This window comes from Mchenga conophoros, linkage group LG6 (genome assembly GCF_057382185.1).
Source record: "Mchenga conophoros isolate Kocher_MC1m ecotype Shallow Benthic linkage group LG6, M_conophoros_male_GT1.1, whole genome shotgun sequence".
In the NCBI taxonomy this organism is placed as follows: domain Eukaryota; kingdom Metazoa; phylum Chordata; class Actinopteri; order Cichliformes; family Cichlidae; genus Mchenga; species Mchenga conophoros.
The window spans coordinates 30,362,118-30,434,206 of NC_140531.1; the positions used below are offsets into that span (position 1 = coordinate 30,362,118).

At 41.8% G+C, this 72,089-nt stretch overlaps 2 protein-coding genes and 1 pseudogene across 2 annotated transcripts; 1 reads left to right on the plus strand and 2 right to left on the minus strand.

Moving 5' to 3' along the window:
* Positions 1-243: 243 nt before the first annotated feature.
* LOC146572906 (uncharacterized) lies at positions 244-31,276 on the minus strand. Its single transcript, XM_085277363.1, has 18 exons — positions 31,142-31,276; positions 16,330-16,537; positions 15,991-16,198; positions 15,706-15,791; positions 15,505-15,598; positions 15,101-15,229; positions 14,498-14,681; positions 14,041-14,210; positions 12,207-12,319; positions 11,321-11,437; positions 10,087-10,293; positions 9,810-9,942; positions 9,210-9,362; positions 9,035-9,121; positions 8,713-8,822; positions 8,228-8,392; positions 7,752-8,051; positions 244-1,952 (listed from the first exon to the last, which is right to left on the minus strand). Exons 2-18 carry the CDS (start codon positions 16,519-16,521, stop codon positions 843-845), a joined length of 3,558 nt encoding a protein of 1,185 aa, XP_085133489.1. The 5' UTR covers positions 16,522-16,537; positions 31,142-31,276; the 3' UTR covers positions 244-842.
* Positions 24,622-27,722, plus strand: LOC146572907 (uncharacterized). Its single transcript, XM_085278514.1, has 2 exons — positions 24,622-25,361; positions 25,533-27,722. Exons 1-2 carry the CDS (start codon positions 24,622-24,624, stop codon positions 27,184-27,186), a joined length of 2,394 nt encoding a protein of 797 aa, XP_085134640.1. The 3' UTR covers positions 27,187-27,722.
* A 6,699-nt stretch (positions 31,277-37,975) lies between the features above and the next one.
* Positions 37,976-49,000, minus strand: LOC146572908 (von Willebrand factor A domain-containing protein 7-like; annotated as a pseudogene).
* Between the last annotated feature and the right edge of the window lie 23,089 nt (positions 49,001-72,089).

Here is a 72,089-nt window from a genome sequence, read left to right on the forward strand (position 1 = left end):
AAAGTGTCAAAGGGATAAACTCAACATAGTGCTGGAGGCAGGTTTAATCATCAGTCAATGTGGCAAACTGAAACTGCAAGAAAAATATTAAATTCAGTCACCTAATACTGTAATAGCCTATAAGTATAGCACATGATGGTAATCTCTTTAGGAATGAGACAATAAAATGAGACAGTTATAAACTAATGAAATCACATTTATTTATTGCTTAAACACATTAAAACTGTTTTGTGATTCTGACAAAATTCTTAAATATAAATTATATATTAATAGCCTGTTGTAAATCTTCCACAGTAGCATCAAAAGGCATCCAAGCTGTCTCATTCGGAAGTGATGTCTGGACTGGTGGCACTGGTGGCATTTCAGGATGTTCCAAATGGAGTTTTGTTTCTAAAAGTTGTCTAAATCATCATTCCCTTAGCAGATAGTAGTTGCTTATTACATTATACTGGGGAATGAAATGCAGCTTTGGACACTAAGAAATTGCTACTTTATGTGCACAGGTTAAAATGAATCAAATACTTTACAATTTCATCTATGAAAAGATTAACTATAACTTTGTAAGAGAGGGTATTAATGTTGATTTATGTAGTGAATTCAATATAAATGTTTACTTGGATCCTTTTTAGCAGGCAATGATAAAACAAATAAACAAAATGTACGTTATTATACCACGTTCCCATTTTCACCCAAAAAAATAAAAAAATTAAAATATGAGATGCTCAATTACACCTTTACAAAAATGCAATGGCTCATATTTTAAAAAGAGTTAAAAGTATTACTTTTCTAAAACAGATTTTGATTTGATGATTCAGTTCTAGTTAAATTTCTGTTTATATACCTTACTTAAAAAGCAGTGAAAAAGCAATGCTGATCCAGACATAATGTGTTACATTCATTGTATGACCTCTAGTGGATGCTCTGTTAGCTGCAGCAGTAGTCACCGAGGGAGTCACTGCAGTGGTTGTAGGGACAGGAGTAGTTGTAGGTACTGGTGTAGTTGTAGTCAGAGAGGTAGTTGTAGGTACTGGGATAGTTGTAGGTACTGGTGTAGTTGTAGTCAGAGAAGCAGTTGTAAGTACTGGGATAGTTGTAGGTACTGGTGTAGTTGTAGTCAGAGAAGCAGTTGTAGGTACTGGGATAGTTGTAGGTACTGGTGTAGTTGTAGTCAGAGAGGTAGTTGTAGGTACTGGGATAGTTGTAGGTACTGGTGTAGTTGTAGTCAGAGAAGCAGTTGTAAGTACTGGGATAGTTGTAGGTACTGGTGTAGTTGTAGTCAGAGAGGTAGTTGTAGGTACTGGGATAGTTGTAGGTACTGGTGTAGTTGTAGTCAGAGAAGCAGTTGTAAGTACTGGGATAGTTGTAGGTACTGGTGTAGTTGTAGTCAGAGAAGCAGTTGTAAGTACTGGGATAGTTGTAGGTACTGGTGTAGTTGTAGTCAGAGAAGCAGTTGTAGGTACTGGGATAGTTGTAGGTACTGGTGTAGTTGTAGTCAGAGAAGTAGTTGCAGGTACTGGAGTAGTTGTAGTCAGAGAAGTAGTTGTAGGTACTGGGATAGTTGTAGGTACTGGTGTAGTTGTAGTCAGAGAAGTAGTTGCAGGTACTGGAGTAGTTGTAGTTATAGGAGCAGGCGTGGCAAGTACTCTAGCTTGCCCCATACATGTCCCCACGTTTCCTGCCCTGTCCACAGCAGCTAGAACCACATTCTGTGAACAGCAGGAGGCAGTGTAGGTCACCAGTGTGATATTCTCGCCCCCTGCTCCAACCGCTGTGCTAGTATCAAGGGTACCATTCCCTTCGCGGAGGGTGATGCTTGCGATGCCAGTCCCATTGATGCCGTCAGTGAGATTAGCAATGAACTCCCACTGAGATGATGCACAGAGGATGGAAGAGACATTACAGATACCTGATATATTAACTACATGGCACACTGGACCGGACAAATCTGTGGCCTGAAAAAAAGAGAGAGAAAGGAGATCAAGTAGTCAGAAAGGCAAAAGAACAGGAACAAAAAGAATTTGGTATAGATGCTACCTTACATCTCTGTTCTTTCATACTTTCAGCGTTTTCTTTTGTTTTTGAATATCACTTAAAAAATGTGTATGAAACGACTAGTGATGGGAATTCCGGCTCTTTTTAGAGAACCGGCTTAATCGGGGGGGGGGGGGGGGGGGGGGGTGACCTTGGTTCAAGTGGTTGGGAAGCTCATCTGTAACCGGAAGGTTGCCGGCTCGATCCCCCAATTCTCTTGGTCCTAGTCATTGTGTCCTTGGGCAAGACACTTTACCCTACCGCCTATTGGTGTTGGCCAGAGGGGCCGATGGCCCGATATGGCAGCCTCGCTTCTGTCAGTCTGCCCCAGGGCAGCTCCAGTGTGTGAATGTAAGAGTAAATGAATAGTGGAATTGTAAAGTGCTTTGGGTGCCTAGAAAAGCGCTATATAAATGCAATCCATTATTATTATCCTCTTCAGGGTCACCGGAGCCTATCCAAGCTGTCATAGGGCAAGAGGCGGCAGGTCACCAGTCTGTCTCAGGGCTAACACATAGAGACAGACAACCATTCACACTCAGGCAATTAACCTATCCCCACTAACTGCATGTCTTTGGACTATACCCGGGGAGAACCCACACAAACACAGGGAAATTCAGAATACTTTATTGATCCCTAGGTGAAATTATTCTTCCCTGCAACATGCAAGCTCCACACAGAAAGACCCTGGCCTGATGGTAGAATTGAACTCAGCAGCAACAGTGCTAACCACCGTGACACCGTACTGCCTGAAATATGCAAAAAAAACAACAAAAAAAAAAAAATGAACGCCCAGATCTTTAATTAAGGGAAAGGTTGGCATTTAGAAATATTAATATCAAACTGACTGTGTTTTATCTTTCCATTGTACTGATGGGTGGACAGTTCTCAGGTGCCTGTGCATTTTATTTGTGGAGCCAGCTCTATATGATAGTCTCGTCTTGCAGATTCTCCACTCTGCCTTTGTATTGTCTATAAAATTGAAATGGTTCCAGATTTTGCTTCTTTTCTTGGTGTTACTCATTTTCTTTACCATACCTTTCTAATGTGACGATGTTGTCTCTTGTTGTTGCCCCTGGTGTTCTGAGAATCCATCCTACCTGACAAACCATCCTACCTGTTGTTTATGCGCACAACACAAAATTAAGTGGCGAACCGTCCTATCTTTGTGAATATGAGCTAGAAGCATACTTTAACAGCTAAAATTAAGTGGAAAATCATCCTACCTTTGTTAATAAGATCTAGAAGGATACTCTGTCAGGTAAAATGAAGTGCCAAACCATGCTACCTTTGTGAATGTTACCTACAAGCATACTCTGATGGGCAAAGTTAAGTGGCAAACCGTCATTCCTACTTAAATTTGTGCTGGAATTACTCTGTGACAGCAGAAATGTGCATAAATGTCTTACGGTAGGACATTTTGCCAAAGTAGGCCGGTTTGTCAGAATACCGGCTCTCTTTGTCTCTCTCGCCCTCCTGCTCTTTTTGTGTGCTACTGCTGTTATGAGTGTAACTACCGCCCCCGCCCCCTCTGCTCAGGGGCACAAACAGAGGCTTGCGTTTTCGCCCCTCCCGTCTCTGCTCAGCATAAACACAAGGCTGACGTGCAGCATGAAGCGAAAAAAAGTGAAAGAGAGGGCAAGACAAAGAAAAAAACCCCCCCATGGCTCCCAATAAGGAGCCAGCTTGCATCGGTCACTTCAAAGAGTCGGCTCTAGAGCAATCGAAGTCACATTGCCCAGCCTCGCCCCCCTTAGTTCCTCTTCATGCCCTGTCTCCGCAGTCTGATGCGTGATGTGTGAAGGGTCCGGGCTGTGAGGATTATGGCAGTGATGACTTTTCCCAGGAGAAGCTGGGACCCTGTTTACTAGAAGGTTTTAAAATTTCTGTACTTTTAGGTGACAGGAGACATGTGGCCTGGTCAAAACACAGAGAGCTGCACTCTAAAAGATCTTTAAACATAGTAAACATACCTTGTGTGCCACAGACTGCTCCCAAACACGAGGGGACAAGTAATACCTCTAAAACACTTAAGTTGGCTTTATTAAACATTAGATCTCTAGCTGGGAAAACATTTTTAATTAATGATTTAATCACTGAGCACAGCCTTGATTTTATGTTTTTAACTGAAACTTGGTTGGACCAAAGTAACAGTGGAGCTGTTCTCATCGAGACGACCCCTCCTAACTACAGTTTTATCAGTGAGGTCAGGGCGAGCAGGAGAGGAGGAGGGGTTGCTGTCTTATTTAATGAATCATTTCAATGTAAGCAGCTATCTCCTGGAAGTTTTCAGTCTTTTGAATATGTGGCTATACAGCTGAAGGCCCCATCCAAAGTTGTGTTTCTTAATGTTTACAGGCCTCCCAAATACTGCACAGACTTTTTTAATGACCTTAGTGAACTGCTGTCTGTGATCTGTGTTGATTTTGACTGTGTAATTATTGCTGGGGATTTTAACATTCATGTGGACAACCCTCAGGACAAAGGGACTAAAGACCTGAGTAACACTCTGGGCAACTTTGGGCTGACTCAGCATGTAACAGAGGCCACACATAATAGAGGACACACTCTTGACCTACTGATCTCCAAAGGCCTGAGCATTTCAAAGGTTACTGTGTCTGATGTGGGCCTGTCTGATCATTACTGTGTTTTCTTTGAAAGTAAAATCTCAGCCCACACAAATATATCAACAACAGTGATCACAAAACGGTGTATAACTGAACACAGTAGTGCAATTTTTAACCAGGTCTTCCCATTAACACCTGACCTGCCCAGAGGGTCAGTCAATGAGCTCGTCAATAGCTTCAATGCTAACATGTTAAATGTAATGGACACTATTGCTCCCATTAAGGTGAAGGTTATCTCTGGAAGGAAAAAGTCTCCATGGAGAAACTCCACACTGGTGAAAAATGAAAAAAGAGAGTGTAGGAAAGCTGAGCGCAGATGGAGAAAAACAAACCTCCAGGTTCATTATGACATTTATAAAGAGAAACGTCACAATTATAATTTACAACTGAGGAATGCAAGGAGGTCCTACTTCTCTGACATCATCACTAAAAACAGCCATAATGCTCAGGTCTTATTTTCTACAGTTGACAGGCTAACAAACCCTCCTGTGTCAGTGGCAGCTGTGTCAGTGGCAGCTGAACTTCATTCGACCATGGCCTGCAATGACTTTGCCAAATTCTTCACTGAAAAAATCCAAAAAATTAGACAAGCAATTGGTACATCAACAGTAGATCCAGGATATGTACTGTGTCCACCAAAGAACTGTTTAAACACCATGAAACAGTTTCAACCTATTAACAGCAAAGACCTGGAGGACATCTTAGGTAAACTGAACTCCTCCTCCTGCTGTTTAGATGTCCTGCCAACAAGTTTTTTCAAAAAGGTCTCAAAGACTTTAGAGTCAGACCTGTTACAGATCGTCAACTTTTCTTTATTATCAGGTGTGTTTCCAGAATCACTAAAAACTGCTGTAATCAAACCTATACTGAAAAAGGACAATCTTGACAAGACACAAATGAACAACTACAGGCCGATCTCAAATCTCCCGTTTTTAAGTAAGATCATTGAAAAAGCAGTTTCTCAACAGCTCAGTTACTTCTTAAAACAGAATAATTGCTACGATGCCTTCCAGTCAGGTTTTAGACAGAACCACAGCACTGAAACCGCTCTGACCAAAGTGTTTAATGACATATGTCTGAATACAGACAGTGGAAAAATGTCAGTCCTAGTTTTACTGGATCTCAGTGCAGCATTTGATACAGTTGACCACAACATATTACTCAAACGACTGGAGAACTGGACAGGTCTTTCAGGAACTGTACTAAACTGGTTCAAAACATATGTAGAAAACAGGAAATACTTTGTATCAATAGGTAACTTCACATCTGAGCAGACAAGTATCACATGTGGAGTTCCCCAAGGTTCCATCTTGGGACCCCTTCTGTTTAACATCTACATGCTCCCACTGGCACAGATTATAAACAACAACAAAATAAACTATCACAGCTATGCAGATGACACACAAATATATATCACAATGTCACCAGGAGACCGAGGCCCTGTACAGGCTCTTGGTAAATGCATTGAGGAAATCAATGACTGGTTGTGCCACAATTTTCTCCAGCTAAACAAAACTGAGGTAATAGTCTTTGGTGCCAAAGAAAAACGATTACAGGTCACCAGAGAACTTCAATCTATACATCTAAAAACCACAAACCAGGCGAGAAATTTGGGTGTAGTGATGGATGCAGACCTAAACTTAGAAAAACACATTAAGACAATAACAAAGTCAGCTTACTATCACCTCAAGAATATATCGAGGATAAAAGATCTGATGTCTCAACAGGACCTGGAAAAACTAGTCCATGCATTCATCTTTAGTAGGCTTGATTACTGTAACAGCATCTTTACAGGTCTACCTAAAAAAAAAATCAGTCAGACAACTACAGCTCATTCAGAACTCTGCTGCTCGAGTCCTCACTAAGACCAAAAAAGTGGACCACATCAGTCCAGCTCTGAGGTCCTTACACTGGCTGCCTGTCCGTCAGAGGATAGACTTTAAAGTTCTGATGCTGGTCTATAAAGCTCTGAATGGTTTAGTACCAAAATACATCAATGACCTCCTGACCCAGTATGAACCATCCAGATCCCTCAGGTCATCTGGATCCGGTCTTTTATCAGTTCCCAGAGTCAGAACCAGACACGGAGAAGCTGCATTCAGCTTTTATGCTCCTTATATCTGGAACAAACTCCCAGAAAGCCTCAGATCAGCTGAAACACTCAGTTTATTTAAATCCAGGTTGAAGACTCACCTGTTCTCAGCTGCATTTGAATAAAGCACCAAATCCACACTTTAAGCTTAAATTTCAAAACTTACATTTAACTACTGATTTTATCTACTGTTCTGATTTTATATACTGTTTTGTTTGTTTGTTTGTTAATTAGTTAGTTAGTTTATTTGCTTGTTTTAATCAATTTTAAATCATGCTTTTTATTTGTTCTTGTTTCTAATGTCTCTGTAAAGCACTTTGAATCACCTTGTTGTTGAATTGTGCTATACAAATAAACTTGCCTTGCCTTGCCTCTAAGAGCGACGTTAGTTTGCGACCGGCCCATCACTAGTAATGAGATATTATTGTTTACAAAAAAACCTATGTCCCGAATTAAAACTCACTTTAATTGATATTATGGGTTATAAATCCAGACGTTTCATTCAAAATGACTCACAAAATTTGTACAACCCCGATAGTAGTATTACTGTTTCAATAATTTAGCAAATCTGGGCGACAAAAAGAATTTAGCACAGTGGTCAAATGACCCTATGCCAAATAACAAATTGTTTGTAAAAACCATTGAACAGCTGTGGAAAAGAACATTTCGTTTTTGGATTTACTAATACAATCATGATCAGAAAGTTAACAGATTAATCAATGGATTTCTTGGATGAAATTTGTAGCATGACCCTTTACATTGTCCACGCAGTGAATCATGTTTTTTTTCTTATTTTGAACTAGAACATATGCAGTACTAATTCATCACTGAGCTGATTCTTTTAAAAGCTCTCCTCAGATCACAGTTGAAGTATTATATAAACTGAAACATTTGGCATTTGACAATACAGAACAGTGATACATTTAGTTTGGATTATTAGTTTTTTTAAATGTAAAACACTGTTTTTAGTCTCATTTCACCTAAAGTCTTTTTTCTTTTACCTTGGCAGCCACAGAAAATCGGAGGACAGCATAGTTGATGTCAGTGGCAGCAGCGTTTTGTGCCTGAATGGTGAGGGTCACGTCTGTTCCTGATTTAGTGCTGGCTGGAACACTTAAGGTTATTGTCCCATTGGCTTTGCCTCCATCGCTTGGACCAATATTGACATTTCCAGGTGAGGTGAAGTCAAAGCTGCGGTCATTACTGACTTGCACTGTGAATGTCCCAGTTACATCCGAAGACACTGTAAAAGGAATGATGATGTGAGTGCCTGGTTCTATGTTGATACTGTCAGCTTGTGCCTGGAAAAGTAGCGATAGAAGAGGGCAGGAAATTTGAAGTTAAACAATCACTTCTTTCTTTTATATAATGACATAGAAAATAACATGACAGTGGTTGTTGAGTTTATCCAGGCAGATAAGATGTTTAGAAACTGGCTCTAGAAATTCAAAAAACAACATATGACTCTACTACTCACAGCAACAGAGAGACTAGCTGTTGTGATGCGGGTGGAGGCTTGTCTCTGGAAGGTATCTGAGGTAGACCGGGATGTGGTGCTGGTGTCCTCACCTTGCAGTCGAACTACATAGTCTCCTACTGGGACTTCAGTGAATGTTACCAGAAAGTTGCTGTTTTCTAATGACTGTGGAAAACAGAAAGATAGCAACTGAGAGCACCTTATGCATGTTTAGATGCATAAGTTAGTTGTTAGATGGTGGCAACAATCAGTAATCAGAGTAAACAAGCAGCCACCAAAGACCAATGTTATTTATGTATCTTTTACTTCTTGGTGTTTTCTTAAGCTGTTGTAGAACTACAAAAGTTATGTTTATAACACTATGTTTGACAGTGCAGTTAGCACAGACTAAAAGCGACTAAGTCTAGGAATGCTTGCTGTGGTCTGTTGTAGTTTCAGTTGTAATTTTGACCTTTTACATTTATCAGGTGTAAAATATGACATGCCTGTATTGATCCAATCAACTCCTTTGGCCCTGAACTGTCGAAGAGCGTGAGCTTTGTGACTGTTACTGTATCACTTCCTGTCACAGTGACCAGGAGAGTGACATTACCACCTGAAAATGATAGCAAGCCACAAAAGAGTATTATTACAACAGATCCTTAGACTGTACGTGAATCTTCTTTAAACTTAAAAGTTTATGTTTATCTAAACAAAAAAGTTGGAAGTTTTCTACCCAGAAACATAAATCAATGTAATCATTTTTCATGACTATTTAGGTCATCTCAGTTTCCCACAAACCAAATGATACATTTTTGTTTAGTCAACCTGTAGCAGGACGGCCTTCCTTGGGTCTGATTCCACCTTCCTTTTGTAATTCAACAAGGTTATAGATGAAGTTCACTGAACTTTGACCTTATGCACACAGAAACCACATCTAAGTTAGAAATATTATACCACTGAAAACATTTTCTACAGACTATTTCCTAATTATATTACAGACCTGTGACTTTAATAGAGTAGGGACTGTTAGAGTTGATGTGGATTTGCCAAAAACCCGTTTGATTTCCAGCATTGAGCCTTATTCTGCGTAGGTTTCCCACTGTTGTTATGGATGCCAGAGAACCACTGGTCTGACTTGACTCCTGAGACACTCCTGAAAAGAGGAAAATGGCTGAATTATTTACCAGCATGACAATGGAATTTTCTTCCTCCTCCTAAATTTGTAATTGTGACTGTTGTTGTTTTTATTACTACTGTGCTATTACTGCAATTCATGGGTGTGAGACACTTGCAAATTACTCCACTTCTGTAATAGGCAAATGAATTCCGATCCACCTGCACAGTTACTACTAAATAAGAATGTAAAATTATGACTAGTACCACTACTGTACATTCTTAACCTTCACCTGACTGCCCAAACAACAGATTTGCACAGGAGAAATCAAAAGGCAAAAAGCAGAGACCAGAGATCAGGTCAGATGAGGAACTTCCAGAGAGCCAAAGAAATAAAGCAAAGCTGACACAAGGTGGGAAGTGCCTTGTCTTTGTGAAATATTATGTTTTAGAAAACTGATGTCCAAAAAATATCGTTGAACTGAACCTGCTGAGCTGAGTGTGAAAGTGAGAGATGAAACTCCGGTGATGTAAATGATGACGTTGCTTACTGATGAATCAACAGTAAAATTAAAATTATCAGGTCGCCCCGGATCCATTACTACCTGGAAAACTGTCACCTGAAAGACAAAGAAACAGAAGCTCCAGTGAGAAAGCAATTTTGAAAGAAAATCTGTTAAATATCTGGCCCCAACTTATCAAAATGTAGTCCTTCACAATTTGTAAACATGTTAAGTAATTCCTGTTAATGCTCAGTGTCTCACCACAGCACCAGCTGATGAATCTTTTATAACAGTAGTGGCCAAGGAAAGATCTGACTTCCTGACTTCAATAGCCTGACCTCCAGAAGCTTGGGCCAGGTCTCTGTATAGCTGGACATTTGATAGCCTCACTGCACGAGGTGAAAAATTTTGACCATGAATACTGCGGCGCCGCCGACTGGAAAAAATGTTTGTCAACAGGAAAGACACCTGAAAGTGTAGGGATAGAAAAATGCATCAGTTTATATATATCACGCTCAGTGGAAACTGGATAAGTTCTATCTAAAGTATCAAAGAGACCTAAAGTGACCATTCAGTACATGGATAAATGAAACTATTTACTGAGGTGTTGCTCTAGAATGGGACTAGCTTGAGTAAAACTGACTTTTTTGTAAAAAAAAAAAAAAAAAAGCTTAAAAAAAAGCTTAAAAAAAGCTTTTGTAAAATTTGATAATGGACTGGCATTTATCAATCAATCTTTATTTATAAAGCACTTTTCATACAGAAATGTAGCACAAAGTGCTGCACATGGTTAAAAGCAGCCCATCCCACTCCACCCCATCCCGCCCCCCAATTCACTCCCCACACTCTCATTTACATAAGCGGTCATGGATAGATACACACACACTAAACTAACATCTAAAGCAGGGGTGCTCACACTTTTTCCGCATGTGAGCTACTTATAAAATGACCAAGTCAAAATGATCTACCCACTACAAAAATCCAAAACATATACTTATTTATAAATATATTGAGGATTATTTATATCTACAATGTATATACATGCATAACCGCAATATCCAATATTTCACAACACAATTAACTATGTAAATTTTTTGTCATTACCTGAGTTTACTCTGATGACTTGCACTGAATTGAATCAGCCAGGGATGCATAGTCCGGACAGTAGCTGCGGATGGCCAGGTTTAAGAGAAAAAACCGAGAGCTAAAAATTGGAGTTAACTCGCTGACTAGCTTGTCAGTTTTACTACACTTCGCGCCGCTGTTTGCGCATGCGCAGCGACCTAAGCGTCAGAAAAAATCTGCTGTCATCTGACTGGCTTCCCTGTATCAATCAAGTGACGGGATGGATGATAGGCTGGCATCTATTTTTTTTAATGCCATGCGATCTACCAATACTACCTTTGCGATCGACTGGTCGATCGCGATCGACGTATTGAGCACCCCTGATCTAAAGTGCAACAGCAACAAAAATGCAACTTATCCTCACACATACCTCAGTCTTGGTTCTCTCTATAAGGGCAATGTTGGTGCTTTTTAGATGGGAATCTTTGGCTGAAGCATCAGTGAAGACATAGATTTTAGAGGAAGGTGGAGCTGATGTCAGCGCAAGCTGTCAGTTATACAAATGACAGAAGAATTAAACATTATTTGTTGTGATTTACCAGATGTGCAAAACTGTAATTCAGAAAGCGATTAAAAAAGTAACAAAAAAGCAAGTTCTGATAATGCATGCACACAGTCATTCTGTTATTACATAATAGGACACAATAGGTTCATATTAATTTCCTAACTATGTTGTTACGGCAATAGCAGGGCCTCCTCCTGAAGGTGCCTGTGTGGGCGTGTCCCACCACCTCTTCTGCCTGAGGTGCCACCTTTCCCTGTTACACAGCTGACTCACATCAGTAATTAAAAGTATTTAAGCCCAGGGAAAGGTGAGCTCTGGGCCAGAGTGCCATGAGTGTGGTTACAGCTAGTGAGCTGAGTGTGTTTGTGAGTGGTTACAGCTAATGAGCTGTGTTATTGTGGTTTGCAGCTAGTGAGCTGCTCTCTTTCTTTTTGGCTTACGTTTTACTTTATTGACCACGCCTGAGTTTTGTTTGTTTTCTTAAATGGTGATAGCGGCTTGTCCGTCTTTTTTAGTTGAGCTACTTTAATAAAACTCTTTGATTTAACCCTTTTGCCTCCTTGACTCCTTTTTCTAACCCGGTCACTTTTTGTTACTCTCCCCTCACCGCCTAGACCCCTCAGGGGAACATAACAATGTCCTTTGCACTACCTGCAAATACCCCATTTCTTCATCCTAAAAGTTCATAATTCACATCACACTAATTACTGTGTAAGCACACATCCCAATGATAGAATACAAGTACACTCACTCGCAGTCCAGACATGCTCATCTCTGGTTCATCCCCTCCTCCGGATGCAGTGAGCTTGTTGATTTCCTTTTTGAAGTAGTTTTTGTCAGTTGTCTTTATCACGGGTCCAAATTCTTTTTGGGGGACAGAGAAATACATGAACTTGCAGATTTTTGTACAGTGGGGCAAAAAAGTATTTAGTCAGCCACCAATTGTGCAAGTTCCCCCACCTAAAATGATGACAGAGGTCAGTAATTTGCACCAGAGGTACACTTCAACTGTGAGAGACAGAATGTGAAAAAAAAAAAAAAAATCCATGAATCCACATGGTAGGATTTGTAAAGAATTTATTCGTAAATCAGGGTGGAAAATAAGTATTTGGTCAATAACAAAAATACAACTCAATACTTTGTAACATAACCTTTGTTGGCAATAACAGAGGTCAAACGTTTACTATAGGTCTTTACCAGGTTTGCACACACAGTAGCTGGTATTTTGGCCCATTCCTCCATGCAGATCTTCTCGAGAGCAGTGATGTTTTGGGGCTGTCGCCGAGCAACACGGACTTTCAACTCCCGCCACAGATTTTCTATGGGGTTGAGGTCTGGAGACTGGCTAGGCCACTCCAGGACTTTCAAATGCTTCTTACGGAGCCACTCCTTTGTTGCCCGGGCGGTGTGTTTTGGATCATTGTCATGTTGGAAGACCCAGCCTCGTTTCATCTTCAAAGTTCTCACTGATGGAAGGAGGTTTTGGCTCAAAATCTCACGATACATGGCCCCATTCATTCTGTCCTTAACACGGATCAGTCGTCCTGTCCCCTTGGCAGAAAAAAAGCCCCATAGCATGATGTTTCCACCCCCATGCTTCACAGTAGGTATGGTGTTCTTGGGATGCAACTCAGTATTCTTCTTCCTCCAAACACGACGAGTTGAGTTTATACCAAAAAGTTCTACTTTGGTTTCATCTGACCACATGACATTCTCCCAATCCTCTGCTGTATCATCCATGTGCTCTCTGGCAAACTTCAGACGGGCCTGGACATGCACTGGCTTCAGCAGCGGAACACGTCTGGCACTGCGGGATTTGATTCCCTGCCGTTGTAGTGTGTTACTGATGGTGACCTTTGTTACTTTGGTCCCAGCTCTCTGCAGGTCATTCACCAGGTCCCCCCGTGTGGTTCTGGGATCTTTGCTCACTGTTCTCATGATCATTTTGACCCCACGGGATGAGATCTTGCGTGGAGCCCCAGATCGAGGGAGATTATCAGCGGTCTTGTATGTCTTCCATTTTCTGATGATTGCTCCCACAGTTGATTTTTTCACACCAAGCTGCTTGCCTATTGTAGATTCACTCTTCCCAGTCTGGTGCAGGTCTACAATACTTTTCCTGGTGTCCTTCGAAAGCTCTTTGGTCTTGGCCATGGCGGAGTTTGGAGTCTGACTGTTTGAGGCTGTGGACAGGTGTCTTTTATACAGATGATGAGTTCAAACAGGTGCCATTCATACAGGTAACGAGTGGGGGACAGAAAAGCTTCTTACAGAAGACATTACAGGTCTGTGAGAGCCAGAGATTTTCTTTGTTTGAGGTGACCAAATACTTATTTTCCACCCTAATTTACGAATAAATTCTTTACAAATCCTACCATGTGAATTCATGGATTTCTTTTTTTCACATTCTGTCTCTCACAGTTGAAGTGTACCTCTGGTGCAAATTACTGACCTCTGTCATCATTTTAAGTGGGGGAACTTGCACAATCGGTGGCTGACTAAATACTTTTTTGCCCCACTGTATATGTGCTTTGTTTGTTGGCTCTCTTTGGCAACATGGGGAATATCCATAAAAGTGGAAGTACCTGGGTCATTGAAAGGTACCAGTATGTACTGAGAGGGTTCCTGTAGCGTTCCTGCGTTACTGTCAATTATGTTAAAGGCAACTTGTTTTGCTGCATCGATGTCATCAGCCATACTGCCTGTAGTGTCAATGACAAAACACAGTGCATAGGACTGGGAGAGGCCCATCAACCTGGAGGAACATAAGTGAAAAAACAAAATCATCCCTTTGTTATTCTGTAAAGAACCCAATTTCTCTACATTCAGAATGATGCAGAGGTATCTTTGCAGAAACATGTGCATCATAAAAAGCATCACTTTTAAGATACATATTATCTTCTGTGAGGAAGGCTTTTTACCATTTTTTCCTTGAAAGCTGTGTCATGAAAATAAATATAAACTGTTTCAATTTCAAATTTATTAGAGTTCTAGTAACCATTTCATGAGTGCAAGAATGTCTCTGATCAATTTTTCCCGTACCGCAAGAAGTTCCTGTCTCCAGCAGCTAGTCTGATGTCCTCCAGCAGCTCCATAGTAGCATCCACTGCCAGATTAGCTGCTTTTTTGTGCAACGTGCCATGATCTGATGTAAAAGAATCCTTATTGATGCCCCCAACTGGGTCCCTTTTTCTTGTCTTGTCAAGTAGACCATGGCTACATTTACCTGGACAAAAAAATAACAAATTACATTTAATTATACCTAGATAAATAGCTGAATAAATGATCAATAAGACAAAAAACATCCAAAGAGTTTTATAGTTGGGGTATGGCAATGAATAGGTGAGTTTAGGTAATCTTTAAATTAAATTCAAGGTGGGACAACACATCTATTTGTTGTAATATTTAAATTTGTAGCTTGTGGGAATTCATTACTGTGAGATGCTGTTTACATTTTCTAATCAAAAAACAAATACCAAAAACAAACAAAACTACAGAAGCCAATTTAGTTTCAGTGTTGATTACAATTTACTCATTCTGCTGGTTTGATAAACAGTCCATTTGCTATGAAACAAGCAAACAAAAGAAAATAATAATACAAATCCTAATAGTTTGCTGTTATACACAAATGAATGTGATTGTTACCAGTAGGCTTTGAAGAAGAGAATGTGCTAAAGTAGCCTGAGGTCAGGAGCCCCTGTTTCAGCACTTCAGGCAAAATGTTATCAGTGCAGGCATCTCCTGTACAGCTATTACAAGTTGGAGTAGATGGACCTGGAGCAAAGCAAGAGAAAGGTTATCCATAAAACCATCTGGAAACAGGTTGTGACATACAGTATTTAAAGGTGGGCCATCTATGCTTTGGCGATAAGACTTGGTTTAACTGTGCTTTTGTAAAATGATTTTGGCTATTATATCTTTCCTATTTATCCCCTTTATCTCCCTTATTGCAAGTGTGTGTCCGTACACACCCCACCAGGTAAATTAATTAAAACAAGTGGAGACAAATGTGTTTCTTACTGTGATTAAAGTTGCTGGAAGGCTTTTACCTGCTAGGTTCTGCAGTGGTTGATCTGGTCTGATCAGAGCGGAGTAAGGAGTGGTTTTCCCCAACTCCACCCAGTTACTGTGGCTGTAAAAGTCCTTAATGTATGGAAAATCTAACATTATTTCCAATCCTATCACTGCTTCCTACTTCCAAAATCTTAACATCATCAAGTTTAAATAAAAACAATAATTATCACTCTCACCTGAATTATGTGACAAATTTGTCCAAGTACCTGTCTTGCAGCAACAAAATTCTCCAACTTCACACTAGCCTTCATGGCAGACATATCTCAAACAAAACATATAACCTTAAGAATCCAGTATAAGTGAAACCTAATGAAGCAAAATTCTGATTTTTGTTGCACCTATCATTTAAATGTTTTTTAATTGGTGTATAGGAATAGAAATTAATTAAAAATTCAAAATAATCTACTATCTGTGTTGTACTGAACGTAAACATGTTTAATTTTGAGGACTTTAAAGTGTACCTCTTGTGATGATGTCCCGTCCTCCCAGGAAGGTCTCACTGTGAAAATGGAACTCAGGGAAATCGACCAATGAGAAATACACTTTTTCGTTGCTACCGTAGATCTCATTAAGGGCAGTTTGGAAAATGTCAGTAGAGAGCGGAGCGGTGGAGGTAGATGAGGAGAAACAGGCCTTTTGCACCTCCTGAACTGAAAGGTTGTCATCAATCTGGAGACAAAGAAATGCCAAGTGCTTAACTGGACATTTGGAAAAATCTCAAAATGTTAAATTTCACAGTTATGTTAGACTAAACATGAATGCATAAGCAGTGACCCTGTTTTAAATGATAATGAGCCCACATTCAAGTTGAAGTCTCTTCCATCAGCGGCGGCAAGGTCTCGGCAAACCTCAGCTGTCTTTCTGAGAACTGCCTTTCTGGTGATGTCACGATGAGTTTCATCAACAGAGAAGGATGGTTGAAATCCATGGGTTAGACCTGGTAGGTAGAGACAAACTGCCACCAGGAGCATGACTGTGTGTTTGACAGCCATGATGGACAGTGTTGTACTAAAGGAACAAGAGAAAGGCAAAGTCAAAAAATGCAGCATCAGGAAAAAAATAATCTGTATTTTCCCTCCTCCTTAGCAAAATATACTGAACAGAGGTTCATGTTTGACACACCAAGTAAAATTATCTGTCACGGCGAGTGAGATGAGCCGTATAAAAATAATAAATGAGGATCCAATTGCAGGCAGTAGTGGAGGAGTGAAGGTGGTTTATTGGACACGAAATAAATATAGACAAACAGCAAATGGAGCACGAACTAAACTAGACTGGAGACAACTAAACTACTGAATACAAACCGGAACTCAAACATGAAGCAAGGTGGACGACGGTACAAGATGGTGACGGCAGGGAAACACACAGATGACGCAGGGTGGAAACACAGACGGACCAGCAACAACAATGACGGAAGACATGACTTAAATACACAGAGAACCACAGGGGAATTACACACAGGTGGTGGACACAGCTGGGAATAATCAACAAGACGAGACAAAGGTAAAAATGAACACACTCACATGAGACGCAGACCTTCACAATAAAACAGGAAACAAAACACACTTTACTAAGACAGACTAGACAGAGACAGACTTGAAATGACATATGAAACTAAACCCACATCTTAGACCCAGATAAACAGAAACATGGAACTCTAAATAGACAAACATTACCATAACACGACAAGAGAACAAGAACACAATCCCTGATGCAAACATAAATCAAAACACAATAAACTCAAAATACTGGGTCCAACGGACCCAGAACCGTGACAGTACCCCCCCCCCAAAGGGCTGGCTCCCGACAGCCCCAAACAGAAAACACAAGCACCAAGCCAGGGCGGGCGGAGGGGGCCCAGGAAGGAGGGCCCGAAACACAAAAAACCAGGAGCACGAGAGTCCAGAACCAAAACACGACTGTTCACTAGTCCATAACACAGTCAGGGAGCCGACCATGCACACAGCAACGGCGGAGACGGGAAAACAGTTCAGGAGGCCGACCGTGCACACGGCAACGGCGGCGACGGGCAAACAGTTCTGGAGGCCGACCCCTTGGAAGGTAGTGGCGGCCACTGAGCAGGTCCGGAGGACAGCCGCGATGCCAGCGGCAGCGACAAACCCTTTCCGGAGGCCGTCCCCGAAGGCCATGATGCCACCTAATAGGCCCGGAAAACGGCCAGCAGAGGCGAGGCGGAACGGGTCGAGCTGGCTCTGACGGCGGTGTGGCAACCGCAGGACCAGGCGAGGCAGGACCAGACGAAGCTGAAGCTGAAGCGGAGGCTGGACCAGACGAAGCTGAAGCTGAAGCGGAGGCCGGACCAGGCGTGGATGGAGGCCGGACCAGGCGTGGATGGAGGCCGGACCAGGCGTGGATGGAGGCCGGACCAGGCGTGGATGGAGGCCGGACCAGGCGTGGATGGAGGCACGGAGGCCGGACCAGGCGTGAATGACGGCAGCGGGACGGCTGCGGAACCTGACGGCAGCGGGACGGCTGCGGAACCTGACGGCAGCGGGACGGCTGCGGAACCTGACGGTAGCGACGCTGCAGGCGGTGATGCGAATGGTGATGATGTGAATGCTGTAGGCGGTGGCGTGAATGCTGCAGGCGGTGATGTGGATGCAGGCAACGGTGTAGGAGTCACAGGGGATGATTCAGCAGATGGTAGCTGAACAAACTTCCCCGGACCGCCAGCAGATGTGAGGATATGCTGGCTGGGTCCTCCAGGACCCTCAGCTAACGAGGCGTGGTGCTGGGTGGGCTCCTCGGGCCCTCCAGCAGACGTGGCTTGAGGCTGGACGGGCTCCTCGGGCCCTCCAGCAGACGAAACATGAGGCTGGCTGGGCTCTCCCGAACCCCCAGCTAACGAGGCGTAGTGCTGGGCGGGCTCCTCGGGCCCTCCAGCAGACGTGGCATGAGGCTGGTGCGGTTCTCCCGAACCCCCAGCTGACGTGGCATGAGGCTGGACGGGCTCCTCGGGCCCACCAGCAGACGTGGCATGAGGCTGGTGCGGTTCTCCTGAACCCCCAGCTGACGTGGCATGAGGCTGGACGAGCTCCTCGGGCCCTCCAGCTGACGTGGCATGAGGCTGGCTGGGTTCACCCGAACCCCCAGCTGACGACACTTGAGGCAGGATGGGCTCCTCGGGCCCTCCAGCCGACGAGGCAGGACGCTGGCTGGGTTCACCTGAACCCCCAGCAAACATGGCTTGAGACTGGACGGGCTCCTCTGGCCCTCCAGTGGAAACAGACACTGAAGCAGCAGGTACGGAGACCTCCGCCAGTGTGGACACTGGCTGGGACTGAGCAGCACAGTGGCTAGACTCAGGCAGCAACAGTGGGATGCAGTCCTCAGAGGGCTGAAAGTGTTCCCTAATACACTCAGCAGAGGACGGAGGCGGACGGGTGAACTCACTTGAACTCTCAAGGGGTGCTGAGAGCTGAGACTGTTCTGGTGAGTTCTCCGGTGAGGCTGCTGGCGCTGGCGTCTTGACCTCTAGGGGTCCAGAGTTGGCTGGTGACTGACACCCAGCCTCTGGGGAGGCCCTAGAGGGAGCAACTGTCTCTGACATGGCCAGCTTAAGAGAACCAGCAGATATTGCGGTGAAGTGTGTTCCCTGCTTTGAACGAGACCGTGAGGATTGTTGGCTGAGTAAATGAGCGGGCAGACAGCTGAACTGGTGGCGACTGAGCAATAGGCAACGAAGCGGCTACAGACTGACCTACAGGTAGCGGAGACGATTGTAGTGGAGTCGTAATGAGTGGTGGAGTGGCTGACTGAACTGAGGGCAGCGCGGCTGCTGACTGAACTGAGGGCAGCGCGGCTGCTGACTGAACTGAGGGCAGCGCGGCTGCTGACTGAACTGAGGGCAGCGCGGCTGCTGACTGAACTGAGGGCAGCGCGGCTGCTGACTGAACTGAGGGCAGCGCGGCTGCTGACTGAACTGAGGGCAGCGCGGCTGCTGACTGAACTGAGGGCAGCGCGGCTGCTGACTGAACTGAGGGCAGCGCGGCTGCTGACTGAACCGAGGGCAGCGCGGCTGCTGACTGAACCGAGGGCAGCGCGGCTGCTGACTGAACCGAGGGCAGCGCGGCTGCTGACTGAACCGAGGGCAGCGCGGCTGCTGACTGAACCGAGGGCAGCGCGGCTGCTGACTGAACCGAGGGCAGCGCGGCTGCTGACTGAACCGTTAACTGAATTGCAGACCCAACGTTAAACTGTGGTGAAAGTGTGGATGGGAGAACATGATCAGAAAAAACTGCTTCGGTGAGGTTTACAACTTCCCCTGAATGAATCAGTGCAGGTGAAAAAGGGTCCCAAACATTTTCATTGTCTAGATTCATAATACCAGGCTTGGAAACAGAATGGAAACAGTCATTAACACAGAGCGTGGGCTCAGGAGAAACAGTCTTTGAAGCAGTGGCCATGGATGAGACAGAAAAATTATTGTTATCTCCAGAAGACACACAAAAAATAGCTCCAGAAACAACAGTCACAGAGTCCGACGCAGCAGAAAAAGTGTCCCTCTCACTCACCACAGCCGATTGTTTCCGTGTCCCGACATCCGGCTGTGGGGTGCCACGCCGACGGCGCAAACGTCGCTTCTTTCTCGGAGACGGCTCCGACAGGCCGGGTAATCCCTCGTCCGGCGGTTCGGACAGCACGTCCTCCGTTGAAGCGAGCAGGCGAGCGGTAGCGGCAGGGGGGTGTAGGTGAAGCTCATGGAGAACGAAATTCTGCACGAGCGGATGCAGAGAGTCCAATAGCCAGGGATAACCGGACATAAGGTGTTGTAGGTTGGCTTCCACAGAGTAAAGAGAGGCTTCTCCCTCATGCTCCAACAACTGGTAAATTAATTTAGAAGCAGAGTCGATAACGGCCTCCTGAAGCTCCCTGGGTGGGGTGACTGCCGCTGGATCCATATCTGGCTGGTCCGTACTGTCACGGTGAGTGAGATGAGCCGTATAAAAATAATAAATGAGGATCCAATTGCAGGCAGTAGTGGAGGAGTGAAGGTGGTTTATTGGACACGAAATAAATATAGACAAACAGCAAATGGAGCACGAACTAAACTAGACTGGAGACAACTAAACTACTGAATACAAACCGGAACTCAAACATGAAGCAAGGTGGACGACGGTACAAGATGGTGACGGCAGGGAAACACACAGATGACGCAGGGTGGAAACACAGACGGACCAGCAACAACAATGACGGAAGACATGACTTAAATACACAGAGAACCACAGGGGAATTACACACAGGTGGTGGACACAGCTGGGAATAATCAACAAGACGAGACAAAGGTAAAAATGAACACACTCACATGAGACGCAGACCTTCACAATAAAACAGGAAACAAAACACACTTTACTAAGACAGACTAGACAGAGACAGACTTGAAATGACATATGAAACTAAACCCACATCTTAGACCCAGATAAACAGAAACATGGAACTCTAAATAGACATAAACATTACCATAACACGACAAGAGAACAAGAACACAATCCCTGATGCAAACATAAATCAAAACACAATAAACTCAAAATACTGGGTCCAACGGACCCAGAACCGTGATATTATCATAGGAAAAAATACAAATGATTTAAGATAAAAACTAAATGGCAAAAGTATAATAAATAAAGAATAGAATAAAAAAATAAAAATGGTAATAGAAAAATAATAATAAGTAGAAAAATAAAAAGTAAAATAATAATAATAGTGAGGGTAAGAGAGAACGAAAGAAAGAAAAACAAAAAAGGCAGCAAGGAGGAATCAGCAGTTTGAGGACATATTTCCATGAATAAAGTTCCAGCAATGCGATTGTTTGTACAACAATCGATCAGTGGTTAAAAATTTTTTTGATAAGCAAAAGAGGCTAGAGGAACTGACCGTCATTCAGTTAAACGGCAAAGCTAAAGGTCAGGCTTTTTAATGTATGTTTATTTTATTAATTCTACCCAAATCCATCCTACATGCCTGACTCATGTAACTAATTGTAATTACATAAATTCGACATAATTTTATCTGGAAAATGATCTTAAGCGAACAAGATCACTGAACAAATCCATTCAGTGATAGTAACATCATATAATCATATTGTTCATAATTGTCAACAGCTAGCTACATACTTCAGAATCATCAAAATCATCATTAGGGTTTCTATTTTTCTTCCCATTGTTTTTCCTAATTTTTTATCATCCATCCATCCATCCATCCATTCGCGTCTGCTTTTCCTTTTCAGGGTCGCGGGGGGCGCCGGAGCCTATCCCAGCTGTCATAGGGCGAGAGGTGGGGTACACCCTGGACAGGTCGCCAATCTGTCGCAGGGCCAACACACAGAGACAGACAACCATTCGCGCTCACATTCACTCGCACATTCACACCTATGGGCAATTTGAATTAACCAATTAACCTATCCCCACTAATTTTTTTATTATTGTGTTATTATACAATTGCTGTCACTTTACCCAATACATATGGAGGCATGCATGTAAATAGCATCATGTCTAACACTGATACCATTACATTTCAAAATTATTTTTCCTTTACTATTAAGATGCAGTTCTTTGTGTGTTATTGCTAATGTTACTGTATGGTAGTCCCAATGTACAGGGTATGGATCATAAATCATTAAGAGCAAATTATGCCATAATGTTGAGATAATAAAGCTATTTTTATGATAAGATTACTTTGCTTTATATGCAAAAAGTAAGAAACAGACATTTGCTCTCTTAAAATTAAAATAACTTGATATCCACACAGAGGATTTATTCAACTTACAGTTACTGATAAAGTTAACATTGTCCACAATATCAGTGAAGTCGGTCCTCTGTGGAAATGCAACCAAGCAATGCTATATGTAATTGAAACAAAAGACAAACTGCATGCTCAAAGTTATCAAACAGATATTTAAAATGTTCAATCTGAAACTGAGTGACTGCTTAAACCAACATCTCACCTTAAAAGTCACTGCAAGTTGCTGGTTTAAAACTTTATGAGTAAAAAGTAAAAGTTAACCAAATTTAGAAACACTCTGATTTATTAAAAAAAAAAAAAATCATCTTTATAGTCACTAGCCTTTATTCATCTCAGCTAAGGAACCATCGTTCGTTTTTCTTTCTTATCTTATTCCATCCACCTGTTCTCAGTTTTAATCTGCTCCCCCTCTGTTACAGTTACAGTTTATCAACAACTCAACATTTTCTGCATCTATTTGCATGTACTAATTTGTGAAGTAACTGACTAATAGGTTAATTAATGAATGAGTTTATTGCATTAATGCGTCACTGTCATACATGAATGTATCATTGCCCTTTTTTTTTTAAAATTAATTATCCATAAGTATGAAGAAAAAGAATATTATAAAGTATAGAAAAAAAAAAAATCCTGGAGGAACCAGGCAAAAAAAGGAAAAAAGAAAAAGGAAGACAAATAAAATAAAATAACCCAAGACCCTGAATAGAGACACGAAAGACATATGCAAACAAATAGACAACAATAAAAAGGGAAAGAAGATCTTAAACTTAACCTTCACCTAGTTTCCCAAATGTGCACCTAGGGCGCTTAAGGTTCACACAACAGTTAGCCAGCAGTAATTGTGCCAGGTCTTTACTCTAAGACTACTCTAAGATGCCCAATACAAGTCAGTAATAGTTTGGCCAAATTCACCATTTTCCCACATTTAATCTGTTATCTACCATGGATTATTAATTATAATTTTTTTTAATATTATTGTAACAATAAATTAATGTTTTTGATATACAAAAGAATACCATTAAACACATACCACAGAGTGTTGATTGCTTTTGTAACAGCCAGTCCAGTTTCTTGAATAAGACTGTAGCAGACGTTTTAGTGTGCAGTGTGCATTAGTGTGTGTTTGTCTTTGACGGCTTACTTTTATAAGGAACACTTCTATATCCTCATTCTTTCCCTAAAGTATTTCTTTACATGTTTGATCATTTGCTTACGTGATGTAGAGGTAATTCATAGTTGACTGTGCTGATGATGGCATGTTTGGCATGTGTTTTTGCTGTAAATCACTGTAATTCCTTTGCTTATTTATGGGATGTGTCTATGTCCCCATTCTTCCCTTATAGCTCTTTGACGTGTTTATTCAAACTCATGACATTGGCATAGTTAGAATGTTTTACTTCTGTGAATTAAAAAATAATAATAAAAAACTTCTTTAAGCAGGCACTCTTGTGGGGGTTTGAACAGCCGGTTCCGCTTTCTTAATTCTTCGATAAGCCAGGGCTCCGATCAACAACTGGTTCAGTCTGCAAAGAGTTTTCCACAATAAAATCACCATTATTGTCACGGACCCAGCTCTGGAGGACTCGGGGTCCGTGAGCAGTTTTGACTCACCTCCCGTTGATATTGTTGTTATTATTATTTTGGTGATGTGTGTGTTTTTCTGCACTGTGCTGTGTTAGTCTGTGTCCCACTCATATGTATAGGCAGGGTATGGGTGTGTATGTCTGCGGGTGTGGCTGGAGGATGGAGCTCAGCCACCTGCAGGCCTGAGGGGTGTGGCCCTGCGGAAGGACTGGCCACACCTGGAGTTCATGCCACACCTGTTGGTGATCAGGGCTCGTCGGGGGAGCTACTTAGGAGAGAGTTGGAGCTCCCACCGGCGCGGGATCATTAAGCTAAGACTCCAAGTCAGTGCGTAGCATTAGGAAGTGCGGATCGTGTGTGTGTGTGTGTGTGTGTGTGTGTGTGTGTGTGTGTGTGTGTGTGTGTGTGTGTGTGTGTGTGTGTGTGTGTGTGTGTGTGTGTGTGTGTGTGTGTGTGTGTGCGCGCGCGCGCGGGTTCAGTGTTTAACGGCTGCTTCTGTATTGTCCTGCAGGTGAAACGAGGGACCAGAAGGGCAGCACGCACAGGGTGTGCAGTAACACAACAGCGGGGAGCACGAGCACAGACGTCGGAGGGAAGCACGCACATGGGGTTCGAGGGAGCAACGGGGAGTTATTGTGTTTACAGCTTTCCACTGTAAATAAAGAGCACTGTTTGCATCGCAGAGTCTGCGTTTTGGGTCCTCCTTTCCCCACATCCCCACGGTCTGCCCTCCAGACCGTGACAGAATGATCCCGCCAACCACCATGGACCCAGCAAACTCAGGAGTTGCCACGGAGGAGAGATCGCTCACGCAGCTATGGGATTACTGCCGGAGCGTAATCCAGGCTGTAGACCCACCCAAGAGACATATACAGGTAGTGTTCTTTGACAATTATCTCTCATCCACTACCTTCACCATGAACATTCTGGACATTAACAAACTTAGGCACCTGGTCGCTAGTTTAAGGGAGAGCTCGAGTTTTGAACTATTTGGCTTGGGTGGTCCGAGCATGGACAGTTCGGCTGCTCTCCTAGAGACTCTAGCCGCTTGGTTTTTCACGCGTCGGCGGAGGGCTTTCCCGTCGATGCTCGCGGCACAATCGTTTGATCCGCCGTTACGGAAGGCATGCCGCACTCTCTACCATCATCCCGTTACGCCTCAACCCACTCCTGCGGTTTCAGCCCGGTCAGCTGGCAACGGACCTACAGCGCTCATCACCGCAGTGAGTAAACCCGACTCATTTGTTTCTATTAATCCTGTCATTGAAAAACAAAACACAGATGAACAGCAGAGGACTGTTTCCGTACACCCGGCCCCGCCTTCACGGAGGAGAAGGCGTCCTCGCAAGCAGCGTTCAGCCACCTCTACACTCACTCCTGTGCTGATCGAAGGCTCAGGACCAGCGGCTCTGGACGCCACAGTGAGTAAAATGGACTCTGCCGGTGTCGTAAATTCCCTTCCTGTGAACATGGACATAGAGACTATAGCCACTACGGCAATTAACAATGGAGAAACTGTAAGAGGTGTAACTGAACTCCCAGTGGGGATTTTTGGACCACCGACGGACGAATGTGGCCTGAGTGCTAATGCTGGGGCAGAATTTTGCATAGACAGCCCTGAGGTAGTTAGCTCAGAGTCGGTGGGGTCAGAAACTGCTTGCTTTACCTCCAAAAACTCAGAAGATGTTCACTCTGAGACTGTGAGCTGGGAGCTAGGGAGTTCACAGCATACAGACCCAGATGACTTTTTGGCTCAGTCTGGCCATATGGAGACAGAGGTTCTCCCCAGGGCTTCCCCAGAGGCCGAACTGGAGGCCTCAGTTGCCTCTGGACCCCTGGAATTTGTTGAGCCAGCTGTAACATTCTCATCCTCTCCACCCTTCATAATAGCCATATCACCCTCAACTCAGTCCGCTGCCCAGCTAGTAATGGAGTCTGCTGCCCAGCTGGTGACTGAGTCTTCAGTCCGGTCAGCCTCTCACCTTCATCCTCAGTTGGAGGTCGATATGCCTGCTGGACCACCTCTGCCATCATTTCACCTGTCTGTCCCTGCATCGTTGGCCAGTCCACCGGGAGCAGCGACCGCACCATCATCACCTCCTCCCTCTGCAGCTACTTCTCCACCAGAGTCCCATCAGACTGCAGCGACCGCAGCACTCTCGGCTTCGCCATCTGCATCACCTACTCTACCTTCACCTTCCCCACCTGCAGACACCGCATCACCATCTTCACCTCCAGATCGACCGTCAGTAGCTGTAGCGCAGCCGGAGGTGCTCAGGGTGCTCGGAGAGCGGGAGGAGCCCGCACCGCCAGCTGTGGAGCCCTGCGAGCCGGAGCAGGAGCCCGGCGAGCCGGAGGAGCGGCTCAGCGTGGCGGAGCAGGAGCCCAGCGAGCGGGAGGAGCTCGATCTTCCCGAGCCGGAGCTCAGCGAGCGGGAGCCGGAGCTCAGCGAGCGGGAGGAGCTCGATCTTCCCGAGCCAGAGCTCAGCGAGCGGGAGCCGGAGCTCAGCGAGCGGGAGGAGCTCGATCTTCCCGAGCCGGAGCTCAGCGAGCGGGAGCCGGAGCTCAGCGAGCGGGAGGAGCTCGCTCTGCCCGAGCCGGAGCAGCTCAGCGAGCAGGAGCAGCTCAGCGAACCACCAGCAGAGGAGCTCGGCGAGCGGAAGGAACAACCGGCGCTGCCAGCCGAGGAGGAGCTCGGCGAGCCGAGGGAGCTCTCGCTGCCAGCCGCCGAGGTGGAGCTCTCGCTGCCAGCAGCCGAGGAGGGACCCGCTCAGCCGGAGCCGGAGGTCAACGAACCGGAGGGACCTCCACGTCTGGCGCGGCCTCCACGCCATCCACGTCCTCTGCATCCACGTCAGCGACCAGCGCGTCATGAACCGTGTGCCACACCTCGCTGTTGCTCACCGGAGGAGCAGCGCCGCCACCGGACCCGTGGCAGGCCGCCTGGGGAGCAGCGCCGCCGCCGTCGGACCCGGGGCAGGCCACCGGAGGAGCCGCAGCGCTGCTACCATCACTGGATCCCGGGCAGGCCGCCTGGGGAGCAGCGCCGCCGCCTTCGGACCCGGGGCAGGCCGCCGGAGGAGCAGCAGCGCCGCTACCGCCTCTGGATCCTGGGCGGGCCGCCTGGGGAGCAGCGCCGCCGCTACTGGGCCCGGGGCTCACCACCGGAGGGGCAGCAGTGCCGCCGCCACTGGAGCAGTGGCAGGCCCCCAGAACCGTTTTTCTGCTGTTGCCGGACCCGTGGCCGTCCGCCGGAGCTGCAACGTTGCCGCCATTGGACTCGAGGTAGGCCCCCTGAACTCTTTTTGTAATGATGGGCCGCCTGAGACTGTTTTGTGGTGTTTTTTCTTTTTTTTGCTCCGTTGCAGGGGGTGCGGTCGGACTTTGGAACTGTGACCTTGGGGGGGTTGTTTCTTTTGTGGTTTTTGGTTCTGGCCCTCCGTCCTGGACCCCCGCCGCCCGCCCTGGGTTGGTTGTGCTGTGGTTTTTGGTTTGTGTTTTTGTTTTCGGGTCGTCGGGAGCCGACCCTTAGAGGGGGGGTACTGTCACGGACCCAGCTCTGGAGGACTCGGGGTCCGTGAGCAGTTTTGACTCACCTCCCGTTGATATTGTTGTTATTATTATTTTGGTGATGTGTGTGTTTTTCTGCACTGTGCTGTGTTAGTCTGTGTCCCACTCATATGTATAGGCAGGGTATGGGTGTGTATGTCTGCGGGTGTGGCTGGAGGATGGAGCTCAGCCACCTGCAGGCCTGAGGGGTGTGGCCCTGCGGAAGGACTGGCCACACCTGAAGTTCATGCCACACCTGTTGGTGATCAGGGCTCGTCGGGGGAGCTACTTAGGAGAGAGTTGGAGCTCCCACCAGCGCGGGATCATTAAGCTAAGACTCCAAGTCAGTGCGTAGCATTAGGAAGTGCGGATCGTGTGTGTGTGTGTGTGTGTGTGTGTGTGTGTGTGTGTGTGTGTGTGTGTGTGTGTGTGTGTGTGTGTGTGTGTGTGTGTGTGTGTGTGCGTGCGCGCGCGGGTTCAGTGTTTAACGGCTGCTTCTGTATTGTCCTGCAGGTGAAACGAGGGACCAGAAGGGCAGCACGCACAGGGTGTGCAGTAACACAACAGCGGGGAGCACGAGCACGAGCACAGACGTCGGAGGGAAGCACGCACATGGGGTTCGAGGGAGCAACGGGGAGTTATTGTGTTTACAGCTTTCCACTGTAAATAAAGAGCACTGTTTGCATCGCAGAGTCTGCGTTTTGGGTCCTCCTTTCCCCACATCCCCACGGTCTGCCCTCCAGACCGTGACAATTATCTTGTGAAACCATTAATATGTTCTCTTTTCCTTACCATTATATTGTAAAACAACCATTATATAATGGTTCCACAGTAAAAAGAAAAAAGAAAAACAAAAAAAGAATGGTAGTGATTAACAACAAAAGTTTTGTCTGGCTGATCTGGGCCAGAGGCGGAGGCAGACATTTGATACACCCCGGGCTTAGCCTTAAAGGGTAGTATGCATGTGGGATTGGGGGGGGGGGGTTAGAAATGACTGAAAGATTAATTGGCTCTGTTTTGAGTTTTGTTCAAAAAACAATGACGTCATATAGGGAAAAATATATATCACATATGCAGGACACCTTAAACTAGTTTTTTAATTAAGCAGCAAGGCAGAACAAAGTCGGGGCTGTATCAAGACACGAGGACTAAACCCCAATTCAACCAGCCCCAGAAATGATCCGGAATTAAAACAGGACTACAACAGTTCAAAATCAGGACTACTTAGGATTTAACCAAGACAGAACCAGAATCAGAACTAGATGATAGTAGCACTAAAAATCATCATAGACCTGCACTACACTTATTTTTTTATTCTACCAAAGTCCATTATTTAGATTCAGAAAAGTTTATATAATTATTTAGCCTTGTTGTGCAAACAAGCCTGCATAACTTAATAAATGTAGAATTTGAAAAATAACAAACCGAAAAAGAAACACTAGGTACGAGATACATGAGTACCTATGATACGGTGATACTTTTGTTAAACAACCATTTGACTAACATGTCTGTCTCACCTGCTCTTGTTCCCTCTCTGTTCTGTCCTCATTCTCCTCTCTCTCCCTCTCTGTTCCTCTCTCTCCCTCTTTGTGTTGACAATCATCAAATATACAGTTGAAACCAGATATTTACACACTCTTCAGATAAAAACACTTTTTTAATTGTAACATCAAATCAGACTAAATGTTTATTTTTTTTAGATTGATAAAAATAAAAAAACATATTTGTTAACTTTAAGAGTAAAGAGAGAAACTATCTGTATTTCTTAATTGTAAATGGCACCAAATTGTATTCAAAATTGAGCCACACTTATGGAGCTCCACAATTTTTTTTCCTGGTGTTTTGGTTGATATCTCTTGATTTTCCCATTTCAAAGAAACAGGCTCTGTGTTTTGCCTTATATGCATCCACAGGTGTGCCACCAATTTACGCACATGGACTCTACTAACCTATCAGAAGCTTCTTCAGCTCAGAATGGAATCGTCTGCAGTTTTCTTATTAATTAACAATAAACTTAGTGTACATGTACTCCTAAATTTGATGAAAGTGATAAAAAATAGACAGCTCTGTCTCTCTTTATTCTGACATTTAACTAATTCAATATATATTTCAATATTTATTTATCCAAAACAAAACAAGTTTACTCTAAATTGATGTTGTACAGTAAAAAAAAAAGTTCTTGTGTTTTCCATAAAGTGTATGTAAATATCTGGTTTAAACTGTGAATATACTGCTGTGTATTGAAATTCCTCTTGTTTTGCATAGAAATATACTAAACAACATACAAAACATAATATATAAAATAACATCTACCAGAGTTTTTTCTTTGAAAGAAGCCCCTTATATCCATTCTTGTATATCAGTACATTACTGAAACCGATTTATTTAGCCGTGGAGGGTAACAACTGAAAATATGAAATAAACACACATGTAAGCTAAGGCTCTCTAAAGAAACAGCATTGTTGTTGTTCGGCTTTTCATTTCGCCATTTGTTGATTCACTTGAAGAGCAAGTAACATATGGGTCAAGTGATCAGTTTGATATCAATCTTTCGTGATACACCATCATATTTACATTATTTGTACAGTACGAATGATTTGCTTTGTACGGAGCCCCTCTGATGACATGGTCCAAAAAATAAATAAATTGTGGCCACAAAATACTACTTCGTGGGCACGAAATGGGTATAACGTGCCCACAAAATACTTATTTGTGCCCACGAAATACTATTTCGAGGCCACGAAATAGGTATAACGTGCGCACGAAATGCTAATTTGTGGGCACAAAACACTTGACCAATAACCATGATCCTTCCCAGGCCCTTGCAGTTGGTTGACAATAAAATCTATCCCAGCGTCCGGGTCGTACTTACGTCTGCAAAGCAACTGGGCTCTCAATATCCTGTTTAAAATTTTCTCCGTAATAATGGTTCCTTGCAGTGCCAGGCTTTTCAAAATGCATTTGTGGCTCATTCCCAACCTAAAATTGTCAGGGATCTGAGTCTGAGTGACCTAGAGTCCCTGAACAGTTGTGGACTTGTTATATTATGTGTGTATGTTCTGCACTGCTGCTGTTCCTGCGTTCCATGTTTGTGTATTGGCAAGTGTGTGTGTGTGTGTTAGTAATGGGATTTCCAGCTCTTTTTAGAGAACCGGCTCTTTCGGCTCGGCTCACTAAAAAGAGCCGGCTCTTTCGGATCCGAACCGGCTCTTCAGGTTGTTTTGTTGCTTTAATTAATTAATTATCAACAACAATATAAAATTATTCACAAAAGGAATTAGTAATGTAAAAAAACGTGGTTTTATTTATGTATGTTTATATATAAATATTTATGGGGCCCCTAGAGACGAAGCACGTACAAACTCCAAAACACTTTTCTAGCGTTAACTGAACTTCCAAAACAGAGCTACCTAGATCTCTTAAATTACACAATCGAATTCATATGTCTATTGTTTTTGTATTAATACACAAACACTCATACATATATATATATATATATATATTCAAATGATTAAAAAAAAAACTTCATTTACCTGTTACTACCACACACTCAGACAGACAGAAATGCATTGGTCATTTACTTCCATTCATTAATATTGAAAATAATATAGAAAAAACAAATGGGATACTAGGAAAAAAACAGATGGTACAACACATGTTTAAGATGCCAAAATAATTCTATGATACACTATAGAAAGGTTTCACTGTCCATCTTACCTGTGTGAACCGTTCTTAGGTCGTTCTTAGGTCGTTCTTAGGTAGTTTTGTCGGATTCAGTCTTTAGAACTTCTTCAGTGTGAGACTTTGTTTACTCAAGTAGATTATAGTCTATAGTCAGATGTGTGTTTTCTGTTTCAACTCTAGGCTGTATCTGAGTGTGCTTTGTGTGTGTGTGTGCTCTGAATCATTCCTCTTACATTTATGCCTCCCTTAAGCTGATGAATTCCATAGAACACCCACACATACTGGTTTTGTTTTATCTGTGCATCTTAGTGTGACATCAAGAGTATGAGTAAAATGACACAAATTGTACCGGTTGCTAATCTGTCACTTATCTAAAACCTAGATAAGGAATCTAAGAATCCCATGAAACTATGAATATTATTTTTAGTTACAGGAACATTCGAGTGTATAACCTGTTTGAGTATGGAGTTGAATATAGTCTTGTTTAAAAGTGTAAAGTAGGTGTGGGATAAAACAAATTATTTCACTGTTACTTATTATCTGTATTATCATTGTATTAATTAACCTTGCATTAAGTCATTATTGCATTAGAACCACATAACAAGCATTGCATTAAAGCATTTATTGGAGCTGTTGATATTATATTAAAGTGTGCATTTTTTGGTGGTTATTTTGAGGAGCTGTCTGGATGAGGCTATTTGAATAACCAGGTTATTCATTATTATCTTTTATTCATTTATATTCTTTTTTATTAAGCTTTGAGTAGTGGCATTTAATTAAAACATTTATTTATTCAATATATACATATATAGTTTTATTTAGATTGTTACACATATGAGAGTGGCCTCTGTCTGGTTGTGAGTTTTAGTAGGCGAGGTGAGAGGTGAAACAGAGGGCCTGCAGAATTGACAGTTTTGTTGCAGAGCATGCATCTGAGGTTTTGGAGAAGCAAGAGCGAGATGAGCTACATGAAGCACCTGGCTTGGAGGCGAAGAAAATGTTATTTTCAAACTGTGCCAAAAGTCGTTACCAGAACATTTGTGGTTTTGGAAGTTAGGCATGTATTGTGTCTGCTTGACGCATTAGGGGGCGTCATAAATAATACCCTAAATAAAACCTAATAACCCCCCCCCCCCCCCCTCAAAAAAAAAAACAAAAAAAACAAAACAAAGAATACTGTGTGAGAGTTAAAACCTGTTATGAATAGAGGTACAAAAGGTTCTTAAGCAGAGGGGAAAAAACAGAAAGACAGGCATTCATTAGCTTTCCCTCTGTTGATTATTTTGCCCTGTCCTTGACATTCGGTCGACCGTGGTTCAGGGGGTTGGGAAGCTCATCTTGTAACCGGACAGTTGCCGGTTCAATCCCCAGCTCTGTCTGTCTTGGTTGTTGTATCCTTGAGCAAGACACTTCACCTGCCGCCTACTGGTGTTGGCCAGAGGGGCCGATGGCGTGATATAGCAGCCTTGCTTCTGTCAGTCTGCCCCAGGGCAGCTGTGGCTAGCTTGCCTCCACCAGTATGTGAGAGTGAATGAATAGTGGAATTGTAAAGTGCTTTGAGGGTCTCAAAAAGTGCTATATAAATGCAATCCATTATTATTCATTATAACAGTGCAAACAAGATAATTTGACCTGTTAAAATTGCACCTTTGACAGTCTTTCAATAGTAATTTTATCCACACTCTGTAATCACAGCCTCACAGTATAAGCAAAGTCATATGTTGTCTTGAATATCTTGAATCTCGATAACCTATGTTTATAGTGACAGTAGTGCACTAACTGACATATTTTTGCGTTTGCTTTTACGTCTTTGCTCTGACAATAGATGCTGACGCTCAAAGAATGCTATTAACAGAAAATGGCAAAAGAACAATGATATGATAGTGACCACTTGTAGAGTAACATTTTTCGTAGTTTAGTTTCTGCACACAACCACAGTGCCTTTTAAATCAAACAATCAATCACGCTTTCAGCCTTGATTCTCCATACTTTAACTCAGTGGGTTTTTACAAAGACTTTTACATTAACCCATGGACATACACATTTGGTGATGTCCGTTTTCTTTTTCTTGGAAATCTCTGCTAACCCTCTCTGTGATCATCTTCAGTTCCTGCTTGTTTGCTTGAAATGCTTTCCTGCCTGTAGTTTTGTGTTTAAGAACTAAAAAACATTCAGGCAGCTTTTTAGTTCTATTGTGTTGAGATTGAGTAACTGACTTGGCAATTGAGGTATACTACATTCCTTTGCCTTGAGAAACTATTGGATTGCTTTGCTTATACTTCACAATTCATCCTGCTACTTATATCAGCAGTCATAGCTTCAATAAATACTAATGACCTGATTCCACTGTCAAACAGTCATGCTTTACATTACATAACCTCCACCGTTTTTGATAGATAATGAAGTATGCTTGAAAACCCCAAGGCCTCATCCACCTAGCACTGTCTAAATGAGGGACTTAATATCTAGCCCCAAGATAGTTGATAAAGTACAGCATTCCAAAATATGTACACATGAAATTACAGTACCGGTGATTTTAAAAAATGCAGTATTTATGATTAACAGATGCAATAAAATGATTAAAAATAATGATTCTGTAATTTGTCTAAATGAGAGAAATGCAGTAATGCTGTAAACAGGAAGTCAGCAGGGTCATCATATATGGGACAACAGGAGACATATACCATCAAGAATGTACTGTAACATGTACTGTAACGTCAAGAATGATCTTAGGAGGGGAAATAGGGGGAGTAGAATTTTTGAATGACTATAAAAATGAGTGATTTTGTATTAATGGACTGTTGCTGTCACAGACCTTGCTGTGAACAGACGAATCATCTTGAAGAAATTAGTATACCAAAGGTTTGCAGTTGGATAATAAAATGAGGAGTGCCAGAGCACTAAACAACAAACCCATTCTTCTAGGCTCACTCTGCTGAGTTATATTACGGACTTTGGGAGAACTATGGGAGTTTAGGAAGGTGTCACCATTCCCTCATGAGATCTACATCCATTGAGGCAGAGGAAAGACTGTTGTGGCAAGTCAATGATCCTCTCTTCTTTCTCTTTCAAAGCAGCAGTAGTAGATGTACAACATCAGCTCTTATGATTAATCTTAGTGATGTACAAAAAATTAAAGGAACATTCTCAAAACATATCAGATCTCAATGGGATCTAATGGACTGCGATTCACCTTTCCAGCACCCTGACATAGACTTTGATGGGGATGCTGAGGAGTGTGATCTCCTTATAGTTGGAGCACACCTAATGGTTCCCCTTATTAAAGATGGGAGCCATCACCCCAGTCCGCCAGTTCTCAGGTACTGCCACCTGACATTGTAGACCTGTGCCAATCAAGACAAACCTACAACATCAAGAGCCTTGAGGAACTCAGAGTGAACCTCATCCACCCCAGGGGCCGTGCCACCAAGGAATTGTTTAACTGCCTCAGTGACCTGACCTCTAGTGATGCATAAGTCATCTCCCTCTTCCCCAGACTCTGCTTCCTTCACAGAAGATGTGATATGTGACAGGCACTAACCACCTTGCAGCCATAGCTCAGTGCAGTAGCCTAGCAGTGGAGGTACTGAACACAGTCCATTCTGACTCAATGTCCCCAGTCTCCCTCGGAATGCTGTAGAAGCTCTGTGTGTGCGGGGGGGGGGGGGGGGGGGGGGGGGGGGGGGGGTTGAAGATCTTGTGGACAAGGGCTTCTCCTAGGCATTTCCACTGCACCCTCACTATATGTTTAAGTGTACCAGGTCTGGCCAGCATCCTTCCTCACCAAGAGGAAAAATGGTAAAATGGAGTCCTTTGGCTAGCACTGGTTCAGGTTCAGGTTCAGTGAAATTCCTATCCGAAAAGTTCTTCACCCAAATTTCCTGGCTGTCTTTACGACACCAACTATTTGCCATCTATAGTCCCGTTTTGAGATCACTTCTGAGACGACTTAACGTCTGCTCACATCCAGGGCCATTTGACCTCAGTAAATCATCAGGTTTCACAATGTTGTGGCTTTTGCTAGTCGCTCCGTTCACAAAGCTGAACTCCCCTACTGTACTTCAAAGAAGGAGTGCCTTGCTGTGATATGGGCCCTTGAACACTTTCACCCATATGTTGAAGGCATTCATGTTACTATGTTCACTGACCACAACAGTCTCAGGTGGCTCATGTCTCATCAAAACCCAACACTCCGACTCGCCCGCTGGTCACTTCACCTGCAGGCCTTTGATTTCACACTAGTGCACAAACTTGGCGCACATAACAAAGTTCCAGATGCGCTGTTCCGCAATCGTTTACCTCTGACTTGTGAGAGGCCGACAGAACACGCTGTGATGGGCAGTCTGGACATTTGTACTCTTAGTTCTCTGAACAGCTAAGACAGTGCTACCTTGTTACAGTATGTTGTGTATTGTAACAGTTGCTGTTGTAATGCATTGTATCACCACATGGTGGCGCCTCCTGTCTCATGACTGGTGTGTCACCCCCTTTTTGTTCTTCTTCGCACTGTCCCTGTAATGGATGCTCTTGTGTGTATGCGGACTAGTATGCTCTCGAGTAATGTGTGGTAGAGGTAGCACTTTTATTTTTGATATTTTAAATAAATGACTACTTGTGGAGAGGCAGAAGCTGTCGCTATCCACCTGCACACCTCCGCGGCTGACTTCATCTCCACCGCACGTTACAGTATGACTCTCTTTTGTATCACAGAGACCCCAAGTCCACATGTGCTTCGCACCCTTTGAAAGAGCTGAAACTGTTTGCCCCTGTTTCCATGAGAGGCGCCTTGCTAGTCTATTACCATGATCACCCCACAGCAGTTCACCTGGGTGTTTCTAGGACACTGGCTGGACTGTGCTTTAGGTTTTTCTGGCCCAAAATGGCAGCTGATGTGAAACACCGTGTGACTTTATTACTGATGTGAAGCACCATGTGACTTTATGCTCAGTGTGCCAACTAACCAAGCCAAATCAGAAAAAAGTAGCAGGTCTTATGGTTCCCATTGTCCCCCAAAAACACTGAGAGTAGGCTATGTGGATTTTGTTGGGCCAGTGCCCTGCACCCCCGCTGGTAATGCATATTTGATCGTGTTTGTTGACTATTTAAATAAGTGGGTTGAAGCCTGTGCTGTCAAAGAAGCTACATCTCAGGTAGCAGCTGGTAAATTCGTCACTGACATTTTTGCTAGACACGGTACACCCACTTACCTGATTTCTGACAGACGGTCTCCTTTTGTGAGTGAGCTTTTTGAACAGGTTGTTTCTGCTTTAGACTCGGTGCACAGACTCACTACAGCATATCTCCCTCAGACAAATGCTACTGAACGCTTCTACTGGACTCTGAAGACTGCAATCTGCTCTTATGTAGGTGATAAGCACACATCATGGGACAAGTTTCTCCTTCAGATTTGTCGTGAGTTGGACACCCCACTTGACCTTATCACTCAGCCTTTTACAGCAGGTGTTGATGAACCGGGTGTACTTTACCCTGAGACTCTTAAAGCCTCCCCACAGGGAACTCACAACCAAACCAGAGCGGCTCTTGACTATAGCCATGGCAGACAAAAACATTACTATGACTTGAGACGTCAACATGCCACATTTCGTTTTGGTGACCTTGTCAGAGTTAGGACACAAGCAAGGTCAGACGCTCAGTCTAACTTTACTGTTAAACTTGCACCATTGTTTGAGGGACCATTGTGTGTATCTCAGAGACTCAGTTATGTTAACTACAGGCTCACTTGGGTGGATGCAGGTGTGGATGCAGGTGTTTATCATGTTGTGAACATGCAACTGTTCCATAACTGGGACTCTCTCACTTCCAAGGAACATTCTGTTTCATCTCTTGCTGTCAGAGAGACCACAAAGGATCTGGACACTGACCCTCAGGCCCACCCTGCCCCCAAAAGATGGACAAATGATTTTCACATGACTGGGCTTGATCTGAAGTGAAATGTTTTGATTAAACCTATTTCATGTTGTCTTGGTGCACTGCAATTTTGAGTCATGAAGGTGTAGACTTTTCTGTTCACTCTTCTTAATCCAGTTGTATGGCTCTTTAGTGTGTTATGGTTCACGTTCTTTGAAAAACAAAGAAAACAGATTTTGCACTGTACATATTCATTTCATTTTATTTTTGCCAAATTCGTTTTTAAATGGTCTTTTGCCCTGTGTGTGTTGTGATCTTAGCTGTAACCTCTATGTACAGGGTACTGTTAGGTGTGGTGTGTGCTTCTTTAGCTGTGGGGACTATGTAACAGTTGCTGTTGTAGTACAGTGTATTGCTGCATGGTGGTGCCTCCTGTCTCATGACTGGTGGGTCACCCCCCTTTTGTTCTTTTTTGTAATGGATTCTTCCATGTGTACGCGGACAAGTGCGTTCAAGTAATGTGTGGTAGAGGTAGCACTTTTATTTTTGATATTTGAAATAAATGAGTACTTGTGGAAAGTTAGAAGTTGTTGCTTATTCTCTATCCACGAAAGTTAAACCACTTAAAAATAACTGAGCACACGCTTCTAACAAAGGTTAAATTATGTTTTTCTTTGTTGCATGTTTTTTCTTTGTTGTATAATCTCGGTGCCTTCAGTTGCCAAGTAGTTCCTGGAAAGCCAAACTGCAGAAGCAAAAGTGTCAAAGGGATAAACTCAACATAGTGCTGGAGGCAGGTTTAATCATCAGTCAATGTGGCAAACTGAAACTGCAAGAAAAATATTAAATTCAGTCACCTAATACTGTAATAGCCTATAAGTATAGCACATGATGGTAATCTCTTTAGGAATGAGACAATAAAATGAGACAGTTATAAACTAATGAAATCACATTTATTTATTGCTTAAACACATTAAAACTGTTTTGTGATTCTGACAAAATTCTTAAATATAAATTATATATTAATAGCCTGTTGTAAATCTTCCACAGTAGCATCAAAAGGCATCCAAGCTGTCTCATTCGGAAGTGATGTCTGGACTGGTGGCACTGGTGGCATTTCAGGATGTTCCAAATGGAGTTTTGTTTCTAAAAGTTGTCTAAATCATCATTCCCTTAGCAGATAGTAGTTGCTTATTACATTATACTGGGGAATGAAATGCAGCTTTGGACACTAAGAAATTGCTACTTTATGTGCACAGGTTAAAATGAATCAAATACTTTACAATTTCATCTATGAAAAGATTAACTATAACTTTGTAAGAGAGGGTATTAATGTTGATTTATGTAGTGAATTCAATATAAATGTTTACTTGGATCCTTTTTAGCAGGCAATGATAAAACAAATAAACAAAATGTACGTTATTATACCACGTTCCCATTTTCACCCAAAAAAATAAAAAAATTAAAATATGAGATGCTCAATTACACCTTTACAAAAATGCAATGGCTCATATTTTAAAAAGAGTTAAAAGTATTACTTTTCTAAAACAGATTTTGATTTGATGATTCAGTTCTAGTTAAATTTCTGTTTATATACCTTACTTAAAAAGCAGTGAAAAAGCAATGCTGATCCAGACATAATGTGTTACATTCATTGTATGACCTCTAGTGGATGCTCTGTTAGCTGCAGCAGTAGTCACCGAGGGAGTCACTGCAGTGGTTGTAGGGACAGGAGTAGTTGTAGGTACTGGTGTAGTTGTAGTCAGAGAGGTAGTTGTAGGTACTGGGATAGTTGTAGGTACTGGTGTAGTTGTAGTCAGAGAAGCAGTTGTAAGTACTGGGATAGTTGTAGGTACTGGTGTAGTTGTAGTCAGAGAAGCAGTTGTAGGTACTGGGATAGTTGTAGGTACTGGTGTAGTTGTAGTCAGAGAGGTAGTTGTAGGTACTGGGATAGTTGTAGGTACTGGTGTAGTTGTAGTCAGAGAAGCAGTTGTAAGTACTGGGATAGTTGTAGGTACTGGTGTAGTTGTAGTCAGAGAGGTAGTTGTAGGTACTGGGATAGTTGTAGGTACTGGTGTAGTTGTAGTCAGAGAAGCAGTTGTAAGTACTGGGATAGTTGTAGGTACTGGTGTAGTTGTAGTCAGAGAAGCAGTTGTAAGTACTGGGATAGTTGTAGGTACTGGTGTAGTTGTAGTCAGAGAAGCAGTTGTAGGTACTGGGATAGTTGTAGGTACTGGTGTAGTTGTAGTCAGAGAAGTAGTTGCAGGTACTGGAGTAGTTGTAGTCAGAGAAGTAGTTGTAGGTACTGGGATAGTTGTAGGTACTGGTGTAGTTGTAGTCAGAGAAGTAGTTGCAGGTACTGGAGTAGTTGTAGTTATAGGAGCAGGCGTGGCAAGTACTCTAGCTTGCCCCATACATGTCCCCACGTTTCCTGCCCTGTCCACAGCAGCTAGAACCACATTCTGTGAACAGCAGGAGGCAGTGTAGGTCACCAGTGTGATATTCTCGCCCCCTGCTCCAACCGCTGTGCTAGTATCAAGGGTACCATTCCCTTCGCGGAGGGTGATGCTTGCGATGCCAGTCCCATTGATGCCGTCAGTGAGATTAGCAATGAACTCCCACTGAGATGATGCACAGAGGATGGAAGAGACATTACAGATACCTGATATATTAACTACCTGGCACACTGGACCGGACAAATCTGTGGCCTGAAAAAAAGAGAGAGAAAGGAGATCAAGTAGTCAGAAAGGCAAAAGAACAGGAACAAAAAGAATTTGGTATAGATGCTACCTTATATCTCTGTTCTTTCATACTTTCAGCGTTTTCTTTTGTTTTTGAATATTACTTAAAAAATGTGTATGAAACGACTAGTGATGGGAATTCCAGCTCTTGGTGACCTTGGTTCAGGTGGTTGGGAAGCTCATCTGTAACCGGAAGGTTGCCGGCTCGATCCCCCAATTCTCTTGGTCCTAGTCATTGTGTCCTTGGGCAAGACACTTTACCCTACCGCCTATTGGTGTTGGCCAGAGGGGCCGATGGCCCGATATGGCAGCCTCGCTTCTGTCAGTCTGCCCCAGGGCAGCTCCAGTGTGTGAATGTGAGAGTAAATGAATAGTGGAATTGTAAAGTGCTTTGGGTGCCTAGAAAAGCGCTATATAAATGCAATCCATTATTATTATCCTCTTCAGGGTCACCGGAGCCTATCCAAGCTGTCATAGGGCAAGAGGCGGCAGGTCACCAGTCTGTCTCAGGGCTAACACATAGAGACAGACAACCATTCACACTCAGGCAATTAACCTATCCCCACTAACTGCATGTCTTTGGACTATACCCGGGGAGAACCCACACAAACACAGGGAAATTCAGAATACTTTATTGATCCCTAGGGGAAATTATTCTTCCCTGCAACATGCAAGCTCCACACAGAAAGACCCTGGCCTGATGGTAGAATTGAACTCAGCAGCAACAGTGCTAACCACCGTGACACCGTACTGCCTGAAATATGCAAAAAAAAAGAAAAGAAAAAAAAAATGAACGCCCAGATCTTTAATTAAGGGAAAGGTTGGCATTTAGAAATATTAATATCAAACTGACTGTGTTTTATCTTTCCATTGTACTGATGGGTGGACAGTTCTCAAGTGCCTGTGCATTTTATTTGTGGAGCCAGCTCTATATGATAGTCTCTTCTTGCAGATTCTCCACTCTGCCTTTGTATTGTCTATAAAATTGAAATGGTTCCAGATTTTGCTTCTTTTCTTGGTGTTACTCATTTTCTTTACCATACCTTTCTAATGTGACGATGTTGTCTCTTGTTGTTGCCCCTGGTGTTCTGAGAATCCATCCTACCTGACAAACCATCCTACCTGTTGTTTATGCGCATGCGCACAACACAAAATTAAGTGGCGAACCGTCCTATCTTTGTGAATATTAGCTAGAAAAATACTCTGAGTAAAATTAAGTGCCAAACCATCCTACCTTTGTGAATATGAGCTAGAAGCATACTTTAACAGCTAAAATTAAGTGGAAAATCATCCTACCTTTGTTAATAAGATCTAGAAGGATACTCTGTCGGGTAAAATGAAGTGCCAAACCATGCTACCTTTGTGAATGTTACCTACAAGCATACTCTGATGGGCAAAGTTAAGTGGCAAACCGTCATTCCTACTTAAATTTGTGCTGGAATTACTCTGTGACAGCAGAAATGTGCATAAATGTCTTACGGTAGGACATTTTGCCAAAGTAGGCCGGTTTGTCAGAATACCGGCTCTCTTTGTCTCTCTCGCCCTCCTGCTCTTTTTGTGTGCTACTGCTGTTATGAGTGTAACTACCGCCCCCGCCCCCTCTGCTCAGGGGCACAAACAGAGACTTGCGTTTTCGCCCCTCCCGTCTCTGCTCAGCATAAACACAAGGCTGACGTGCAGCATGAAGCGAAAAAAAGTGAAAGAGAGGGCAAGACAAAGAAAAAAAACCCCCCCATGGCTCCCAATAAGGAGCCAGCTTGCATCGGTCACTTCAAAGAGTCGGCTCTAAGAGCGACGTTAGTTTGCGACCGGCCCATCACTAGTAATGAGATATTATTGTTTACAAAAAAACCTATGTCCCGAATTAAAACTCACTTTAATTGATATTATGGGTTATAAATCCAGACGTTTCATTCAAAATGACTCACAAAATTTGTACAACCCCGATAGTAGTATTACTGTTTCAATAATTTAGCAAATCTGGGCGACAAAAAGAATTTAGCACAGTGGTCAAATGACCCTATGCCAAATAACAAATTGTTTGTAAAAACCATTGAACAGCTGTGGAAAAGAACATTTCGTTTTTGGATTTACTAATACAATCATGATCAGAAAGTTAACAGATTAATCAATGGATTTCTTGGATGAAATTTGTAGCATGACCCTTTACATTGTCCACGCAGTGAATCATGTTTTTTTTCTTATTTTGAACTAGAACATATGCAGTACTAATTCATCACTGAGCTGATTCTTTTAAAAGCTCTCCTCAGATCACAGTTGAAGTATTATGTAAACTGAAACATTTGGCATTTGACAATACAGAACAGTGATACATTTAGTTTGGATTATTAGTTTTTTTAAATGTAAAACACTGTTTTTAGTCTCATTTCACCTAAAGTCTTTTTTCTTTTACCTTGGCAGCCACAGAAAATCGGAGGACAGCATAGTTGATGTCAGTGGCAGCAGCGTTTTGTGCCTGAATGGTGAGGGTCACGTCTGTTCCTGATTTAGTGCTGGCTGGAACACTTAAGGTTATTGTCCCATTGGCTTTGCCTCCATCGCTTGGACCAATATTGACATTTCCAGGTGAGGTGAAGTCAAAGCTGCGGTCATTACTGACTTGCACTGTGAATGTCCCAGTTACATCCGAAGACACTGTAAAAGGAATGATGATGCGAGTGCCTGGTTCTATGTTGATACTGTCAGCTTGTGCCTGGAAAAGTAGCGATAGAAGAGGGCAGGAAATTTGAAGTTAAACAATCACTTCTTTCTTTTATATAATGACATAGAAAATAACATGACAGTGGTTGTTGAGTTTATCCAGGCAGATAAGATGTTTAGAAACTGGCTCTAGAAATTCAAAAAACAACATATGACTCTACTACTCACAGCAACAGAGAGACTAGCTGTTGTGATGCGGGTAGAGGCTTGTCTCTGGAAGGTATCTGAGGTAGACCGGGATGTGGTGCTGGTGTCCTCACCTTGCAGTCGAACTACATAGTCTCCTACTGGGACTTCAGTGAATGTTACCAGAAAGTTGCTGTTTTCTAATGACTGTGGAAAACAGAAAGATAGCAACTGAGAGCACCTTATGCATGTTTAGATGCATAAGTTAGTTGTTAGATGGTGGCAACAATCAGTAATCAGAGTAAACAAGCAGCCACCAAAGACCAATGTTATTTATGTATCTTTTACTTCTTGGTGTTTTCTTAAGCTGTTGTAGAACTACAAAAGTTATGTTTATAACACTATGTTTGACAGTGCAGTTAGCACAGACTAAAAGCGACTAAGTCTAGGAATGCTTGCTGTGGTCTGTTGTAGTTTCAGTTGTAATTTTGACCTTTTACATTTATCAGGTGTAAAATATGACATGCCTGTATTGATCCAATCAACTCCTTTGGCCCTGAACTGTCGAAGAGCGTGAGCTTTGTGACTGTTACTGTATCACTTCCTGTCACAGTGACCAGGAGAGTGACATTACCACCTGAAAATGATAGCAAGCCACAAAAGAGTATTATTACAACAGATCCTTAGACTGTACGTGAATCTTCTTTAAACTTAAAAGTTTATGTTTATCTAAACAAAAAAGTTGGAAGTTTTCTACCCAGAAACATAAATCAATGTAATCATTTTTCATGACTATTTAGGTCATCTCAGTTTCCCACAAACCAAATGATACATTTTTGTTTAGTCAACCTGTAGCAGGACGGCCTTCCTTGGGTCTGATTCCACCTTCCTTTTGTAATTCAACAAGGTTATAGATGAAGTTCACTGAACTTTGACCTTATGCACACAGAAACCACATCTAAGTTAGAAATATTATACCACTGAAAACATTTTCTACAGACTATTTCTTAATTATATTACAGACCTGTGACTTTAATAGAGTAGGGACTGTTAGAGTTGATGTGGATTTGCCAAAAACCCGTTTGATTTCCAGCATTGAGCCTTATTCTGCGTAGGTTTCCCACTGTTGTTATGGATGCCAGAGAACCACTGGTCTGACTTGACTCCTGAGACACTCCTGAAAAGAGGAAAATGGCTGAATTATTTACCAGCATGACAATGGAATTTTCTTCCTCCTCCTAAATTTGTAATTGTGACTGTTGTTGTTTTTATTACTACTGTGCTATTACTGCAATTCATGGGTGTGAGACACTTGCAAATTACTCCACTTCTGTAATAGGCAAATGAATTCCAATCCACCTGCACAGTTACTACTAAATAAGAATGTAAAATTATGACTAGTACCACTACTGTACATTCTTAACCTTCACCTGACTGCCCAAACAACAGATTTGCACAGGAGAAATCAAAAGGCAAAAAGCAGAGACCAGAGATCAGGTCAGATGAGGAACTTCCAGAGAGCCAAAGAAATAAAGCAAAGCTGACACAAGGTGGGAAGTGCCTTGTCTTTGTGAAATATTATGTTTTAGAAAACTGATGTCCAAAAAATATCGTTGAACTGAACCTGCTGAGCTGGTGAGTGTGAAAGTGAGAGATGAAACTCCGGTGATGTAAATGATGACGTTGCTTACTGATGAATCAACAGTAAAATTAAAATTATCAGGTCGCCCCGGATCCATTACTACCTGGAAAACTGTCACCTGAAAGACAAAGAAACAGAAGCTCCAGTGAGAAAGCAATTTTGAAAGAAAATCTGTTAAATATCTGGCCCCAACTTATCAAAATGTAGTCCTTCACAATTTGTAAACATGTTAAGTAATTCCTGTTAATGCTCAGTGTCTCACCACAGCACCAGCTGATGAATCTTTTATAACAGTAGTGGCCAAGGAAAGATCTGACTTCCTGACTTCAATAGCCTGACCTCCAGAAGCTTGGGCCAGGTCTCTGTATAGCTGGACATTTGTTAGCCTCACTGCACGAGGTGAAAAATTTTGACCATCAATACTGCGGCGCCGCCGACTGGGAAAAAATGTTTGTCAACAGGAAAGACACCTGAAAGTGTAGGGATAGAAAAAATGCATCAGTTTATATATATCACGCTCAGTGGAAACTGGATAAGTTCTATCCAAAGTATCAAAGAGACCTAAAGTGACCATTCAGTACATGGATAAATGAAACTATTTACTGAGGTGTTGCTCTAGGATTGGACTAGCTTGAGTAAAACTGACTTTTTTGTAAAAAAAAGAAAAAAGAAAAAAAAAGCTTTTGTAAAATTTGATAATGGACTGGCATTTATGTTGCCATCAAGCTATATTGACCCTTTTCACCAGTAATTATTTAGCAGCTATCTACGTTTCACTCATATCTACAGCTAATTCAAAAAATATTAATTAATTCACCATGCAGAATTTTGTATACAATTGTGCAAACACACAGGCGGTGAAAGAACATGTAAACTCCAAACAGGCCTGGATACCCAGTGTTTAAAACCCAGAACCTCCTTACTGTGATCCTACAGTAATAAACACGGCACCACTGTGCCACACTGTACTTTGCTCCGCCAGAGTATTAACCTTTTTTTCTGTTGTTGTTGTTTTGTTTTTGTTTGTTTTTTTACACATTTTTGTAAGCTGGAATTACAATTCAGAATTTATTTATTTTTACATTTCAACAAAGAATACTCTTTCCTTTCTGCATGTTTTTATTTGGCAATTTCTTCATCAGCTGAACTAACATATAAAGTGCAACAATAATAAGAATGCAACTTATCCTCACACATACCTCAGTCTTGGTTCTCTCTATAAGGGCAATGTTGGTGCTTTTTAGATGGGAATCTTTGGCTGAAGCATCAGTGAAGACATAGATTTTAGAGGAAGGTGGAGCTGATGTCAGCGCAAGCTGTCAGTTATACAAATGACAGAAGAATTAAACATTATTTGTTGTGATTTACCAGATGTGCAAAACTGTAATTCAGAAAGTGATTAAAAAAGTAACAAAAAAGCAAGTTCTGATAATGCATGCACACAGTCATTCTGTTATTACATAATAGGACACAATAGGTTCATATTAATTTCCTAACTATGTTGTTACGGCAATAGCAGGGCCTCCTCCTGAAGGTGCCTGTGTGGGCGTGTCCCACCACCTCTTCTGCCTGAGGTGTCACCTTTCCCTGTTACACAGCTGACTCACATCAGTAATTAAAAGTATTTAAGCCCAGGGAAAGGTGAGCTCTGGGCCAGAGTGCCATGAGTGTGGTTACAGCTAGTGAGCTGAGTGTGTTTGTGAGTGGTTACAGCTAGTGAGCTGTGTTATTGTGGTTTGCAGCTAGTGAGCTGCTCTCTTTCTTTTTGCCTTACGTTTTACTTTATTGACCACGCCTGAGTTTTGTTTGTTTTCTTAAATGGTGATAGCTGCTTGTCCGTCTCTTTTAGTTGAGCTACTTTAATAAAACTCTTTGATTTAACCCTTTTGCCTCCTTGACTCCTTTTTCTAACCCGGTCACTTTTTGTTACTCTCCCCTCACCGCCTAGACCCCTCAGGGGAACGTAACAATGTCCTTTGCACTACCTGCAAATACCCCATTTCTTCATCCTAAAAGTTCATAAGTCACATCACACTAATTACTGTGTAAGCACACATCCCAATGATAGAATACAAGTACACTCACTCGCAGTCCAGACATGCTCATCTCTGGTTCATCCCCTCCTCCGGATGCAGTGAGCTTGTTGATTTCCTTTTTGAAGTAGTTTTTGTCAGTTGTCTTTATCACGGGTCCAAATTCTTTTTGGGGGACAGAGAAATACATGAACTTGCAGATTTTTGTACTGTATATGTGCTTTGTTTGTTGGCTCTCTTTGGCAACATGGGGAATATCCATAAAAGTGGAAGTACCTGGGTCATTGAAAGGTACCAGTATGTACTGAGAGGGTTCCTGTAGCGTTCCTGCGTTACTGTCAATTATGTTAAAGGCAACTTGTTTTGCTGCATCGATGTCATCAGCCATACTGCCTGTAGTGTCAATGACAAAACACAGTGCATAGGACTGGGAGAGGCCCATCAACCTGGAGGAACATAAGTGAAAAAACAAAATCATCCCTTTGTTATTCTGTAAGGAACCCAATTTCTCTACATTCAGAATGATGCCGAGGTATCTTTGCAGAAACATGTGCATCATAAAAAGCATCACTTTTAAGATACATATTATCTTCTGTGAGGAAGGCTTTTTACTATTTTTTCCTTGAAAGCTGTGTCATGAAAATAAATATAAACTGTTTCAATTTCAAATTTATTAGAGTTCTAGTAACCATTTCATGAGTGCAAGAATGTCTCTGATCAATTTTTCCCGTACCGCAAGAAGTTCCTGTCTCCAGCAGCTAGTCTGATGTCCTCCAGCAGCTCCATAGTAGCATCCACTGCCAGATTAGCTGCTTTTTTGTGCAACGTGCCATGATCTGATGTAAAAGAATCCTTATTGATGCCCCCAACTGGGTCCCTTTTTCTTGTCTTGTCAAGTAGACCACCATGGCTACATTTACCTGGACAAAAAAATAACAAATTACATTTAATTATACCTAGATAAATAGCTGAATAAATGATCAATAAGACAAAAAACATCCAAAGAGTTTTATAGTTGGGGTATGGCAATGAATAGGTGAGTTTAGGTAATCTTTAAATTAAATTCAAGGTGGGACAACACATCTATTTGTTGTAATATTTAAATTTGTAGCTTGTGGGAATTCATTACTGTGAGATGCTGTTTACATTTTCTAATCAAAAAACAAATACCAAAAACAAACAAAACTACAGAAACCAATTTAGTTTCAGTGTTGATTACAATTTACTCATTCTGCTGGTTTGATAAACAGTCCATTTGCTATGAAACAAGCAAACAAAAGAAAATAATAATACAAATCCTAATAGTTTACTGTTATACACAAATGAATGTGATTGTTACCAGTAGGCTTTGAAGAAGAGAATCTGCTAAAGTAGCCTGAGGTCAGGAGCCCCTGTTTCAGCACTTCAGGCAAAATGTTATCAGTGCAGGCATCTCCTGTACAGCTATTACAAGTTGGAGTAGATGGACCTGGAGCAAAGCAAGAGAAAGGTTATCCATAAAACCATCTGGAAACAGGTTGTGACATACAGTATTTAAAGGTGGGCCATCTATGCTTTGGCGATAAGACTTGGTTTGAACTGTGCTTTTGTAAAATGATTTTGGCTATTATATCTTTCCTATTTATCCCCTTTATCTCCCTTATTGCAAGTGTGTGTCCGTACACACCCCACCAGGTAAATTAATTAAAACAAGTGGAGACAAATGTGTTTCTTACTGTGATTAAAGTTGCTGGAAGGCTTTTACCTGCTAGGTTCTGCAGTGGTTGATCTGGTCTGATCAGAGCGGAGTAAGGAGTGGTTTTCCCCAACTCCACCCAGTTACTGTGGCTGTAAAAGTCCTTAATGTATGGAAAATCTAACATTATTTCCAATCCTATCACTGCTTCCTACTTCCAAAATCTTAACATCATCAAGTTTAAATAAAAACAATAATTATCACTCTCACCTGAATTATGTGACAAATTTGTCCAAGTACCTGTCTTGCAGCAACAAAATTCTCCAACTTCACACTAGCCTTCATGGCAGACATATCTCAAACAAAACATATAACCTTAAGAATCCAGTATAAGTGAAACCTAATGAAGCAAAATTCTGATTTTTGTTGCACCTATCATTTAAATGTTTTTTAATTGGTGTATAGGAATAGAAATTAATTAAAAATTCAAAATAATCTACTATCTGTGTTGTACTGAACGTAAACATGTTTAATTTTGAGGACTTTAAAGTGTACCTCTTGTGATGATGTCCCGTCCTCCCAGGAAGGTCTCACTGTGAAAATGGAACTCAGGGAAATCGACCAATGAGAAATACACTTTTTCGTTGCTACCGTAGATCTCATCAAGGGCAGTTTGGAAAATGTCAGTAGAGAGCGGAGCGGTGGAGGTAGATGAGGAGAAACAGGCCTTTTGCACCTCCTGAACTGAAAGGTTGTCATCAATCTGGAGACAAAGAAATGCCAAGTGCTTAACTGGACATTTGGAAAAATCTCAAAATGTTAAATTTCACATTTATGTTAGACTAAACATGAATGCATAAGCAGTGACCCTGTTTTAAATGATAATGAGCCCACATTCAAGTTGAAGTCTCTTCCATCAGCGGCGGCAAGGTCTCGGCAAACCTCAGCTGTCTTTCTGAGAACTGCCTTTCTGGTGATGTCACGATGAGTTTCATCAACAGAGAAGGATGGTTGAAATCCATGGGTTAGACCTGGTAGGTAGAGACAAACTGCCACCAGGAGCATGACTGTGTGTTTGACAGCCATGATGGACAGTGTTTTACTAAAGGAACAAGAGAAAGGGAATATAACAGTAAATACTAAATGTTAAACATTATTGTGCAGCACGTAAGATCGACAGCGCACAGTGTGCTTTAAGGTAGGAGCCAAAAAGGGTGTAGTTTGTGTATGTGAGCACCCGTGTGTACGAACGCGCTTGTTTTTAAAAGGTTCCTACATGTAATGATCTGTTAGAGGGTGAGGGGAGCCTGCATGAAGCAGGTATGGAGGAGATCAAGGCTCCAGACATCCAGAGGCCCTCAGAACACAAGAGACCAAGGAAGACCAACAGAGGGGTAGCCGCGCCACTATCCCAGAAAGAGCCGAGGAGAATCCCAGATAAGGGGTCACTCAGCAGCCGCGGAGGGGGTTTCAGTGACATGCCCGGGAGCTCCGCCGGCAGCCAGCTGCGCCAGAGTGACCGAGCCCCAGGCCGAGCAGTGGCGTGTCCAGCGGGGTGGCCTGGGGGGGCACAGGCCACCCCCCCAACCAGACTGGCCACCCCAGGTGCCACCCCAAAGGTAAAACAATAAAATTCAATCAAATATCAAATGTCCGATTATGTTTTCACGGTGAAGCTCAGATATCCGAGTGTAAGTGAATGCAGCATCGGCTTCTGCGCTATGTGCATCACGTTAGCAAAGGTAGGAGAGCCAAGCACGAAAGAGGCACTGCAGGAAACAATTTTTCGGTGAAAGAAAATGAGGACAGAATAAATGTCCCGGTAAGTAATATTAAGTTTGTTGAGTTTAGTAAACTTCGGTGAAATTAGAATCCCAAGGAAAAAATAACACTTAAAGAATTATTGCAGCCGTCGAATATTTCAGACGGTAGGCTACTGAGGGCAGCTAACATAAGGTCAAGGTCAAGGTCAGATTTATTTATATAGCACATTTCCAACAGCCGATGCTGCACAAAGTGCTTAACAATAACAATAAAATTAAAAACTACAGTGTAATACAATAATAACAATAGAAACAATAAAATAGAAGAATTGAAACAATACTAACTAATTCAGATAAATCCAAAATGCTTGGGTCATAATGTGTTAAAAGCCAGAGCGTAAAAGTGTGTCTTTAGTAAAGATTTAAATTGCTCAAGAGTTTGAGCAGATCTAATATTAAAGGGGAGACTATTCCAAAGTCTGGGACCTGCCACAGAGAAGGATCTATCACCACGAGATTTGAGGTTAGTCCGTGGAATGGACAACAATAGTTTTGAACTAGATCTCGTGGGTTTTCCTGGAGCATAGGCAGAGAGGAGCTCTGACAGGTAGGGGGGGGGCTCGGGCGTTGAGTGACTTAAAAACAAAAAGTAAGAGTTTAAATTGGATCCTGTAGGGGACAGGGAGCCAGTGTAAAGAGGCTAAAATTGGGGTTATATGCTCTCTCCGTTTGGTACCAGTTAGCAGGCGAGCAGCAGCATTTTGAACCATCTGAAGGCGATGGATGGTGGCATGATCTAGGCCATAATACAATGAATTGCAGTAGTCCAATCTGCAAGTAAGAAAAAGGTGGATGATACGCTCGAAGACGTCAGCCGGAAGGTATGGCTTTATCCTGGCTAGCTGTCTTAGCTGAAAAAAACAAGACTGAACTACTGCACTCACCTGCTTATTCAATTTAAAAGAACCATCAATGTAAACTCCGAGGTTTTTTACATGTGTTTTACAATACGAGGAGAGGGTACCCAACGTGCTGTCGATATGATTGAAATTGCCAAAAATGACAACCTCAGTTTTGTTTTCGTTTGGCTGTAAAAAATTTAATGATAACCACTGTTTAACGTCGTCAAGGCAGCGTAATAAGAGCTGCGGTTGATCTGATCCTGATTTTAAAGGTAGATAAATCTGTAGATCATCCGCAAAGCAATGAAATGAAATGCTGTACCGCGAGAAGATGGAGCCCAATGGCAGCAAATAGAGTGCGAAGAGGGCGGGACCCAAAATAGAGCCTTGAGGAACGCCGTATTTAAGAGGAGCTAATTTGGAGTTGTGGGGGCCCATATTGACATAAAAGAACCTTTCTGTCAGGTAGGAGCGAAACCACTGAAGGGCAGATCCTTTTAGGCCAGCATGCGATTCTAGCCGTGATAACAGGATGTCGTGGTCAACTGTGTCAAAAGCTGCTGACAAGTCCAACAGTAAAAGGGCAGCAGGGCTGCCAGAATCCATAGTTAAGAGAATATCGTTAAAAATCCTTAAAAGTGCTGTCTCAGTGCTATGTAATGATTTAAAACCAGATTGAAATTTTTCTGAGATCATATTAAAATCGAGGTGTGCCTGCAACTGTAGATAGACCACTTTCTCCAAAACTTTAGATAGAAAAGGAAGCTTTGAGATGGGCCTGTAATTGGACAGAACAGTTGGGTCCAGGTTTTGTTTTTTAAGAAGAGGCTGAACTACAGCTTGTTTGAAGCATAGTGGGACGCAGCCTGTAGTAAGGGACGTATTAATCAATTTCAGAATAAAAGGGCCAACAATATTAAAAGTGTTTTTGAGCAGACTCGGGGGAAGAGAATCAGAGGGGCAGTGTGATGATCTTAGGCCACTAACTATCGCGGTCAGGTCCTTAAGGGAGACGGGATCAAACTGCTCTAAGACAGCTGAACACACAGGTGGAGGGCTTTGAACTGAGACAACAGACAACGAAACAAGGGCCCTAATTGATAAGATCTTGTTATTGAAAAATGCTAAAAAATCATCGCACATACTTGGTGAAGAAGTAATTCCAGGATTATCACATAAACTAAAAAAGTGATTAAGAATGTTAAAAAGTACCTGAGGCCTATGACCGTTTGCTGATACTAAGTTTGAGACAAATTGTGTTTTTGCAGTTTTTACAGCTTCTTGATAAGCAGAGAGACAAGTCCTTAAAATCTGTAAGGAAACATACAATCTGTCCTTTTTCCATCTCCTTTCAGCGCGTCTGTAGTCGCGTCTGAGGGAGCGGGTGTAATCGTTCAACCACGGTTCTGATGAATTCTTAGCGCGCACAGTTCTGAATGGTGCAATAGAGTCCAAGATATAAGTGCAAGTAGAATGAAGAATAGCCGAAAGGTCCTCAACATTTTTACAATTGGAGTTCAATATTCCAGAGTCCATAAAGGCAGCAGAAAAGGCAGGTGCTGTTAGTACATTAAGCGCTCGCTTTTTGCGCAGTGGGGCGTTCGACTTGTCCATCGAGCAGCGCAGTGTTAGAGTGAACAACACAGGAAGATGATCGGAAATGCGTAATTCGGATATATCCGTAATGCACACTTCCAACCCGTGGGAAAGCACCAAGTCCAGTGTGTGACCTTTTTCGTGCGTGGGACCAGAAACCCACTGGGTCAAGTTAAAGGAATCAATAATATTTAAAAAGTCCTTGACCAAAAATTTCGAATCACAACAGACATGAATATTAAAATCGCCAAGGATCAAAAAGCTGTCGTATTTAAGAGCGATTCCAGCCATAAAATCAGAAAACTCTTTGATAAAATCCTTATTAAACTTGGGAGGGCGATATATAAGGGCACACAGCAGAGGCGCAGCAGGATTAAGGTGTAACTCAAACAGCTGGAGTTCAAAACTAGAAAATGAGTCATGCTGTAATATTTGATGGCAATGAAATCGAGGATTGAACACAGTGGCTAGGCCTCCCCCCCTGCCAGAGGACCGAGGGAGGCTGAAGAATGAGAAATTGGGAGGAACCAGTTCCGAAAACGCTACAGACTCACCGGGTTGGAGCCATGTTTCCGTCAGAAATAGAATCAGAATCAGAATACTTTATTGATCCCTGGGGGAAATTATTTTTTGTTACAGTGCTCCATTTTAAACCAACATTAAGACAAGACAGACAATACGCTAACTAAGAATAGTACAATATATACATATATATACATACATAAGTCACTTATAAATAAATATTTGGAAAAGAAACATGTGTAGTTGTAGCAGCAAACAGTGTGTTAAGTGGATGCGTTGTACAGGGAGATGGCCACAGGCAGGAATGATTTCCTGTGTCGTTCAGTGGTGCTTTTCGGTAATCTCAGTCTCTCACTGAACGAGCTCCTGTGACTGACCAACATGTCATGGAGTCCAACTGTTGTGACTTTATGAAGTCGTTTAATACAAACGTCTTGTTTGCTAATGATCTTACATTTAGCAAAGCCATTTGGAATGTGTAGATCCTAGCATCGGACGCTCCAGCTCGGTTAAGTGTGCGAAGATTTCTGTGGTCCACACCGCATCCACGGGTCCGAGGCCGCTTAGGAAAATAAAAAGCTGAGGACGAGGGATCAAGTGACGTGGAAGTTCCAGGGACAATAGGCAGGATCCATCTCGAGATGCACTCTGCTGGTCCAGTAGTTCCGCGAGAAGCGCGGAGAACAGCTCGGAGTTTGATGAGTGTACCAGCCCGCTTTCCTCATAAGAGTTATGAGTTATGAGTTATAATCTAAGTCGTAACATTGCTGTATGGAGCTGCAGATTTGGTTGCAGGTTAACATAGCTGGACTGGCCATCGGGCATACCGGGCATATTTTTTTGTAACGGCATGAACAATGAGAGGTGGTGGATTGGCCAGATGCAGGTCGATGTGTAAAAATAACTCAGTTGTTTGGTGGTGGCTGTGGCGGAGCTTCCACAGAGGCAACAGGTGGATGAGGGAAGGGGAGGCAGGAGGAGAGACCCGAGGCAGCCACCAGTCCGAGTGTCAGGTGAACTTCAGGTAAGAAGTTATGAGCTGCAGTCTATCTGGGTCAGATATGAACCAAGTTTAAGTGGAGTTTATTTTCGTTGTGCTGACTTTTTACCGTCAGTTACAATAACTCGTACTGCGTGCTAGCTAGCATGACGGAGTTTCTATACAGCAGGGTGGTGCTATGATGTTACTGATAGTGAACTTTATTCATAAGGTTAGTTAGTAGAGTTTCCAACGGCTCCTTAAAAATGGAATGGTCCCTCATTCAGAGAAAATATTACACGTTTCATATTGAGCTGAGAAGGAAAGCAGTTTGTCCCGGACTTCAGCTACAATGAAAAAGACACAAAGCTGGAGTTATTCTTTGTCTTTGCTGCACAGCTGCCTCTTCTTCTCTCATTCTCCCCCCTCTCTCTCCTGTTTCTACTTCAGTCATGAAACTGATCAGTGATCAGCTGATCGGCTTTTCTCTCTTGTTTGTTTATCGCCCACTTTGCCAGAAACAGGAAACTAGAGATGGCACGATACCACTTTTTTATGTCCGATACCGATATCATAAATTTGGATATCTGCCGATACCGATATGAATCCGATATAGTGTTTTTTAATCAACAAAACTGTTTTTTTAAATATCTTGCTGCATTTTGTATAAGTTCATACTCAAGTTTAAAACAACAACTAAACTAAAGCTATTCTGTTATACCTGTATGCAAAAAAAAATATTTCATAGTTCAGCAATACTGATCAATCTAATAAACTTAAACCTACACCATCCTCCCTATTCTGGTATTTTAAAGAGTACTTATTAATATTAAGCAACCTAACTAATAGGGTTCCAACTCCCAGCAACAACAAAAATAAAAAAATAAAAAAATAGGGAACCACCCCTCACGCTCCACCTCATGATGCTTAATCGACGTAATCAACCTTAATTTGATGCAGTGTGAAAAAAAATGCACAGAAATCAATTATTTTTCAAGAAATATTAAGTAGATTCAACATCTTTCTTCAAAAAAACTGCAGACTGCACAGATGGTACCTTCCCAAAGGAAAAAGTACTATAACTTACTAGGGTATATATATTAGACTTAATAGTCACTATATACAGTAATTGACTTCTATTCCTTTTACATCAAATTAAAACTTTGGGTGTCAGATAATTATTTATTAAAAGCTAAACATTTTAAATGAGAATAAGAAAGAAAAGTATGTCTTTGTGCCCCCTTTTCCTTGTTAATGCCCTATCGGCCCCCCTGGCTAAACTTTGCTAGATCCGCCCCTGCACAGTTACCAGCCGTCAGCTACGTAGAAAAAGATCCTGGTGTAGAAAGTAATATTAAATAAATTCTAACAACAGCTTATCAAGCTTAAACGTGCTGCTGTTGTTCAGCCGCTGGTTTCCTCTTTCTGGTGCAAAGTGGGCCAAAAACAAACAAGAGAGACGGACTCGCGACAGAAAAGCCGATCAGCTAATCATTAAGCAGTTTCATGATGATTTCATGATAGCAGCAAGAAGAGGCAGTCGCTTGTTAAGGAATGCTTTACAAACATTTAGAGATGGACTTACACACTTGCTTTACTTCTCTCGGGGATAACTTTGTCGGAGATGAAATGCCGGGTTGCTAGTGAAGCTCCAAATGCTATCCAGACCACCGACAGGTCCCGCATGCCACAGCCGCTCTATCACGTGATGCATACTGCTCCGACGTGCTAACGTTCTGAGGTGAGTTACGGCGTGTTGCAAGTTTTGCGAGGTGCTTTCGTGATATTTAATGGATCGGATTACATTTTTTATTTTTCTCCGATATCCGATCCAGTAATTTAGGTCAGTATCGGACCGATACCGATACGTAATATCGGATCGGTCCATCTCTACAGGAAACCAGCGGATGTCGCGCTAAACAACAGCAGCACGTTTAAGCTTGATCAGCTGTTGTTAGAATTTATTTAATATTAATTTCTAGTATCAGCTGATGTTTGCTGGAGCCACAGCTGTAAAGCTGCTGGTCGTGATGTCGGTTTGGATATGTGGTGAGAGGGAAACATGAAGATGAAACCAGGAGATGTCCTTACTGAATCATCAGAGCTGTGATGGAGAAACAGGTTTACCTTTTAGGTCACATGAATGAGTTGAAGTTATGAACTGTTTCTGAGAGACAAATAACACCAGGATCCTTTTCTAAGCAGCTGACAGCTGGTAACTGTGCAGGGGCGGGTCTAGTAAAGTGTTGCCAGGGGGCCAGGTAGGGCATTAACAGGGAGAGGGGGGCACAAAGACATACTTTTCTTTCTTATTCTCATTTAAAATATCTCACTTTTAATAAATAATTATCTGAATCTTACAACCAAAGTTTTTATCTGACGTAAAATGTATAGAAATCATACATATACCAACAAGACAGTGTACATATGGAAAAGATATTTATAAATCTTATAAAGTTTGTATCTGTCTTGTGTGAAACTTGTATGAAAAGCATACAAGAGTAAAAACAGATATAAGATCCCTTGAAAGATTATATAATGAATCTTGTATGTTTTGGATACTTACTAAAACAATATATGAAAGTAATGAGAAAGTGGCCACTTTCATGAGTAAATCATATAAGTTTTACTATTTCTTTTCCATATGGGTCACAACAGCCTTTGTTTTCATTCAAAGTCTTTATGGCTTTAATACCTGGGGGGCCGGTCTGTAGTGAAAATGCCCGATTTTCTGTCCCAGTCCAGCCCTGCAGGTTAATACTGGCAGTGTCACCATGCCAGCTGACTGTATTTCATCATCAGCCAGTGTTGTTCTTTATCAATATTACCAAAGTTTACCATAAGGAAGCATAGAAAGTATTTACTTGCTTTCAGGTTTTATTCAAATGTTAGTCTTTTCATTTGTTTCTCCACTTTTTTCCTGTTTCAAAATCAAACACCAGTTTGTGAGAAGATTATCTTCTTTTTTTAACAGACAGATAAAGTTTTGCATTGGCTAATTTGTCAATTGTATGTTAAAAATGTTCATATTTTAATATTCAAAACTGTTTTTGCCATAAACATATGTGCACTACATGTCAGTAAAAATACTATGCAAATATTGCTGTCCTTGAATGCTGAGTAAACACTGACAAAGCACTGATTGTATCTCTTGTACTTTATCAACGCAGTATCTAAAAACTTTGCACCGTAGTGGTTAAAATCTCATTCTAATAAGAGTTAAAAGCGCATTCGGTTATTAGGTTTACAGGATTATTGAATTATGGTTAACGGTTGGTAGAATTGTTTTTAACATTATCTGCCAATTACATCTGCCACCCTTCTCCAAATCTGTGCCCCTACCTGGCCCAACAAAAATTTTCTAGACACGCCACTGAGGCCGAGGGCACCCCACCCCTGAAGTGGCCCGAGTGAGCCCCAGGCTCCAGGCCCCGATAAGCAGCCACCAAGGAGTGAGCCAGTGTGTACCTAGATGCCCATCCCCGGACACAAAGACCCACAAACGCACCGATGTCTGAGGGCGTCTGCCACTGGCAGGGGAAGTGGTGGGGGGAGATAGGCCTCCATAACTTGGAGGGCCTGAGATGTCCCCAGAGAGGTGGTGTGTGATACCCGACCTGACATATGGACACAGACAAACAGGTACACACAGATACAAACATCCATTCCCACCCTCATGCTCTCATATGTGATTACTCAACACTCACCCAACGTGGAGACAGACATAGAGAGACACTGTACACACAATCACACTCCCCAAGCGTCCGTGTAGCGTGCCCACCCCCAAGATCCTATATGTATGTGTTATGAGAGTGTGAGTAATGTGAATGTCTAAGTTGTGAGATAAAATTGAGGCAGAGGCAGCCAGAAGGGGACAGAGGGGGGGGGGGGATGCCTCCCCTGCACCCTGGTGACACACCTTTACCCCAAGGCCCTGCATGTGTGGGTGATTGTGGTGGAGCGGGAAGAGGGAGGCAGCTGGAGATGGGGAGGGAAGGAAGGGAGGGGCAAGTGACCCCTCCCTGGGGCCAGCTCCCCCGCTGACCCCAGTAGGCACCCCCATACTCCGCAACCCGCCAGGGAAAGGGGGCCCAGGCCCATCCGGACCGGGGCCCAGTATAGCAGCGCCGCCTGGCCCCACAGAGTCCGGGACAGCCCACCCGACCCCACCTCAGAGAAAACTGCACCCACCCACTCATCTTCCAGACTACAGAGTGAGTTCCTGAAGAGAGGAGAGCTCCTGCAAGATGTAACAACCTCCCCCACCAGTCGAAGAGCCCCCCAGGTGGCTCGATGCACTGGCGGCACCCTGCGTCAGGGCTGGGCCCCCATACACCCACCCGCTCACAACCCCGGCAACACACCAACCAGGACCCAAGCCCCCGAGGCCCAGCCAGGGCCCCAGCCCGGAGACGGAGCACCCCCACAACCCCACGCCCATCCCGGACCCACCCCGGGGCAGCCAGGCTACCAGGTCAGTAACCCACGTCCGTCAGCACAGACCCTCCCCTAGCCCCGCTGCACGCAGCCATGAGGAAACCGTCACCTAAGAGCCAACAGAGCCCTTAATAGGCCATGACCGCTACCCCAGGTTGAGCCCTCCAAGGAAGATGCTCCTGGGGAACCCCCCGACGCCCTAAGCCTGTCCCTACCCCCACACCAATCACAACAGCGAAGGTGGGACCAAACTATGACCCCCCACCCACACTAGGTGATGGAGCTGATCAAAGGAGCCCAGAGCAATTGATCTGATGTGGTGGCAGAGGCTGTATCAAGACTAATGTAATCTAATAGATAATTTCTATATTGGTTAGAATTAAGATTATTTTTATTTTTCCAGTTCATGAGGACTGTTTTCTTGGCTATGCATAGGGCAGTGAAAACCATATGGGCTATATTCTTATCTGTAGTGACATTATCTAAGCTGCCCAACAAACACACTAAAGGGGAAGTTGGAATGTTACATTTCAGACACTTTGATAAGTCTTCACATATCTTGCGCCAAAACTTCAGAACTGGTGGACAGAACCAAAGAGCGTGGATATAATTGTCTGGTGAGTTGGTTTGGCAGTGCGAGCAGTTGTTGGTAGACATATAACCCATCTTGAACAACTGATGCCCTGTATAGTGCACTCTATGTAGTATTTTGTATTGAATTAATTGAAGACTAGGATTTCTAATTAGATGAAAGGTTTTTAAGCAAATCTGAGACCAGAAGTTTTGGTCTAAGTTAACTGATAAATCCGCTTCTCATTTTGCAGTAGGAAGTGATATTGATTCATCTGTTCTAGAAAGCATTCTGTAAATTTTGGAAAGTAATTTGGGGGGTTTTAAGAGTAAGAAATTGAACCACACTTGGTGGCGTTTGTAGTTCAACTTGACCCGGTTTGAATTTCTTTTTTACTATGGATTTAATTTGTTGATATTCTAAAAAGCTTTTCTTGTTGATCCCATATTGTGTAACTAGTCTGTCAAATGGAATAAATTCTGTTCCTTCTAGTATATGTTCTAAATATTTTATTCCTTTACCACTCCAATCTGAAAAGTTTATCATATTATTGTTTTGTACTATGTCAGGGTTGTTCCAGATAGGTGTACGTTTGCATGGGATTAATGAAGACTCCGTCAATTTTAGAAACTCCCACCATGCTGTCAGAGAAGAGCTGATGTTGATGCTTTTGAAGCATTCATGTCGTTGGATGTTTGAGCTGATAAATGATAGATCTGAAATCTCTAGATTATTGCAAAGTGCTTGTTCTACATCTAGCCAAGGTTCATCTAAGAGAACCTAAGAGAAATATTGTAGTTTCAAGGTTTTTACTGTATGAGTAGTCTATCAAATTAAGTAATCTGCGTGTATTTGTTGATGAGTGCCTACCTTTTATGAAACCAGTTTGGTCAGGATGAATTAAGAGGGGGGTTATTTTCTCTAATCTCTTTGAGAGAGCTTTGCAGATTATTTTAAGGTCTACATTTATATGGGATATTGGACGATATCTTGAGGGATATACAGGGTCTTTGCCTGGTTTTAGCAGGAGATTAATGTTTGCAGAATTCATATTTGATGGAAGTCTTCCCTTTTCTTTGATTTCCAACAACGTTCTGAAAAAAACTGATGCTAGAATTGTCCAGAATTCTTTGTAGAATTCTGCAGGAAAGCCGTCTGGACCTGGAGCCTTATTATTGGGCATACTTATCAGGGCTTCCTGGAGTTCACCTGATGTCAGTGGCGAATCCAGTGCCATTGCTTGAGTGTCTAATAATTTTGGAAGAGTTATGTTGTCTAAAAACTGATCAATTTCCCTTTTAGATGGATTTATTTGTGGTGAATACGACGTTTTATAGAAATCCCTGAAAATGTTGTTTATTTGTCATATACTGTTGTTCTGATATCAAAAGTTTTTAAGGTAGACTGTTTTCTTGGATTTGGTAAATGTTTAAATATGCAATTGTAACTCTGTGGTGTCACCTTAAAACCTGTAGTCTGTAATAGGACATGATGTTGTCGGTAAACAGGAAGTAAGTCTGTGAATTAAGGAGAAGGCATGCGCAGCATGGTGGCCTTAGCCAGATAAATCCAGTGGCATCCACATACATCCTATGCCTTTGGTAGCATTGTGGATATGTATAGACTTGTTTTATATTTTATGTGCATGTATAGACCACTTTTTTTCAAATAAGTTCATTTTTCTGTAAGTTTAATGATAAAACCAAGCTTATGCGGTTTATGCTAGCAATCGCTTATGGAGCTAGTTAAAGGGGAACGACAAACAAATTGGAGGCATTCATTATAGCAAGACTTGTTAAAATCATAATTTGATGTTTGTATTTGAGTTAAAAAGGGAAGTAATTCATATGAACATTGCATGTTGACATATTAAAAAACTGGGTTAATATATTTTTATCGTTATATATGTAAATGGTGAATAAATACAGTGATTATGCCTTGTACTGTTTGTTACAGTTTCACCTTTCCCTCTGTCAATAAACCTGTGAACCGGAAATCGTGTCATCAGTCTTGATGTGGGGAAGGAGTTTAGCTGACGGCCCAACCATAGCAGAGGCAGTACAACTGTGTTCCCAGAATCTTGAACAGCACCTGTAGTTGTTTTTTATTTCTTTATTTTTAGCTGGTTTGCTAGAAATTTACCGGATTTATTACCATGTTCATAATTTTGTAAGCATGGTCTTTGTACTAAGAATTTTGTTTTTTATCAATTATCTCATTTAATTCTAGTTTTGTTTTGCGTATTTTGTTCAGTGTTTCCTGATCTTGGTGGGACGCGTAGGTAGAGCTGGGCGATATGACCCACAATTCATATCTCGATATTTTTTAGCTGGATGGCGATATACGATATGTACCTCGATTTTTTTTTTTTTTAAGCCATAAGGTAAGAACAAAAAGAGAGTTTAGTCAAAGCTGTGTCCCAGATGTCAATCAGGCACTTTTATTAACATATAGCATAGATGTACATGAAGAAATTACTCAAAAATAAATTATTAGCATTTATTAAATAGTAATGCTCCATAAATAAAAGAACGCAATGTTGTTTTTGTGCACAACAAAAAGCTCACAATTGTGCAGTCAATTGTGTAAACTAAAAGACGCTGAGCATAATAACAAAGACAGACAGATTTCACGGCTGTTCTGTTCCCAAGTTCTACTGCATGACTGACAGCCTGGAGTTTGAAATCCTCTTTGTAACCGTGTCTCTTAACAGGTGCCATTTATGGTCCTTATATACACACAATACAGTAATATTACCTTGAAGCACAATACTTATTACTCCGCGAGGCTCCATTACGGTAGCCGTAATGCTCCGACAATCCATCAAGCGGTGCGGCTCCGTAGCTCACCAAAGTCGTACTAAAACATTTTTTGACAGATTGCACATAAGGTGCACTGTCGAGTTTTGAGAAAATGAAAGGATTTTAGGTCGTTAGCGTGGTTAGCTCGCTAACACGTCGACGCCGTCCAGCCCGACGCACGGGGCAATCCACGGTAACTCATTAACGGAGATTTGCCGTGTTCATCTTGTCGTTGCCTGCAGGTGAAGCTATAGGGGAGGGGGAGTTGTGCTCAGTGAAGGAGAGGTGATACAGGTAAAGATACAGGAGCATGATCGCTGACAGCTATAGGGTGAATTTGCTCTCTTAAAATTAAAATAACTTGATATCCACACAGAGTATTTATTCAACTTATACAGTTACTGATAAAGTTAACATCGTCCACAATATCACTGAAGTGCGGTCCTCTGTGGAAATGCAACAAAGCAATGCTATATGTAACTGAAACAATAGACAAACTGCATGCTCAAGTTATCAAACAGATATTTAAAATGTTCAATCTGAAACTGAGTGACTGCTTAAACCAACATCTCACCTTAAAAGTCACTGCAAGCTGCTGGTTTAAAACTTTATGAGTAAAAAGTAAAAATTAACCAAATTTAGGAACACTCTGATTTATTAAAAAAAAAAATCATCTTTATAGCCACTAGCTTTTATTCATCTCACCTAAGGAACCCTCTTTTATTTTTCCGTCTTATCTTATTCCATCCACCTATTCTCAGTTTTAATCTGCTCCCCCTCTGTTACAGTTAGTTTATCAACAACTCAACATTTTCTGCATCTATTTGCATGTACTAATTTGTGAAGTAACTGACTAATAGGTAGGGATGGGTATCGAAAACCGGTTCTTGTTGAGAACCAGTTCCCACTGTTTCAGTTCCCTGGAATTGTTTGCCATTTTTGCAAACGATTTCCTTATCGATTCTAGTCGCCCCGAATGACGTCACCACGTTGCGGAGTGTCATTTACCTGGGAGGAAACATGGCGGCTCAAACGCTCAAAAGTTTGGTTATACTTCACGAGAACGGATGACAACAGGGCAACTTGCAATACTTGCAAAGTAGATATTTCATTTAAGGGAGGAAACACTACGAATATGCAAAAAGCATTTGCTCACAAAACACACGATGACCTTAAATGAATATCGTGTTTTTAATTCCGCTCCGGACTCGTGAATCTCAACCCAGCAGCGGTAACGTTTGCACGTCCTCTCCCATTAATGCGGCAGGTAAATAATCAACTAACAGTGCACATTATGTTAGGATAGGCGAATGTCACCGAGCAGTGACTAAGTTTGTGGTAAAAGGCTTGCACCCATTTACCACAGCAGATGCCCCCGATTTTCGGTAAGTGAATGTGTTTAATTGTAGGCAGGGACATTACTGGATATTCTTGTGTAATTGCTACAGAATAATTTATGTTATACTTTGTTATTGCTACAGAAGAATATTTATTTTATTGTTTTACAGTTACACTTTTTTTTTCCTGGGGACCCTGTGACACCCCATTGAAGAGCCGTAGGCTGTGGATCTCTTAAGATATCACTGCTGGGTTTGTAAGGCCATGTTACTCCTAAATTTCTGTCTTGTTCAAAGAGAAGATATAAAACAAAGTTCTAAGCTAATCGACCTTAGTGTTCTCCTTTTTTAAAAAAGAATCGATAAGAGAATCAATAAAGAATCGAACTGTTAAACAGAATCGAAAATGGAATCGGAATCGTGAAAATCTTATCAATACCCATCCCTACTAATAGGTTAATTAATTAATGAGTTTATTACATTAATGAGTCACTGTCATACATGAATGTATCATTGCCTTTTGTTTTTTTTTATTAATTATCCATAAGGACGAAGAAAAAGAATATTATAAAGTATAGTAAAAAAAAAAATCCTGGAGGAACCAGGCAAAAAAAGGAAAAAAGAAAAAGGAAGACAAATAATATAAAATAACCCAAGACCCTGAATAGAGACACAAAAGACATATGCAAACAAATAGACAACAATAAAAAGGGAAAGAAGATCTTAAATTTAACCTTCACCTAGTTTCCCAAATGTGCACCTAGGGCTCTTAAGGTTCAAACAACAGTTAGCCAGCAGTAATTGTGCCAATTTACTCTAAGACTACTCTAAGATGCCCAATACAAGTCACTAATAGTTTGGCCAAATTCACCATTTTCCCACATTTAATCTGTTAACTACCATGGATTATTAATTATCTTTTTTTTTAATATTACAGTAACAATAAATTAATGTTTTTTATATACAAAAGAATACTGTTAAACACATACCACAGAGTTTTGATTGTTTTGGTAGCAGCCAGTCCAGTTTCTTGAATAAGACTGTAGCAGACGTTTGCGTGTGCAGTGTGCATCAGTGTGTGTTTGTCTTTGATGGCTTACTTTTATAAGGAACACTTCTATATCCTCATTCTTTCCCTAAAGTATTTTTTTACGTGTTTGATCATTTGCTTACGTGATGTAGACGTTACTTACCGTTGACTGTGCTGATGATGGCATGTTTGGCATGTGTTTTTGCTGTAAATCACTGTAATTTCTTTGCTAATATATGGGATGTGTCTATGTCTCCATTCTTCCCTTAAAGCTCTTTGACATGTTTATTTATTAAACTCATGACATTGGCATAGTTAGAATGTTTTACTTCTGTGAATTAAAAAATAATAAAAAAAAAGTTTTCTTGAAACTTAAAGAAGTCCAGATGCCTTTCTTTCCAAGCTCCTTAGACTACAATGACCTGGATGACTGAGAACCTTCACAGACATCCATCCATCCATCCATCTTCATCCGCTTTATCCGAGGCCGGGTCAAGGGGGCAGCAGCCTAAGCAAAGAGGCCCAGACCTCCCTCTCCCCAGCCACCTCCTCCAGCTTATCCGGGGGAACACCAAGGCGTTCCCAGGCCAGCCGAGAGATATAATCTCTCCAGCGTGTCCTGGGTCTCCCGGTGGGACATGCCTGGAACACCTCACCCAGGAGGCGCCCAGGGGGCATCCTTGTCAGATGCCCGAACCACCTCAACTGGCTCCTTTCGATGTGGAGCAGCAGCGGCTCTACTCTGAGCCCCTCCCGGATGGCCGAACTTCTCACCCTATCTCTAAGGGAGAGGCCAGCCACCCTTCGGAGGAAGGTCATTTCTGCCGATTGTATCCGCGATCTCGTTCTTTCGGTCACTACCCACAGCTCGTGGCCATAGGTGAGGGTAGGGACGTAGATCGACCGGTAAATTGAGAGCTTCGCTTTTACACTCAGCTCCCTCTTCACAATGACGGACCAGTGCAGCGTCTGCATTACTGCAGCTGCAGCCCCAATCTGTCTGTCGATCTCCGGCTCGCTTCTCCCATCACTCGCGAACAAGACCCCGAGATACTTGAACTCCTCCACTTGGGGCAGGAACTCATCCCCGACCCGGAGTGGGCACTCCACCCTTTTCCGGCTGAGAACCATGGCCTCAGATTTGGAGGTGCTGATCCTCATTCCCGCTGCTTCACACTCGGCTGCGAACCGTTCCAGTGCGAGCTGGAGGCCCTCACAGACAACTTGATAAATTAACACTAATGATAGCTATTCTTCTTTTTCTTATTATTTCAGATTATGTTAGATACTCAACATTTAAAAGGTAATCAAATTTGCTATGTTCAGACTGTATGGATACACTTCTACAGGGAGTGCAGAATTATTAGGCAAGTTGTATTTTTGAGGAATAATTTTATTATTGAACAACAACCATGTTCTCAATGAACCCAAAAAACACATTAATATCAAAGCTGAATGTTTTTGGAAGTAGTTTTTAGTTTGTTTTTAGTTTTAGCTATTTTAGGGGGATATCTGTGTGTGCAGGTGACTATTACTGTGCATAATTATTAGGCAATTTAACAAAAAACAAATATATACCCATTTCAATTATTTATTTTTACCAGTGAAACCAATATAACATCTCCACATTCACAAATATACATTTCTGACATTCAAAAACAAAACAAAAACAAATCAGCGACCAATATAGCCACCTTTCTTTGCAAGGACACTCAAAAGCCTGCCATCCATGGATTGTGTCAGTGTTTTGATCTGTTCACCATCAACATTGCGTGCAGCAGCAACCACAGCCTCCCAGACACTGTTCAGAGAGGTGTACTGTTTTCCCTCCTTGTAAATCTCACATTTGATGATGGGCCACAGGTTCTCAATGGGGTTCAGATCAGGTGAACAAGGTGGCCATGTCATTAGTTTTTCTTCTTTTATACCCTTTCTTGCCAGCCACGCTGTGGAGTACTTGGACGCGTGTGATGGAGCATTGTCCTGCATGAAAATCATGTTTTTCTTGAAGGATGCAGACTTCTTCCTGTACCACTGCTTGAAGAAGGTGTCTTCCAGAAACTGGCAGTAGGACTGGGAGTTGAGCTTGACTCCATCCTCAACCCGAAAAGGCCCCACAAGCTCATCTTTGATGATACCACCCCAAACCAGTACTCCACCTCCACCTTGCTGGCGTCTGAGTCGGACTGGAGCTCTCTGCCCTTTACCAATCCAGCCACAGGCCCATCCATCTGGCCCATCAAGACTCACTCTCATTTCATCAGTCCATAAAACCTTAGAAAAACCAGTGTTGAGATATTTCTTGGCCCAGTCTTGACATTTCAGCTTGTGTGTCTTGTTCAGTGGTGGTCGTCTTTCAGCCTTTCTTACCTTGGCCATGTCTCTGAGTATTGCACACCTTGTGCTTTTGGGCACTCCAGTCATGTTGCAGCTCTGAAATATGGCCAAACTGGTGGCAAGTGGCATCTTGGCAGCTGCACGCTTGACTTTTCTCAGTTCGTGGGCAGTTATTTTGCGCCTTGGTTTTTCCACATGCTTCTTGCGACCCTGTTGACTATTTTGAATGAAACGCTTGATTGTTCGATGATCACGCTTCAGAAGCTTTGCAATTTTGAGACTGCTGCATCCCTCTGCAAGATATCTCACTATTTTTGACTTTTCTGAGCCTGTCAAGCCCTTCTTTTGACCCATTTTGCCAACGGAAAGGACGTTGCCTAATAATTATGCACACCTGATATAGGGTGTTGATGTCATTAGACCACACCCCTTCTCATTACAGAGATGCACATCACCTAATATGCTTAATTGGTAGTAGGCTTTCGAGCCTATACAGCTTGGAGTAAGACAACATGCATGAAGAGGATGATGTGGACAAAATACTCATTTGCCTAATAATTCTGCACTCCCTGTATACGATTTAACTGACAATGGCTTGCAGTGTAAACAAATAGTTTCATAACTGTCATTAGGCCACTAAGGCAGTCAACATGTGGTGGGCTGGCCTCAGCAGAGGGTGTCAAAAGGGTAGAAAACCTAACACCAGAATTTTTACAGTGAAAAACCAGAACCCTGGTTCACTGATACAGCTGTCTCAGGGTCTCCTGGGGACTTTTGCAGTTAACCTCATGATAGTGAAACCTAATGGAGGAATGTAAAAAGAAAAAAATTCTATTCTTCTCCCCTCTGTTCTTTTTCCCTTTTCTGGAATGCAATGGGGAGGTAGAGCTTACAGCCCGATCTGGTGGGGAGGTGTGGGATGCCAGATCAGATGCCCCCCTTCTGGTTCTCCTCTCTCTTGTCTCTTTTCTCTCTTGCTTCTGTCTATCACCTTTTCTATCGCTTTGAAATAGAAAACAAAAGACAAATATAAAAGGAAATTTAAAAAGGAATAAAAGTTTAATAATACTAATAAAAATTGATTAATAAGAATATTTTACATATGCCAGAGACAAACTGCAGAGTCTGATCAACCTCAACAGGGTTATCTTTGGATGAGGGTGTCTAGTGATAATGGCCGAAACACCCTAATGTGTTCCTTTCTGTATTTGTGATTTCTCATGTGAAAGGATGTTAAGGCTAGAACTTGAGTTTAGTTTATGTTTCTCCTAGGTCTTCTGTGTCAGGTCATGGATTTCCTATCTGTGTGTTTCCATGTTGTCAAGCCTGGGTCATGTCTACATCTCTCCTTGTTTCCTATTTTATTTCGAAGAGGTCTTGTGTTCTATGTTTATTGTTTTAGCTTCACGTTCCCCAAGGTGTCATGACGTTCATTTGTGTCAGCTGTTTTCCCATGTGTTTCCACTGCCCCTGATCACCTCCTGTGTGTGTATTTAGTATATGTGTTGTCATTCAGTCGTTGTCAGGAATTCTGTTCTTATCACCCAGTTTTGGTACCTCTTGTCTCAGCTCTCATAGTGTCATAGTTATCGTCATAGCCTCATAGCTATCATGGCAATCTTACTTGTTTCACAGTCTCACACTCTAGTCACTGCTTTGTCACGTATTTGGTTTTGCCCAGCTTATGTTTAGTTTAGTTTCGCCCCACGGGCATCTCACATTGTTTTTGTTTCTTGTGTTTCAGCCCAATAAAGGCTTGCTTTTTGTTTGTTCAAATTCTGTTCTCCTGTGTCTGCTTTCATTTCTTCAACTCACGCTCCATACGGTCTGGCTGTGACACAATGAATCCAAGGTCCACTACTGATGATGCGTCTTTAAAAGTTTTATATTTGAATTAAATATTATAATCTCGATCAGATTTCTAATCTACCTAACCAAGGAATTTAAAAAGAAATTGAAAATAAAAATTGGTAGAATAATTTGTGATAAAAGGCCAAAACACCCTGTGAAGTTTAGGCACACAACTGATGATGCGTCCTGCTTGTAAAGCTTCCGGGCTGCCTTTTCTCATTGCAGCCGCCCCTCAAGACTTTCTCCATTTGATGGAATGCAATATCAGGGATTATAAAATCTAGTCCTTTTATTGAATTTGATTCTATTTTAATTGTGATCAATAAAGTGATCAATGAAATGATTGATGCATCATTAAGTAGGACAGCGTGCGGTAGTGCCATTAAATTAAATTGTTTAGTTGTTCCGAAGTTCAGATAAGAACAAGCATCCAGTAAATTTCTAGGCATCTCAGAAAGTACAGAGAAAAACATGCCGTCAACTTTTATGACTGCATACCATTATAAACTAGTAAGAAAATAGCAGAAAAAACACTCCAATAAAATAACAACCTGTTTGGTAGACTGTTGAACACTGTGGGATTATAATATTATTTTATGCCATGTTAGACCCCTAATTAAAGATTGTGAATTATTATGTGGTTTTAGTTTGCATTATTCTCCTGAATTAGAAGGTGATAACTATTGCATTTGTTAAACTGATTTGCATTACATTAGACTGCTGATTTATTGTGAATGAATGATATTGTTTTATGATGCATTATACTGCTGAGTTATAAGAAATACTGTTCGCAGAAAGTCATTGCCTTATTTGTCTGATTAGAAGAGAACAGAACATACTGGAGTTTTCTGCCCCATCTCAGCAGGAGCAGATAAACAGGGAGCCAAGGTCGTAGCTTAGGCGCCGTGTGAGAGAAAGAATGTGAATGTTTAGGCTTTTATGATTAGGTGGGGGCCACTAGAGGCTATAAGAGGTTGATCAATGCTCCACCATTTTGAGATCTGATGCTGTCTGCGTACGGTGTCCATCTCCCACGCGTGTGATCATTAAAATCATTGTTTGACTCAACCCGGCCGGACCAGTGTTGTTATTGTGGTTTTTCCTCTTGTATCCATCCCCAATATTTGAATCCATAACAACACCTGTACTAAACCACATCACAACAATAAGGTTACTGAGAAAATGGCCTCTAGCAACCATAGGAGTATAAGTCAGGGTGAGAGGAAACAATGTACATAGTATTAAGCTAAATAAGTTAATCATAAAATATTTCACGTTTTATTGTGTTTGAAAACACTGCAGAAACACATGCAGAAAACATGCATATGGCTAAGGTGTGCAAAACCTTCTTTGGCAATTTTTGAAAGGTGCAATTATGAGCAAAACATGCCAACAGAAAAGAAACAATAAGCTTGGAATCACATGTCGTAAAGAACTGACCGTAAAATGTAAAGTAAATACCAGGAAAAAAAGAAGCCATAATCACTGTAAAAAAAGAAATGTATGTATCTTGTGTTTTATGCAAGAAATTTTTACTTTTAATATCTGTTAATGTGTTTGGCCATTAATTTGAGTGAAATTGTATTGTATTGTATTGTATCTTTATTTCAGACATATACAGAAAAAACCAATATATACACAAGTACACATACTTGCATTTACAAATACGAATATATATGTAAATACACACACGTATGTGCTCAGATAAAACAACAAAAAATAAAATAAATAAAATAAAACAAAGTCTAAATGACATGAAATGACAATTATTAGGTCTGAAATGGAGTAGGAAGAAGTATAACATACTTATTAATCCCTACCCCATGCTCAACATTCTATTGAATCCCACTATTCACCTAATTCCCATCATCACTTACCCCACACAATAAACAAGGAGAACATGTATAAACATAGCTACAGTGATAGATATAATTTAGATACAATTTAGTATAGTTATATATACAATGGGTGATCAACTTTATCAGTTTCATATTCTTCCAAAAGCAGTTTTCGAAACATCTTTATAAACTGACTAATGCTTGAACATTGCTGTAGGTCCACAGTACCCCATTAATGCCATAGATGTTGATCTATTTGTTTTGAAACCATACTGACTGTCCATTATTATTTTGTGTTTATCTATAAATTTGTCAAGTCTATTAATGAAAACTTTTTCCAGTATTTTTGAAAATTGTGAAAGTAGAGAAACAGGCCTATAATTTGTGAATTGGTGTCTATCTCCATTTTTAAACAGTGGTATTACTTTAGCTGTTTTCATTTGTGTTGGGAATGCACCAGTTTGTAGAGACAAATTGCAAATGTGTGTTAAGGGTTTGGAGATGCCATCTATCACTTTCTTAACGATTTCCATATCAATGTCATTAGAGTCTGTAGAATTTTTTGTTTGTAATTTCCCAAAAATATCAATGATTTCCTTTTCTTCTACCACCGTTAAAAACATTGAATGAGGATTACAGTCAATGAGTTTAGTTTCTTTCTCTGCAGAATCTGTTATATCAGGAATTGTATCAGCCAAGTCTGGCCCAACACTTACAAATAATTTATTGAACTCATTAACCACATCACTCATGTTAGTAATATTTCTATCATTATTAGCGAAATACGAAGGATAATTTGACTGCCTAGAACCATTTTTAATGATGGTATTTAATGTTTTCCAAATCCCTTTAATATTATTTTTATTCATATTTAATAATTTCTCATAATATTCCTTTTTACATGACCTCAAAATACTAGTTAATTTATTTTTATATTTCTTGTATTTATTTTCAACTTCTGTACTTCTGTTCGTTATAAATTCTCTATATAAGGTATTTTTCTTTTTACATGAATTTTGTAATCCTTTTGTGATCCATGGGCACGCTGCATATTTTTGTTTTTTACTATATTTCTTTACTGGGTAACGACTATCATATAACAGTTTAAATTTTCCTAAAAAAATCTCATAAGCTTTATCAATATTTTTTTCCTTATACAGCATCTCCCATTCTTGCTTAAGTAAATCACTTTTAAATGCATTTATGGACTCCTCTGTTCTCACTCGTTTGTATTTTGTTGTATTTTCCTGTTTGACCTTCCTGTAATTGCTGTTATACACTACAAAAACAGGTAGATGATCACTGATGTCATTAATTAGGAGACCACTTATAGATCTGTTTTCTATTTCATTAGTAAATATATTGTCTATTAAGGTTACTGACTGTGCTGTAATCCTGCTGGGTTTAGTGATCACTGGACAGAGTCCCATGCTATACTTTGTATTAATAAACTCATCTGTCATAGTATGTTTGTTTGGATTTAATAGGTCTATGTTGAAATCCCCACAAATGAACATAACTTTTTGATTTGTCCTAATAAATGTTTTATCTACCCACTCCTTAAATATTTCAATATTAGAACCTGGTGTTCTACATATACAACTTACAATGACATTTTTCTTTTTTTCCATACTAATTTCTATTGTTACTGTGTTGCCCTTAAGGCATTTCTCTGAATAAGTGGGTTCATAAGTTTGAAATAAATAATTCTAAAAAGATTTGCCATTAAAAAATTAATATGTGTTGTTAAAATGAATAATTCATGCTTTACATACGTTTTAGTTAAAAGGAAAATATCGCTAAAATGTATTTCCTGTTCTGGCGGGGCACTTCCGTTTCCGGTCAAGCACTTCCGGTTTTGGTCAAGCGCTCGGTTTTGCTGAGAAACAGGCTCCTCATGCTAAAGGCAGTATGGAGATGTAATCAAATGCCATCTTCTCCGAATTATCAGGGTGGAACGCCGTAAGTTACTTTATATGACAGTTTATATAGATAACTTTGGATATTAATGTATATTTTGCTAACATGAATGTTTTAGTGAGAGTAATGCACTTTATTGATGTAAACATGCTTCTGTCTGTTGAGATGGAGTTTATTTTCTGTCATTTCAGTTTTCACCACATGTTCATGGAGACAATTAAACAAGCTGCAACTAAACTCCAGGGTCTTCATTTGTGGTTTAACTCGGTGTCACCAACATCCTCGTTGAAA

What these genes read in the sequence shown, in the direction of transcription:
- LOC146572906 (XM_085277363.1), bottom strand. Translation starts at nt 16,521, where the DNA reads ATGGCTGTCAAACACACAGTCATGCTCCTGGTGGCAGTTTGTCTCTAC. An exon ending in AGTTGATTGGATCAATACAG is followed by an intron (nt 8,393 to 8,712) that starts GCATGTCATATT and finishes TGTTTTCCACAG; the next exon opens with TCATTAGAAAACAGCAACTT. An exon ending in CAGCTAGTCTCTCTGTTGCT is followed by an intron (nt 8,052 to 8,227) that starts GTGAGTAGTAGA and finishes CTACTTTTCCAG; the next exon opens with GCACAAGCTGACAGTATCAA.
- LOC146572907 (XM_085278514.1), top strand. Translation starts at nt 24,622, where the DNA reads ATGATCCCGCCAACCACCATGGACCCAGCAAACTCAGGAGTTGCCACG. An exon ending in AACATGGACATAGAGACTAT is followed by an intron (nt 25,362 to 25,532) that starts AGCCACTACGGC and finishes GTCAGAAACTGC; the next exon opens with TTGCTTTACCTCCAAAAACT.